At 38.5% G+C, this 72,089-nt stretch overlaps 2 pseudogenes; both read right to left on the reverse strand.

The window, feature by feature from the left end:
• Positions 1-30,652: 30,652 nt before the first annotated feature.
• LOC145096028 (uncharacterized) lies at positions 30,653-32,169 on the reverse strand (annotated as a pseudogene).
• Positions 32,170-37,825: 5,656 nt separating this feature from the next.
• Positions 37,826-39,342, reverse strand: LOC145096029 (uncharacterized; annotated as a pseudogene).
• Between the last annotated feature and the right edge of the window lie 32,747 nt (positions 39,343-72,089).

Here is a 72,089-nt window from a genome sequence, read left to right on the forward strand (position 1 = left end):
TCAGTGCATTCCATGTGAGCTTCTCTATGGAAGGAAGTGTTGTACCCCTGTTTTTGAAGGGTTTTGAGCATTCTAACACTCCTAAGGTGTTTATGCAACCCTAAATACCTTAGATCTATGTTTTCACTTTTATACATACAAACTTGAAGTTTCCAAGGAATTATCCTAACTAGCATACAAAACTTTGATACATAGTGAACAAAACAAGTTAGGAAACATACCTTTTGTTGTTTCTTATGCCTCAAGTGGAATCACAAATCACCACCAACACTTTGGAAACTTGGAAGCGAACAATAATGCTCAACAAAATCGGCCTCTCCTTATCAATACACTAGGGTGCCATTTTCTTGAACCAAAGGGCTTCTTATATAGTGTGTGCATTAGGGTTACACCATGTAACTCATGACTTTCCAAATTCCTCAAGATCCATGGGTTTTAACCTTCATGGAGCATCCATGGGTCACCACATGGGTTAAGCCCAACATAAGGAATCATGGATCACTAGCCCATATTATAAGAATGAATGATTTACACAATCAATCCCTATATATTTAATTAGTCTCTTTTGACCACAAAATTAGTTCCAAATTAACTATTGATCAATACCAATTAAATAATATGATTTCATATTAATATATTATAACTAATAATATATTAATAAATGATACATATCCTCTTCTTAAAGTCTAAATTATTCCGGTGAAGTGCAACCCAAATGGACCATGCTAAATCGGGTCAAGTACATACCAAATATAGTTATGGACTTAGACACCTTATCCAAAAGTCTCCCACATGGATAAGTCTAATAACTATAATTGCAAGTTCGACTTTAGGATCCGACCAGCAATCGTAGCTCTTAAAACCTGTTGAACTAGAATGCATCATTTTAGACAAGTGATCATATAATACTATGTTCTCTAGATATCAGCCGGACAAATACATGGAACAACATCGTACTTATTGTCCAGCAGTTTGTTTCTCAATTCCTAATTTTCTTGACATCGAACTTAATCGAACACATCAATTGAGTTCTGATGGTGCCTGACACATAAGTCAAAGCAAAATCATCGAGGGGCCCAAGATATTGCTTCCAGTCCTCAAAGGACTAAAAATAACAGATAAACTTCTACTCATATGCTTATACTAACCATTCGCCAAATCATACACAACAATACGTTTTATAACATCAAGTTACTGATGCGTTTTTGTACTATCAATTCACAACCAACTCACAGTCAACAACTCATATCTCTTGGTTTGAAGACTTATACGATATCATCGTCTCACGATCACTCGAGATAAATTCCATGAAGTGATACAAGTGAGCGTGGGTTTAATCCAATACTCAGAACTTTTGAGCACTCATGAACGTCATAGAAATGTCTAACCAATTCATACAATCTACAAGGCAAATTCAAGACAATCTTGATTCAATACCTACTTCCAAAGTATGACCGACTGTGTACAATTTGAATAATGTTATTATTCTGAATGTCAAAACATGAAAAATTGAAACAATAGTAAATAATTGACACAAGATAGTAACTTTACTCTTAAATAAGCAACAAATTTTATTTAATCATCAAATGTAAATTACATTTTGTCTATTACAAGTTTCAGAAATAACTATCTAATTATTAAAACTAATATCATCTTTCAGCCCGATGCTCCTTGCATGTTGCAAGTGCTTAACCCTATTCAGTCCTTTCATGAGGGGATATGCTGGGTTTTCTTCTTACAATAACCTCTTTGCTACCAGGAGTCTTTTTTCTATCTTGTGTCTTATGAAGTGATATTTTTTGTCAATGTGCCTTGATGGCCATGATCCCTTGGTTCCTTGGCTAAGGCAACCGCACTATCGCTGTCACAGAAAATCTCCAAGTTACTGCTCCTCCATTCAGGGTAGATACCCAGCCCAACTGAGAGCGGAAATTATCCCTGTTGGTCTGAAATTTGGCGTCACTGTACCCTGTCACTCTCAAGTCATCACTCCCACCGAGGATAAGAACCCAGTCCTTAGTCCTTTGCAGGTACTTGAGAATATTCTTTACCGCAGTCCAGTGAGCCTTACCAAGGTTTCCCTGATATCTACTGACCATGCACAAGTGATAACATACATGATCGAGCCAACAGCGGAAGCATATGGTAATCGACTCATCTCAGCTATCTCAGCCTCTGTACTCGGACACTGAGTCTTAGTCATTCTAGCATTATGTTGGATCGGTAAGTCACCTTTCTAGGAATTCTCCATGTTGAACCTTTTCAACACCTTGTCCAAGTAGGTACTTTGACTAAGTCTAATTAGTCTCTTACTCCTGTCTCTCAATCTCCTTATCCCTAGGATATAGGCAGCTTCTCCAAGGTCCTTCATAGTGAAACATTTCCCAAGCCAGGATTTCACCTCCTGCAAGGTTGGGATGTCATTTCCTATGAGTAATATGTCATCCACATACAGTACCAAAAAGCTAACTATACTCCCACTGACATATACACAGGACTCATCCTCTCTTCTCGAAAAGCCAAATTCTTTGACTTTCTCATCGAGACAAAGATTCCTTCTGAGAGATGCTTGTTTCAATCCATAAATGGATTTCTCAAGCTTACACACTCTATTAGGATACTTAGCATCGACAAAACCCTCTAGATGACTCATGTAAACATCCTTAGCCAACTTTCCATTAAGGAAAGTGGTATTAACATTCATTTTCCATATTTCATAGTCATGAAATGTAGCAATGGCTAGCATAACGCTAATAGACTTAATCTTCACCACTATTGAAAAGGTCTCATCATAGTCAACTCCCGAATTTTGAGTAAAGCCCTTTGCAACTTGTCGCGCCTTATATGTGTGTACCTTCCTATCCATGTCGGTCTTCTTTTTGAAGATCCATTTGCACCCGACTGGCTTATGACCCGGTACATTGTCAACCAAGTTCCAAACTTGATTGTCATATATGGACTAAAGCTCGTTGTCCATAGCCTCATATATGTAAGTTTTAGGTTCATGCATATTTACCAGTGTACTATCACTGATAAATGCATCACCTTCTGTATTAATATGGAAACCATAAAACTCAAGTGAGTTCCTAACTTTTGTGGAATGCCTCAGAGGTACAGATTCGTCAATCACCTCAATAGGAGTCTCCTCCTCAGGTTAATCGCTAGTGTTTGAAGTTCCCTCACCGGTTGACTCTTAAAGGTCTTTAAGGTCAATTTGCCTCCCACTATTTCCTTGGCTTATGAATTCTCTCTCAAGAAAGACTCCTCTCCTCGCAATAAAGACAACATTGTTACTCGGTCTGTAGAAGAGATAACTAAAGGATTTCTATGGGTAATCGATGAAAATACACCGCTCACTCCGAGGTTTGAGCTTGTCATGAGTCTCGCGCCTCATAAAAGTCTCGCAACTCCAAACCTTGATGAGTGCTAACGAGGGAACCTTCCCAGTCCACATCTCGTGAGGTGTATTGTCAACCTTCTTGGTAGGGACTCTATTAAGGATATGGGCAGTAGTCTCTCAAGCATACCCCCAAAATGAGATAGGTAACAAAGCTCGACTAATCATGGAACGAACCATGTCCAACAAAGTTCGATTACGCCTCTCAGCCACACCATTAAGTTGTGGTGTCCTAGGAGGTGTCAATTGTGAAATATTCCACATTCCTTAAGATAGTCTAGAAACTCGATACTAAGATACTCTCCACCTCGATCAGATCAGAGCATCTATATCTTCTTGCCCAACTGATTCTCCACTTCTTCCTTAAACTCTTTGAATCTTTCAAAGGTTTCTGACTTATGCTTGACTAAATACACATAGCCATATATATTATAATCATCAGTAAAATTCACATAAAAGCGGTTAGCATCCCTTGTGGCAATTCTGAAGGGTCCACACACATCTGTGTGTATGAGGTCCAACAAACCTTCACCCCTCTCACAAGTGCCAGCGAAAGGGTGATTTAGTCATTTTTCAGGTAAACAATATTTGCAACTATCATCTGACTTTAATTCAAATGATTCCAAGTCTCTAGCCATTTGGAGTTGGCTTATGCGCTTCTTGTTGACTTGTCCAAGACGACAATGCCACGAGGATGCGTTTTCCAAAGTAGTGGAAGAATCGATATGCAATACATTATTTCCTAAGTTGTCTACAAGCATCACAATTTCATATACACCATTACAAGGTAATGCTCTAAAATAAAAACACCATTATAATAAGTATTTATTGCACCAATTTCATTATTAAACAAAAATGTGAAACCTTGTTTGTGCAAACCATGAAAAGAAATAATATTTCTCGTCATTTCAGATGAGTAACAACAATTATTCAAATATAACTCTAACCCCTTACAAAGCAATAAAGAATAAACTCCAATCTTGTTCACAAGTGAAGCTTTCATATTCCCCATGATTAAGTTTATCTTCTCGTGCTCCACATCCATACTTCTTTTTAGTCCCTACAAATCAGCACAAATGTGAGTACCACAACCTCTATCAAGGACCCAAGAATTAGTATGTGGTGAGTTATTAGACAATATAGTGTAAATACATCCATGGGTGGGTTTTACTTTCCCATCCTAAACATCCTGCAAGTACTTCGGGCAGCTTCGCTTCCAGTGCCCCTTATCATGACAGCAGAAGCACTCTGCTTCTTTTCGGTTGGAGGAAGGTGTAGTAGGACTGACTTTAGTCTTGCTAGAAGAGGACCCAAAGAGAGACTTTCCATTGTGACCCTTGGAAGGGGTCTTCCTCTTCTTTCCCTTGCCTTTCCCGATAGCCAAGACTGTGACAACATTCTTACCTTTGAGACTACTTTCAGTAGTCCTCAAAAGTTGTTGAAGTTTACTAAGTGTGACCTCCTTGGTCATATGATAGGTCATGCATAACTAATCATAACATGGAGGTAAGGAGTGTAGAATAATATCTATAGAAAGCTCCTCATCAAATTTCACATTTAACTTAAGCAAACGGTCCACAAATCTTTGCATCTTCTGCAAGTGGTCCGTGATAGACTCTCCATCCTTTATTTTTTTTTGTTATCATGGAGGTGATGATTTCATACCTCTCTTGTCGTGCACTCTGATGGTATCTTTCCATCAAGTCTTGGTGCATTTAAAAAGGGTAGAAGTCCTCATAGGATTTTTGGAGTTTTGTTGTCATTGTGTCCAACATGATGCATGACACCTTAGTGGCATCCTTCTCATAGGTATTGTACTTAGCAATCTCCTTAGGAGTAGAAGACGACTCAACGATGACCTTAAGCTCCTTGTCAAGGACATATTCCTTGTCCTCATAACAAGTGACCATCCTTATGTTCCTAATCCAATCATTGAAATTAGTTCAATTAAAGATGACTCTCCCACAAAGGTTCATGAGAGAGAAGGAACCGGTAGGGTTTGAGCCAGAAGCAACATTGTTGGAAGACATTTGAAAAAAAGAAGAAAGACAAAGTTTAGATTAGATATTGAGTCCTTAATATAACACCCAAAATGAAATATTAAGGCTAGGACCCAACATAATATTTTACAATTTGGAAGAGTGGTGCCGTAATCCAAGTTGCAAAATATTTGAAGGTAGGTAAATGGTGATTTACCAATTTCCACCATGAAAAACGAAATTGAATTATTAGGTTTTAGATGGATTGGAATTCCTTATTCTTTTGAGATTCATTGAACTCTTCAATGGCATGTTTAAATCTCGATTATACACTTCAAGTTTGTGACTGGGATAACGATGATCACAAACAAGATGTGAATAACCATAAAAATATACTTGGTACTCTTAATGTCATTTATCACCTAATCGATGTGTCGGTTAACCACATACACTCCATCGATCCATGACAAACATTAAGCCACCCTTTGCCACCTTACATCTACGTCGCCCCTGGATGGATAGAGAACGGAGACTTGTGGGCATCATCCATCAACACCTGTCGTACTCCACCCCAGTACGGTATGCAAACCCTCCCATGCAGGGTAAAAAATCCTCGACTATCGTAATCAAACGAAGCTACACAACCCACAATCCTCTTTCACTTCTGGCGCTCCTCCTGCAGGCCCTCAACATGTGCCTCCCTAATCTGCTCCAGCAGTGGATTCATCATTGTCATCCTCAAACAGATGTCTTGGATCGGGGCAGCCACCGCCTTGTGGCTCAGGGCATCTGCCACTACATTGGCCTTTCCCGAGTGGTAAAGGATCTCATAGTCGTAATCCTTCACCACGCCTAACCACCAACGCTGCCTCATGTTCAGATTCGGGCTGATCCACGAGGTACCTCAAACTCTTATGGCCCATGTAAATAGTACACCGGACTCCGTAGAGGCAGTGCCACAAAATCTTAAGGGCGAACACCACAACCCCCAACTCCAAATCATGCGTCGGATAGTTAGCCTCGTGAGGCTTTAGTTGCCTCGAAGTATAAGCCATCACATGACCCCGCTGCATCAAAATTATGCCCATATCTGTGATTGAAGCGTCATAGTAGACAACAAATTCATCTATGCCCTTTGGCAGGGTGAGAATCGGCGCCTCACAGAACCGTTGTCTGAGTGTCTCAAAGGTTGTCTGCTGCTCAGGACCCCAACGAAACACCACCGACTTCTTGGTGAGTCGAGTTAACGTAACTGCTATTTTGGAGAAATCCTGGATATATCTCCTGTAATACCCTGCCAGACCCAGGAACCTCCTAATCTCAGATGGAGACCTCGAAATCTCCCACCTCATCAAGACCTCTATCTTGGCCGGATCTACTAAAATACTCTTCTGGTTGACAAGGAGCCCAACAAACTGCACCTTACGCAACCAGAACTCACACTTGGAGAACTTCGCGAAAAGTCTCTCCCTCCTTAGTGTCTTTAGCACCTCCCTCAGGTGCTCCTCATGTTGCTCCTGAGTCATGGAGTAAACCAAGATGTCGTCAATGAATACTATTACATACCGATCTAGCATCAGTCTGCACACACAGTTCATGCGGTCCATGAATGTGGCTGAAGCATTGGTGAGCCGAAACGGCATCACCACAAACTCATAATGAACATAGCGGGTCCTAAAAGCGGTCTTTTGTACGTCATCATCTCTGACCCACATCTGGTGATAACCGGACCGTAGATTAATCTTAGAGAACCAAGATGATCCCTGAATCTGGTCGAACAAATCATATATCCTTAGGAGGGGGGTAATGGTTCTTCACCGTTACCTTATTCAGCTCCCGGTAGTCTATGCACATACAGTGTGACCCATCCTTCTTCTTTACAAACCGGATCAGGGATCCTAATGGCGAACTGCTAGACCTGATTAAACCCTTGTCTAGAAGCTCCTGCAGCTGTGTAGAAAACTGCTACATCTATGGAGGAGCCAACTGATATAGCGCCCTGGCTATCGGAGCCTCACCAGGGACCAAGTTAATCCGGAACTCAACCTGTCTCTCCAAAGGTATCCCTGGAAAATCATTCAGGAATACATCCGGATACTCTCGCACCACCGGTACATCATCGACCGTCGTCTTACCCATATCCCGGGAATCCATGACATAGGCGACATATCCTGTGCAACCCTGCTGAAAGTAGCGCCTTGCTCTCGCCGCTAAACAAAGAATCGGTCCGAGGTGTGGTCTTTCCCCCTAAATCACTAACTCTCCCCCACTAGGAGTGGAAACCCTTACTAGCTGTTGCTCACAATAAGTCGCCGCCACGTTGGGGCTCAACCAATCCATACCCACTATAACCTTATTCTCTCGTAGGGGAATAGGAACCAAATCCACTGAAAACTGCTCATCAAATAACTGTAGTGTACATCATCTATGAACTCTCACGACTCTGACGGTCCTGTCATCGGCTATCTCGACATCGAGTGGGCAATCCAGCTCCCCTGGAGCTCTGCTCAATCTCTTGCTTAAATGTCGTTCACTTGGAACGACCCTATAAACATGTAATGACGTAAAATTTTCAAACAAAATTTTCTCATTTTAAAACAAAGTATATCTCAATTCACAATTCTCAAAATCACATATGTCTCAAATGTCAATAATAAAACATAAATCCCAAAATCATAAACATTCCCTCACTAGTGTGTACAATCACGCCGGTACCTTGTTGCGATCCTCGGAACTAGCTGAAACACATAACCCATAGCACGATAGCGTAATGCTTAATGAGTTCCCCAAAATAACATATACAACTCATTAGCCACTCGAGGCTATAACTCAATAAGACCCTCCGTTCAATGTGTCTCAGTAGGACCCTCCGGTCCCACAACTTAGCTGGACCCTCCGGTCCCTCAACTCAACATCTCAATATAATACACAGAACCATAAGACTAAACAAATAGCAGGATATCTCATTACATAGCTCATACACATAAGACTCAAGGTAAGTATAGTGAGAAGACTCACCTCGTAAGCTAATGAATGAAAATTTCGCACTCAGGATCTCGATCTCTACCCACCGGTCTAGCCTCATCCTAACATATAATAGTTATCCCTAATTAATATTAGCCCTCAAGAAGCTAGACTAACCCTTTTACAACTCATAGAAGGGTAAAAAACCATTTTACCCCTACAAGGCTTAATAATCCTCAATCTTGACAAACTCTAAAAGTCAACAAAAGTCAACATCCGGGAGTATGTTGCGCGTTCCAACTCCCTATGCTGGGCGTACTCGGCTGCTATAAAGAATCGGGGGTGCTCGAAACCTACGTTGTGCGTACTGGGGTTACGCCCAACGTACGCCCAAATTTCACTCTTCTCACATTTATGCTCTTAATCAGTTCAGACATAAGCTCATATCTTAGATCTGGACCTTCTAATGCCTCTTAACCCATAAAGTCATCGACTTTAGGCCTTTGCATGACTGGAAAGTCACCATACTCCAAAAATCCACACTCTTTTGTCCCGAGAGTCTTATAACTCATGCATGGAGTGATTTCACCAACCAAGATTGGATTTTTATGGCATCACACTACTCATACACTCAAAAGGGGTTGGTCCTAGACTCTGGAGTTCAATATCTCACCAAGACTCCACCTTTTTGTGACAAAACCCTAAAATGCTCAACACAACATGTTCATATGAAGGAAAAACAAAGTCTGAAGCTTTATACCTCAAAGAGAAGCTTCCCACCCAGATTTGAGCAGATCTAGAAGCTTGGACTCCAACTTTCCTTCTTCAAGGCCTTCTCCTCTCTTCAAAACCACACAAACACTCTCTCAAAGCTCAAACACACACACATACAAGCTCTCGAATGGAGATTAGGGCACTTTTAGGGTTTTCTCTCTGGAAATGGTGGCCAGAAATGAGGCCATCATGTTCCTTTTATAGGGGACTCACCCCAAATCAGGGTTGCATTATGGGCCTAGTACGCCCGGCGTACTCACGGGTACGCCAAGCACACTGGGTGGTCTTCGCGTTTCATGCACGCTGACGAGTACGCTAAGCGTACCCTCAGGTACGCCCCGCGTACTCGTTTTTCACTTTTTATAAATAAGGCCAAAAAATGACCGTAGCTCAAAAGATTAAGGTTCTCGAGGTATACCTGGACTCGGGATGTTACAATTCTCCCCCACTATGAACCGACTACGCCCTCGAAGTCATGCTCCTCAAATAGCTCTGGATGCTGCTCCCGCATCTCGGACTCTGGCTCCGAAATCATCTCGGACCCTTTCTGATGTTGCCACCGAACCTGAACCAAGGGAACCTCTTTGTTCCTTAACACTTTCACCTTTCGACTAATAATCTCGATAGGTCTCTCGATATAATTCAGGCTCGCATCCACCTGAATGTCCTCTAGTGGTACCACTGTTGTCTCATCGGCCACACACTTGCTCAACTGGGACACATGGAAAGTGTCATGGATCTGGCTCAACTCCGCGGGTAGCTCCAAGCGGTAGGCTACCTTACCCACTCTAGCGATCACCCTGAAAGGGCCAATGTATCGGGGCCCCAGCTTGCCAATCTTCCTGAACCGTATTACCCCTTTCCACGGGGATACCCTTAGGAGAACGAAATCTCCAACCTGAAACTCAAGTTCGGACTGTCGCCTGTCTACATATCTCTTCTGGTAACTCTGAGTCGTCGGTAATCTCCATCTAAACTGCTGAATCTGCTCAGTTGTCTTGAGCACTATCTCAGTGCCACTTATCACTCGCTGCCCCACCTCCCCCCAACAGATGGGGGTCCGACACCTCCTATCCTAAAGGAGCTCAAAAGGATGCATGCCGATACTGGAATGGTGGTTGTTGTTGTAAGAAAACTCAGCCAAGGGTAGGTATGTGTCCCAACTTCCACCGAAGTCCATAACACACGCTCGAAGCATGTCCTCGAGTGTTTGAATCGTCAGGTCACTCTGTTCGTCTGTCTGTGGGTGGTAAGTTATGCTAAAATGCAATCGCATACCCAACTTCTTATGAAACATCTTCCAATATCTAGAAGTAAACCGCACATCCCGATCTAACACTATGGATATGGGCACCCCATGCCAAGCCAACACCTCTCTCACATGTATATTTGTCAGCTTCTCCACAGAAGAGCCCTCAGTAATAGCAAGAAAGTGAGCGCTCTTCGTCAACCGGTCAATAATCACCCAAATCGCGTCGAAACCCCACGCGGTCCTCGGCAATTTGTTGATAAAATCCATAGAAATTTGTTGCAACTTCCACTTGGGAATCTCTAGTGGCTGCAACATGCCACGAGGATGTTGGTGCTCGGCCTTAACCCGACGCCACGTCAAGCACCTCTCGACTACCCACACAACGTCCCTCTTCATACAGCGCCACCAATAATCTCTCTTCAGGTCCAAATACATCTTAGTTGCCCTAGGATGGATCGAAAATCTCAATCTATGTGCCTCCTCCATCAGGGTACGTCGAGCTCAGCCCGTATAGGGAACCCAAATCCTTCCTCAGAAGGTCATAAGCCCGCAGTTGTCCGTCACATATTTGGACACCTGCCCAATCGCCCGCTCCCTCTTCCAGTTCTTTGGTCTCATGGCCTCCGCCTGGGCCTCTCAAATGATTTCTAACACTGGTGTCATCACTGTCATGCTCATAAACACGTCTCGGATCAGAGCACTCTCTGCGCTGCGACTCAGGGCGTTGGCTACCACATTAGCCTTGCCCGAATGGTACAAGATCTCGCAGTCATAATCTTTCACCACATCCAACCATCTCCTTTGTCTCATGTTAAGATTGGGCTGATCCATAAGATATTTCAAACTCTTGTGGCCCATTTATATGGTACACCGAACCCCGTACAGATAGTGACGCCAGATCTTGAGGGCAAACACTACTTCCCCCAACTCCAGAACATGGGTGGGAAATCTCGTCTCATGAGGCTTCAACTTCCTCGATGCCTACGCTATCACGTTTCCTATCTGCATTAGTACCGCACCCATGCCTATAATAGATGAGTCGTAGTAAACCACAAAATCCTCCATCCCCTGCAGAAGGGCAAACACAGGAGCCTCGCCCAATCTCTATCGAAGGGTCTCAAATGAGGTTTGCTTCTTGGGACCCCAAGTAAACGCGACACCCTACCATGTCAAATTGGTGAGTGGGATGGCAATCTAGGAGAAATCCCTGATAAACCTCCAAAAATACCCGTCCAGTCCCAGAAAACTCCTGATCTCGGTGGGGGATCTCGGCACCTCCCACCTCATACCTGCCTCAATCTTGGCCGGATCGACCAAAATACCATTCTGGTTAACGAGGTGTCCCAGGAACTGGACCTATTGCAACTAACATGGGCCTGCACACCTGGTTCATGAGGTCCATGAACATTGCCGGTGCGTTGGTGAGCCCGAAAGGCATCACCATAAATTCATAGTGCCCATAACGTGTCCTGAAAGCCGTCTTCTTGACATCCTTCCCGCGAACTCTCATTTGATGGTACCCCGACCTCAGATCGATCTTGGAAAACCAAGACGCCCCTTGTAGCTGATCGAACAAATCGTCAATCCTCAGAAGTGGATAATAGTTCTTGATCGTCAACTTATTCAATTCCCGGTAATCAATGCAAATCCGGTGTGAACCACCCTTTTTCTTGACAAAAAGGATTGGGGCTCCCCACAGCGAGCTACTCGGCCTAAAAAATCCCTACCCCAACACCTCCTGCAGCTGTGAGGATAACTCCTGCATCTCCGGAGGCGGGAGGCAATAAGGTGCCTTGGCGATGGGCGCCACTCCCGGCACCAAATCGATCCGAGACTCTACCTGCTTCTCGGGAGGCACTCCCGGCAACTCCTCGGGGAAAACATTTGGAAACGCGCACACTATCGAAACCTCGGAGAGAGGACTCGATGTCTCTGCAGTAGCCCATAAGTCCATCACATACGCCAAAAATCCCATTCATCCCTGCTGTAGACTTTGTCTCGCTCTGGCGGCCGAACAAAATCCCGAACCTGATCGGGTTCCCTCTCCATATACTGAAAGCACTCCCCCACTTGGATGTGGTATAGTCACTAGCTAATGCTCACAGTCGATCATGGACCCAAATTGACTTAACCAGTCCATGCCCACAATGGCACAGACGTCCTTCATCATAATGGGTACCAAGTCTATCGGGAACTCAACTCGCACCTGAGTCAAATCACACCAAGGCAGGCACAGAACACACAAAAAAAGTACCTATACGCAATCACAATATAAGCACACATTATCTCAAAAGAATATGATAAGAACACGTACCAGCCACAACATCAGGTTTTACGCGGACCTCGTTCGCTATCAGCTGAAAGGCTCTCCCACGAACCCTCGGTGTCTCGAACATCACTTGCCAAATTTCAGTAGCACGCACTAAAGTAGGTGCAGATCCCTGGGCGGTTCCCTGTACGAGCTGAGGGCACTCAGCCTTCCGGTAGCCGGTCTGGTTGGAATGAAAGCAAACGGAGAAACCCTTGGGGCAATGCTTCGCCATATGCCCCTCCTTGCCGCATTTGTAGCAAATCCCCGAACGGCAAGAACCCTCGTGGCTCTTCCCGCACTTGCCACAAGTGTAGCCCATCTGGCTCCCAACTCTGGAATCAGCGGACTTGGCCTGCTTTGTCGCCGACTGCGACTGCACTAGTCTCCGGTCCACCCTCGGGACTCCTACTCCTCCTCCCTAGTCTACAACTCAAGCTCAATCTCCCTCCTCTTAGCATTAGCCAGAAGCTCGGCCAATGTCTTATACGACGAGTTCGCCTTGAGCTCTCATATGTCCCTCCTCAGAATGCTCAGATATCAGCTGACACGAGCCTGCTCAGTGGACACATGTTCAGGGAAGAACATCGCCCTCTCATGGAACATCTTCAAAATCTCAGTCACTGATTATGTCTTTTGCTTGAGAGACAGAAACTCATGTGCCAAATGTTCCCTCTCCACCAGGGGAACAAACTCATCTCGGAATATCTTAACAAACCTCTCCCATGACACTGCAGCAAGATATGCAGGGGTAAAACCAGCTGTCGCAAACTTCCACCAGTCCTTCGCTCCCAAGCGAAGCTGGTTTAGTGCAAACCGAACTCTCGAATGACCGGGACACGAACACAAGTAAAAAAACCCCTTAATATCATAGATCCACCTCATCGCAGCAATAGGATCCTGCATCCCATCAAACTCGGTGGCTTCGTGTTGCTGAACTCTCGGAACAGCAACGAGTCACCACCCTGATGTCTAACAGCAGCGACGGTTGTAGTGGCCGCGACAGCAGCAACCTCATTGATAGCAGCTTATCGCTCGCCAAACGTCTATATCAAAGTGGTCTTGATAGACCCAAACATCTTTGGGATGTCTGCTCGGATAGCTGCAGCCACCTCCTCGTCGATCATCCTCTGTATCTCATCATCACTACTCCCACTGCTCCCATGGTTGTGGCGTGTACCCACCAAGATGTCTCTGAAACACAACACACAATCATCAAAGAGTCGCTCGAGCATACTCACACTCGATCGCCCACCCCTACTTGTTCCTTAGCATCCCTAGGATTCTTACTTGGACCGCTCACTGATCCGGTGCTTCCAGTAGTACGGGCCCAATACTACCTTCCACACCGTATCAGTGTTCACCTCAAGTCCTCCTCCTCATATCCCAATTACAAGTACTGTATGCCTCACAAGCTACTCTCACAATAGTCCTCTCATTGGCTCACTCCTACTAGGTACTCACACTCGAGCTAAACACTAATAGCAGAAATCGCTAGGCTAAGGCATCACAAATCAGGCCACCCTAGTCCTAAAGTATGAATCAACTAGCCTATTCTCTAAGGGTGGGCGATCACCGCTCGGGCTCTGGCTGATTGTACATTCTGCTCAGGCTCGTATTCTCTTAAACTCTTGCTCATTTTTAGAAATATTTACCTCCTTTTGAAAATCTTTCAAAAGGAGAGGGTGCATCCTTTTGAAAATCCTCATTTTGAGTTCAAAGACACCCGAGGGTGCATCCGAATCCCTCAAACCAAGGCTCTGATACCAACTTGTAACGACGTAAAATTTTCTAACAAATTTTTCTCACTTTAAAAAAAAATATATCTCAATTCATCATTCTCAAAATCACATAAGTCTCAAATGTCAATAATAAAACATAAATCCCATAATCATAAAACAATCCCTCGCCAGTGTGTACAATCACGTCGGTGCCTTGCCGTGATTCTCGGAACTAACTGAAACACATAACACATAACACGTTAAGCGTAAAGCTTAGTGAGTTCCCCAAAATACCACATACAACTCTGTTGAGTATAGTGTCTAAGTCCATAACTTTATTTGGTATGTACTTGACCCGACCCGGCATGGTCTATTTGGGTTGCATGGCATTGCAATACTTGGATAGACTAAATGAGAGAATATAGCACTTATGATTATTAATATATTATAAGTTCTAATATATTAATAATAGTGTTATTTAATTATTATTGATCAAGTATTAATCTAGTACTAATTTGGTGATCAAAGTGAGACTAATTAAATATATAAGGGTTGATTATGACAATCATCAATTCTTTTATGGTGGATTAATGATCCATGGTTTATGGGTTATGGATGTAACCATTTGGAGCTCCATGGATAGTCCATGGGAGTTACAAACCCATGGGTCATGAGAAATGAAGAGTCATGACAATTATGGGTCTTCTTAATGAAACCCTAATTGTGACACCACTATAAAAGGAACCCTTTGGCTAGTAAAATCGGACCTAGTAAGGTTACGGGCATAACCGATTTTAAGTGCTAGAAGTATTCTCTCAAGTTATTCCATGTTTTGTGGTGTTGTGTGAAGCATTTGAGGCACAACATTTGGGGTGCTAGGCTCACAAAGTCTTGAAGGAATCCAAGCAACAACAAGGTATGTATTTCTACTAGTTTTATATTTTATGTAATCCCCATGCCATGCTAGTTAGGATATAACCTTGAAAAAGAAATTTCCATGTATATAGAGAAAACATAGATTCAAGGTTATTAGGGTTGCATGTACACTTAGGAAGTGTTAGAATGATCAAAACCCATCGGTGGTATCAGAGCCTAGGATTGTTTTCTTTATACTTGATGCAAAACTACTTGAAATCGAAAATTATGCATTCTGATGACTGTACTCGCCGAGTCCATGAACAAACTCATCCTACTCGCCGAGTAGGATAATGCACTCGCCGAGTAGGATCGAGCTGGGCAGATTTTTCGAGTTTTGTTGCTGGAAATGGATTAGAATCATTATCCAAATATGTTTTGGACTTGTAAAATCTATTTTTCAAAATGATAATGATTATGTTAATCCATTTTACATGACTTTTAATAATTTCAAAGTATTATATATGTTCATTTGATTTCTTGAAATTGCTTGACATGAATCTGTGTTCTTATGAGTTTTTAGAAGATCATAAGGATTATGTGTAACCACTATGTGTGTTTAATTCTTGATCTTAATTGTATTGATGGTGTCCATAACTTGTCCTCAAGTTATGGATAACCAAAAGTTACTTCTTTTAATTGTGATTAAAGAACTAAAGAGGTTTCATAAAATGAAGAGTCCTCATTTTTATGAACCTTTAAAACTCATAAGTTACAAATTGAAGAGACTTGGAATAGTTTCAATTCTTGCCCTCATGTTTTGGAATTTGAAAAGTCTTACACTCTAATACTTTAATTCGAAATTAAACCTTAGATTTTTAAAAAGTTTAAAAAGCAACACTTATACTATTATTATCATTTTATTATATAGATATGTATAAGAATATGTCATTCTTACCGTTAGTTTGCCTTATTCACGAAGCCGGTCTATAAGGGGGGTATAAGGTTGTTGCCTATAAAATGGTGACTTAATGGGTGTCCACTCTCACCCACCGCTTCCTTGATCGGTGGAGGGTCGTTAGCCGAACGGGTAGGATATGACTTTAAATTCTCATTAAAAGTATAATGAATTATAAAGTAACTATACATTATAAATTCCCAATCTTAGTTACTTTAGGAAAATGTGAATTTGGTGCTAGCCCATAAAAGTACACTTTGTACCTTACCAAGTCGTTAGTGGAGCGTGTGTGGTTAACCAGCACACTAACATGGACTAATAAGAGTGGAAAAGGGTAACTTGACTTTATTATAGATTAGTGGAGCGTGTGTGGTTAACCGGCACATCGATTACGTAATATTTTTAAGGGTACCAAGTCAATTTGTATGGTTATTCACACCTTGTTTGTGATCCTCGGCATCCCAGTCACAAACTTGAGAGGGCACATTCAAGATTCAAACATGCCATTGAAAAGTTCAATGTATCTCAAAAGATCTAGGAGTTTCAAAACCAATAAAACGTAATAATAAAATATTTTGTCTTATGGTGGAAATTGGTAAATCGTCATTACCTACCTTCAAATATTTTATAGTGTTGGATCCTAGCCTTAATATTTCATTTGGGTGACTTATTAAGGACTCTTAATCTAATGAAACTTATCTTCCTTCTATTCCAGATGTCTTCCAATAACGCCGCTGGCTCAAACCCTACAGGCTCCTTTTCCATAATGAACTTCTGTGGTAAGGTCATCTTTGATGGATCCAACTATAATGAGTGGATCAGAAACATCAGGATGATTACCCGCTATGAGGACAAAGAATATGTCCTTGATAGGGAGCTTAAGGTTGTTAATGAAGCAACTGCTACTCCAGAAGAGCTTGCGGAGTTCATTGCACATGAGAAGGATGCCACCAAGGTGTCCTGCATCATGATGGCCACAGTGACTCCGGAACTCCAAAAATCTTATGAAGATTTCTACCCCTATGAGATGCACCTAGATCTGATGGAAAGGTACCATCAGAGCGCGCGTCAAGAGAGGTATGAAATCATTTCCTCCATGATAACCTCAATGATGAAGGATGGTGAACCCATCACCAGTCACTTGCAGAAGATGCAGAGGTTCGTTGACCGGTTGCTAAAGCTCAATGTTGACTTCCCTGAGGAATTGGCGATTGACATCATTCTCCATTCCTTACCTCCAAGTTATGATCAATTTCGTATGACTTATCATATGAACAAGGAGGAAGTCACACTTAGCAAACTTCATGGACTCTTAAGGATAGCAGAAAATGGCCTTAAGGGTAAAGCGGTTGCTACTTCTACTCCTTTAACAACCCCTATTCTTGCAATTGGGCAAGGGAAGGGTAAGAAGAGGAAAAACCCTTCAAAGGGTACCAAGGGTAAGACTCTTGATGGTTGCTCTTCAAGTGGGACAAAGAAAGGTCCCATTACTCCTTCTTCGAACCCAAAGGAAGCACAGTGCTTCTATTGCCAAGATAAGGGACACTTCAAGCGAAGCTGCGCCAAATATCTGCAAGATGTAAAGGATGGGAAGGTCAAACCCACCCATGCAGGTATTTACACAATATTGTCTAACAACTCATCTAATGCTAATTCTTGGGTGCTTGATACAGGATGTGGTATTCACATTTGTACTAATTTGCAGGCACTAAGAAGAAGTGAGCAAGTGGAGCACGGGAAGATAAACTTAGTCATGGGCAACAGGAAAGCATCACCTGTAGTTTATTCTTTCTTGCTTAATAATGGGTTAATGTTAGATTTGAATAAGTGTTGTTACTCGCCCGAAATGGCGAGAAATATTAATTCTTTTCATGGCTTGTAGAAACAAGCTTTTACATTTTCATTTGATAATAAAAATGGTGCTATTAATGTTTATTACAATGACGTAGTTTACTTTAAAGCAATACCTTGTGATGGTGTATATGAAGCCGTGAATGTTGTAGACAATCTAGGAAATAATGTGTTGTATATTGATTCTTCCGATAGCTTGGATAAAGCATCCTTGTGGCATTGTCGTCTTGGACATGTTAGCAAGAAGCGCATAGGACAACTCCAAAAGGCTGGAGTCTTGGAATCATTTGACCTCAAGTCAGATGATAGTTGCGAGTCTTGTTTCCTTGGAAAAATGACAAAGTCGCCCTTCACAGGTACTTGTGATAGGGGTGAAGGTTTGTTGGACTTTGTACACACGGATGTGTGTGGGCTCTTCAGAGTTGCTACAAGGGATGCTAATCGTTATTATGTGAGTTTTACTGATGATTACAGTAGATATGGATATATTTACTTAATCGTCCAAGGGATATGTTAAAGGAGTCCATGTATATAAAGCGCGTACTAGGGTTATGCCCAGCGTACGCCCTAGTTTCACTTTACTTACATTTATGGTCTTAATCAGTTAAGACGTAGGCTCAAATCTCAGGTCTGGACCTTCTAATGCCTCTTAATCCATAAAGTCATCGACTTTAAGCCTTTGCATGGATGGAAAGTCACCATCCTCCAAAAATCCACACACTTTTGTCCCAAGGGTCTCATAACTCATGCATTGAGTGATTTCACCAACCAAGATTGGATTTTTATGGCATAACACTACACATACACTCAAAAGGTGTTGGTCCTAGACTTTGGAGTTAAAGATCTCATCAAGACTCCACCATTATGGGACAAAACCCTAAAATGCTCAACACAACATGATCATATGAAGGAAAAACAAAGTGAAGCTTTATACCTCAAAGAGAAGCTTCCCACCCAGATTTTCTCAGATCTAGAAGCTTAGACTCCAACTCTCCTTCTTCAAGGCCTTCTCCTTGATGGGTTTTAGGCATAAGAACAATCCTATGTGCTCATACAAACCCTAATGCTTGGATCTAGGTTTCTCTATTGTATATGCAATGAATCCAAGACTAATAAACTTAGATCTAACATATTATAAACTGAATTAGGGTTTAGAGAATTACCTTTGATTGTTATATAGCAATAACAATCAATTCCTTGCTTGGATTGGCTTCAAAAGCTTAGTGCCTCAAGTGCTACACCTCTAATGGAGTCACAAACACCATATAGAACTTGGATGAAGAGGAGAAGAAAGGAGGCTGCCCAAAAATGGCTAGAAACCCTAGAGAATCAGTTGTCCACGTTTTTGGGGTATAGGGCCCTTTATATACATGTAGGCTATTAGGGTTTACAACTAGGGCGCTTTATATACATGGACTCCTTTAACATATCCCTTGGACGATTTCTAATGGGCTTCCCATATAATTCGTCCAACCTATATATTATTAGGTGATCCATAGCCCAATTATAATTATCTTATAATTACAACTCCAGTCCCCTAAGTTTAATTAATCTCTTTTAGCCACAAAATTAATTATCAATTAATTTTTGACTAATATTAATTAAACAATATGATTTCTCCTTTATTATATTATTCTCATAATCTATTAATAAATCATATTTAAACCTCTCTCTCCTTAATTCATCCTACATATTGCTATGATGAAGGCAACCCAAAAGGACCATGCTCATAATCGGGTAAAGTACATACCAAAATAGTTATGGACTTAGACACTAATCCAACAGTCTCCCACTTGGATAAGTCTAATAACTATTTTCCGTATGACTTTAGAACCTGATCAGCAATCGTAGCTTTCAAAAGCCGCTATCAACTCTGATCTTATCACATAACGTGTCCTTTAGATAAGGGATTATATATTCCTCCATTCTCAAGATATTGTGTAGACAAAAGACATGAATTTCAATCATTATCTCTATACTGTTTCCCGACTTCCGATTTATGACGACTGATAAGAGACTACAATTGAACACATCAACTTAGTCCCGGCTTGGCCAAGCGCTTAGGTGTCATCACTAAATCATCGGGAGGCCCACATATATCGCTTTTATCCCACTTTGGGTAAAAGGAATGGATAAACTTCAACTCAAATGCTCGCTTGCATTTACTGATCGAATCACACACAACAATAAGTTTTATAACACCAAGTCACTGGTGCGTTTACTTATTATCAATGTGTAACCGACCAACAAATAACAACCCACATGTCTCGGTTTCAAGAATATAGAATATTATCGTCTCACTAATCACTCGTGATAAATCCATGAAGTGATCTAAGTGAGCGTGGGTTTAATCCAATACTCTAATCTTATCAAAGCACTCATGAACTCTGCAGCAAACTTGTGCCATGTCTAAACACTTCAGACAATCTACAGATAGATTCATGATAGTCTTTATTCATACCTACTCCCAACGTATGACCGACTGTGTATGTTTGAATAACCTAGTTATTCTGGAAGTCAAAACATGCAAATTGAAACATAACAATAATACTTAATCCTATATGGCCTCAAACTTGTGAGAGTAAATAAAACACTTCTATTTAACCACCATATTGATTACTCATTATTATCGTTTACTGTTTCAAAAAATCAACTTATTACTCAAATTACAACAATAGTTGTCCCATGCATAAAGCATGGACACTATGTTTCCTATGGTCCTTACTTTGTGAAATAGATCAATTGAAAAACCTTTTCAATGATGCTCATTTCACAATTCCCAATCCTTATCATTAGTGTAAGAACACAAGGTTCTTTGCTACTATTAGAATATGCTAGATTCTAACATCTTATGCAACGATCCTTTCGTAAAGTCATAGCACAAAAGTCACCAAGACTTAGCTAATGAAATTATGAAGTACTCTATCAGAAATTGTTACAAGACAATTCCATAGACGTGAAGTCTCAGATTCAAAGTACATTCATTTGAACATCCTTCCTGCATAAAAGTTTCTAATCTAGGCATATACTCTCAATACCCAAATCCCAATATGGAAACATTTCCACATTTGCCATATGACAACTCATTCTTAATAGAACTTATCTATTCATAATAATGTTGATATGGTCCATCCAATACCATACTTCCAACTACTCACAAGCGACCAATCCTCAGCGAACTTTGGATCATCCTTTGATAGTTGTTTAATTATTTTAGTCAAAACCAATTCTAGTCCTTTTTCCCTCTTAATGCGCTAGACATTTGGAAAACTTTAGAATGGTAAAATATTATAGCATTTGCAATCGATCCTATACCCGAAGCGTATGGGACATGATGCATAATGTCTTACATAAAGATATGATACTTTACCAATCTTTTGCCATAATATTTTATGTGTCATGTTCTCACAATTCGAACTATGAAGAGGGATGCCGTAATCATAATCGAAATTTGAGAACACACAATGTATCCTTTGACTAAAAAATATCAAAATTTCTCAATCTAAGCTGTAGTTTTTGAAACGAAGTATAATATTTTCTCCCTTAATTATAGCAAAACAATTTGTCAACCCATTATAATAATACAAACATAACACTTATGCTCCCACTATCATGATGATTATTATCATATAAGCATAACACTTATGCTCCCACTAGCTTTGACATGTATTCAGAAAACAAATGAACTTCCAGAAAACAATGCCTATTGAATTTCTGAAATTCATATTTCTAATACCAGATGCTTTGATAAGCCTTTATCTAAGCTTCTTAACCTTATACACTTTTGCCTTAGATAGCTCATATGTGTGTTTAAACAATTCAGAACTTATGTTACTAAGTTCCAAATGTTGAAACTAATTGCCAAATCTCACAATTCGAACTATGGAAAGGGATGTCGTAACCATAATCGAATTTGAGAATACAATTTTCACAATCGCTATCTTCTTAAAATCTCTCTTAGTGAAAGCATTTCCTCATAGTCATTTTTCATGAAGGAGGGAATCTTATGACACTTAGATTTTATGGTGTATGAGTTCCTATCCATGTGAATTTGCCAAAGCCAAAGTTTGTGACAAATCCAAACTCCTATGGACTGAACTTTCTTAATCTTGATTTCTTGCCTTATGGTAACACGAGTGCCCACCATGTCTTCCAAGTAGTTTAGAAACTTATCCTTACAAATCAATGTACTTTCCATTGATCAAGGTGCTTTGTCTTTATGCATTCAAATGAGAACTCATAGAACTCACATGCATAATTAACTCAATTGGCATGGCACATAAACAAAATAATGTCAACACGATAGGTTGCAAACCTCAAGTCGTGTGCTAGTGATGATCGATAAGGTTTATTCTTGATTTGTTTTCGAAAGCTTTTCAAAAACATTAAAACTCCCACTGACTCCTTGACATATTAGATTCTCTTATCAAGAAATATTTCTTGATAAACAAATATTCAGGAGTTAGTGTAGCATTTATTAAGACAAAATACTTCACAAATTTGGTCTTAGTTGGTCTTTGTCTTATCCAAGACATCACAACTTACCAATTTCTAATGTGCAAGAATAAGAAAACTTTTCCAAATTCCACATTTGTTAAGTGTTATAAACCTACTAAAGACTTTTTCACTCAAGTCACAATCTTAACTCTAAGACTTGATATTGGAACGAAGTATGATTGACTTCTTGACTTAACCATTTATACAATTCTTGTTCCTCTTCTTAGACATGCAAAATGCACTAAGACTAACTTAGAGGATCAATTAAGACACGGTTCTTAATCATTAAGACCTATGATAAACACAATAAAAGGTACTCTCTCTTCTTCTTAGAAAAGAGAAGCTTTATCCTTTTGCCTACTTGATTCTTCTTATTCATTCAGCTATTCATTGAAACATTTTTCAATCAACTCAGAATTACACTTAATCTTATAAGTACATTCATATTTACTAAACTTTAGTAAGTCATGACGAATATCTTTATCACTCTTGTGGTGGACTTGATCAACATCTAATCTTGTGTACTTGATCTCCTAGTCCTTCAATTGACACTTTGTCAAAGAATTAGTCTAATTTTCAAATATGAAGTTTCTCATTCATCACACAACCAAGTTGTATGATTTCAAGTTTCTGTCCAATTGAAACTTGGGCGATGAGAAACTCTCCCTATTTGGTAAATTCTTGACATCTTCACAAATAACATAATTAAGAATCAAATCCATTATTGCTAAAAATAGAAACCTTCACACATCAATTTTTCATACACGCCATTGCAAGGATAAATAAATAAGATAAAATCAAAATTTACTTTATTGAGGAAAAACTTGTCCTTACAATGCAATTCAACTGAAAAACTATGCTATTACATATTTCTTAGCAATCTACCCTAACTCATAAGTAGCAGCTCAAAAAATCTGATCTTTGAATCCATGCGATCGAAATCCATTTCTTCGTGATCAGATTCAGCAGCTTCTTCATTAAGCTTCCTTTCTTTTCTTCGATCCTGCAAAACATCAAAATGTAATCTTATCACATCATGTATTAAGAATCTAGATTAGGAACTTAAAAGAGTTAGTTAATGGATTTTACCTGAAGCAGAGCCATACGTATTGACTCTCCCATCTCTTAGATCTCTCAGGTATTTAGGGCAGCTTCGTCTCCAATGCCCTTTCTCTTGGCAATAAAAGCAAATGGACTCCTTTGGCACAGCACATCGGACAATCGTAGACTCAGCTCTTTCTGGACTTCCAATGTTGCCAGTGTGCCTTGATGTTTAGGAGTTTGATTCACTAGACAAATTTGCTTGACCAGCACACCAAATCATTGCTGATTCGGCAGCTATAAGCAAATAGGTGAGATCAATGAGGGTCATGTCGTGATCCATCATATAGTACTCTCTAATGAACTCACTATATGATTCAAGAAGTGACTGAAGAACCCAGTTAACAGCCAACTCACTTGAAATCTCGACACCCAACATGCTTAATCTATCAATGTGTGACTTCATCTCTAAGACGTGTGCACACACAGGTTTCCCATCTTCGTGTTTACTTGACAAAAGGGCTTGAGTGAGCTTGAACTTTTCAAGCCTTTGAACTTGTGGATCAGGGAGAACAATTGGAGGAGGTGGAGGAAGTGAAGCATGACTCTCATTTCCTTGATCGTATCTCGGAACGTCATCTTCATTTGGAAAACTTGTTCCATGGGATTTGGGAAAACCATGATTGTCAGGACTAGACATCTACAAAATGGGAGAAAGTTCAAGTTAAGTTAATTAGAATTCTTGATGCAACACCCAAATGAAACATCAAGCTAGGATCCAACACAATACTCTACAACCTAGAAGAGGGATGTCGTAATCTAGTTGCAGAATATTTGAAGGTAGGTAAATGACGCTTTACCAATTTCCACCATGAAAAACGAAAAGGAAGTTTAAGTTTTAAATGAATTGAAACTCCTAGATGTTTTGAGATTCATTGAACTTTTCAATGGCATGTTTAATCTCGATTAGGCCCTACTATTTGTGACTGGGATGCCGAGGATCACCAACAAGGTGTGAGTAACCATACGAATCACGTGGTGCACCCAATGCTACTATCACCTAATCAATGTGCCGGTTAGCCACACACACTCCATTGATCTATGATAAGCATCGAGCCAACCTTCGCCACCAATGTCATCCCAAAATTAGTGTGTCGGTTAACCACACACGCTCCACTAACGTTTGACAAGGTTACGAAGTGTAATTCCATGGGTTAGCATACAATTTTCACATTTTGCCTAAAGTAACTATGATTTGGGAATTTGTATAATCATTTAGTTACTTTGTACTTCATTATACTTATAATGGAAGGTTTCTGTCCTATCCTACCCGTTCGACTAACGACCATCCACTAGTCAAGAGTGCGGTGGGTAAGAGTGGATACCCATTCAATCGCCATTTTATAGGCAATTTCCTTAAACACCCCTTATAGACCAGCTTCGTGAATGAGGCCTACTAACGGTAAGACTGACTGTTTACTCATACATATATATAATATTAGACTTTTAATGTTATATATAGTAGATGGTGTATTTTACACTTTTAAAATACTAGGTGGTTTAACTTAGTAAATTATACTTTTAATTTAATTAAATGTAAACCAAAACTTTATGGGTTTATTAAATCACTTTTAATTATACACTTTAACATTTCAAAATTAAACTTTTAATCAACTTTTAAACTCCAAAACTTGAGGGAAAGTTTTGAAACATTTCAAAACATTAGGGTTCAGAATTTAAATGTTTCAAAATTAAACTTTTTAATCAAAATTTAAATTCCAAAACTTGAGTGAAAGTTTTGAAACTTTTCAAAACATAAGGGATCAAATAACAAATAACATAAATTAAACAATTAATTTGTAGATTATCTATATTTGACCTAATCTCATTTTATTTATAAGATAATTACCAAATAATTTAAATAATCCATATTTATCATATAAGGAAACTATTATTCAAAAGATTTGAAATTATCTTTTGTTTTATGAGGATAATCATCCAAATATAATAAAATTCGAATTTTATCATCAAAATACGTTTTTGGTATTAATCCTTCAACAAAACAGCAAGAAATCCCGATATTCCCTCTGTCTGACCCCTGGACTCGCCGAGTTGGACAGACTCGCCGAGTTCATCCACTGACTCGCCGAGTCAGGTCAGGCGGAGGCCAAAAAATCGTTTTTCAGTAAATAATTCAACATAGCATCACATACAACAGAAACTAATCAAGACTCTGATACCACTGATGGGTTTTAGGCATTAGAACAATCCTATGTGCTCATACAAACCCTAATGCTTGGATCTAGGTTTCTCTATTGTACATGCAATGAATCCAAGACTAATAAACTTAGATCTAACATATTATAAACTGAATTAGGGTTTAGAGAATTACCTTTGATTGTTATATAGCAATAACAATCAATTCCTTGCTTGGATTGGCTTCAAAAGCTTAGTGCCTCAAGTGCTGCACCTCTAATGGAGTCACAAACACCATATATAACTTGGATGAAGAGGCGAAGAAAGGAGGCTACCCAAAAACGGCAAGAAACCCTAGAGAATCAGTCGTCCACGTTTTTGGGGTATAGGGGCCCTTTATATACATGTAGGCTATTAGGGTTTACAACTAGGAATCCCTAACCTGGTTGCTTAAGCCCTAAGCAGCCCATGGACTCCTTTAACATATCCCTTCGACGATTTCTAATGGGCTTCCCAAAGAATTCGTCCAACCTATATATTATTAGGTGATCCATAGCCCAATTATAATTATCTTATAATTACAACTCCAGTCCCCTAAGTTTAATTAATCTCTTTTAGCCACAAAATTAATTATCAATTAATTCTTGACTAATATTAATTAAACAATATGATTTCTCCTTTAATATATTATTCTCATAATATATTAATAAATCATATTTAAACCTCTCTCTCCTTAATTCATCCTACATATTGCTATGGTGAAGGCAACCCAAAAGGACCATGCTCATAATCGGGTCAAGTACATACCAAAATAGTTATGGACTTAGACACTAATCCAACACTCCTCTCTTCAAAGCCACACAAACACTCTCTCAAAGCTTAAACATACACACACACACACACTCACTTAAGCTATAGAATGGAGATTAGGGTACTCTTAGGGTTTTCTCTCTAGAAATGGTGACCATAAATGAGTCCATCATTTTCCTTATACAGGGGACTGACCCCAAATTATGGTTGCATTATGGGCCTAGTATGCCCGGCGTACTCACGGGTACGCCCAACGTACTAGGTGGTCTCCGCGTTTCATGCACGCTGACGAGTATGCTAAGCGTACCCTCAGGTACGCCCCACATACTCGTTTTTCACTCTTTTATAAATAAGGCCAAAAAATGACAATATCTCAAAAGATAAGGTTCTCGAGGTATACCTAGACTCGGGATGTTACAAAACAATCACATAAACATGAGCAATAATCAAAATAAATAAAGAGAGGATGGAGAAAATACATATCAGTAACCACATCAGGAGTCGCTCATGCCTCCTTTGCTATCAACTGGAAGGCTCTGCTCTTCGCCACTAGTACCTCAGGCCAACACTGACGGTCGTCTCTAATTCTCAATGTGGTAGGATTGGGTGCCATCACCTGTCCTACTAGTGCTCGACTTGGACACTAGGACTTCTTGTATCCCCTCTGATTGTAATGGAAGCAAATTAGATCAGATGTTGTGGTGGTGGTGGTAGTGGTAGTAGTTGTACTTGAAGCATTCGGAGCTCCCCGCCTTGCACACCCTATCGTGAAACCGGCCACACTTGCCACATCGACCGTCGCTCTGCTGTCCCCTAGACTTATGATTAGACACCTTGGGCTTCTTTCCTGAACCTGCTGCGCTAGACACCACCTCTGGCTTCTTCTTCCTCTCCATCTCTAGATCATTCTCCCTCTCACGAGCCTTCACAATCATATCCTCTAGCGTCCTGTAGCTGGAGCGGCTCACAAACTGGCGGATATCACTCTGCAACATCCCATGATATGGAGCCTTTTTCATCTCCTCGTCTGCTACATACTGCGGATTCAGAAGGGCCCTCTCCCTAAACTTGGCGGTATTTTCCGCCACAGTCTCTGTCGTCTGTTGGAGGTCTTGAAAATCTCTAGCAAGCTATTGCACCTCAATAATAGGTGCTAACTCAGCTCTAAACCTGGTCGTGAAATCACTCAAGGTTATCGCATCCAACACTGAGTCATCACCAATGAATCGTCCGACCTCCTCCCACCAATATCGTGCCCTGTCCTTCAGAAGACCGGATGCTAATTAGACCTTGTCCCCCTCGGGACATCTGCTAGTGCGGAACATGTTGGCGACATCCGCCAACCTCCTAGTACTCACAATGGGGTCCCGTGCCCCATGATAGCCGGGAGCTCCACAAGCCCTGAACTCCCTGAAGTTCAGTGTGCACGACCCCATCATAGCTACCACCTCAGTGCAGAAAGCACTAAATCTTTCGTCCAATAGCTCAATAATGCCTTCCTTAACCGTGCCAAAGATCACTGGAGTCTAGTCTAGTATAATGCGAGTAATCTCTGAGGAGAGAAACTCCCTGGTCTCCTCATCTAGATGCTCGTCTCCAAAGCCCGGACCCAATCACTCTCCGGCACCTGAACTGCCAGCTGCTGGTCTAGGGCGTAAAACAACCATTATGAAAACACACAATGACAAACGTCAAAATACTAATATAACTCAAGGGATCACATACACTACAAGTTCCCTGGTCTTATGATAACCTTCCTTGATTCGAGTACGGATCCTCTGCTTTCAGTAGTACGGGCCCATAATACCTTCCACATCTATTTGTACTTTCCTCAAGAACTGCCTTGACTCCACCAAGTCCCTTCTAATACTACTGGTGATCTCATACTAAACTCTTCCTAGACTTTCCCTAGGGTAATCACCGAGCCACTTTCCGCTATCTGCTGCATAAGAAGTCCCTGCTACCTCCCCTAACTAGCTCATGAATACTATTACATATCACTAAGACTAGATAATTGTTCGAATGAGAGATCCTACCCTACAACGGTTGGACTCAAACAAGAGCTGTGCAATAGAGCTAGACATAACCTTCTGAAATAATCTAATCCTCGCAATATGTAACATAACATATTCGTTTACTAGTTAGTAAAAGATAACTAAGACTCCTAAAAGCACAAAGCAAACAACATTCGAGCATCGAGTACATATAATCAAACACATACTACTCTGGCTTTCATACTGACAAATCTGTAACAACATGCAATTCTCATAAGGTTGAAACACATATAACAGGCACATAAGGCATCCCTCCTAGATCCTTAGTCCTAATCTAGCATGTTGTTCTAATAAAGCTGATAATCATAACGTAGCATATACTCGTATGGGTAATTTGGGAGTACTTACTTGAGCTCGGCTAAATGCATGCACGACACCCTTTTCCTTTTTCAAAGTTCTCTTCTATTTTCAAAAAAAAATTCTCTTTTGTGAAAATGATTTTTCTTTTGAAAATTTTATACAACTTCCTTAGTTTGAGTTCAGACACACCCGAAAGTGTGCCGAAATCCCTCAAACCAAGGCCTTGATACCAGCTTGGAACATCCCAAAAATATGACCTAAAAATTTCGTTTTCAATTCATTATTAAAATCATAAACCATATAAACTCATAAGTAAAAACATAAATCATGTATCATAAAACATCATAATATCTGTCTCAAATCAAAATCTCATAACCAAAACATCAGAGTAAACTCCCAGTGTGCCATGCGATCATCCCGAGCCCTTCACTTTGCTAGTGGAAATACCTAAAAGCAAATCTGAAAACTGTAAGCATGAAGGTTAGTGAGCTCCCCCAAACTACCACATACCATACAATAACACATATAACACAAAGTGGGCCATGCCCACTGCATCGGGCCTCGCCCAGCATCAGACCGAAGTCCGGAATAACTTGGGCCCCACCCACTGCATCGAGTCCCACCCAGCATCAAACCGAAGTCCAGAGTAAACTGAACTTCACATAAACATCAACACATAAAATAATCACATCTACTGCATTAGGCTAACCCCGACATTGGGCTTACCCCATCATGCTACTACTACATAAACGGGCCGACATTGGCGCCTTAGACCCGTTCCTACTAGATGAAGACTCACCTCGTAAAGCCGTCTGTGAAAACACGCGGTGAAAAATCGCTATCTGCTGCTGCAGTGACGCTCCGGCTATGAATTCCATACATCACTTAATCAAAATATGATAATCCTCCTTAGGGTAAAATGACCATTTTACCCCTAGTCAAAGTCAACCTTTCAGGTTGACCTAACTCGCCGAGTCTGCCTATTAACTCGCCGAGTTCTAAAACTCAGAATCCTAAAATTCACGAATTGACTCGCCGAGTCATTATATGACTCGTCGAGTTCCCAAGTTAATCATTATCGTGACTGGACGAACTGACTCGTCGAGTCGTCCTCAGACTCGCCGAGTCCTAGCGTAATCAGAAAAGGGACGTATCGACTCTAACTCGTCGAGTCCCTCCTTAGACTCGTCGAGTTCATCAATTTCCGAGTCTTAGTCCTGACAGCCCACTGAGTCACCTCCTCAACTCAATGATTCCACATAAAATCAGAAAAGGAGTTAGGGTTCACGGCCCGACTCGTCGAGTCCAGGAACAACTCGTCAAGTCCTCCTTGTGACATATCCATATAGTCAATTCTAATGCATTCCAATGCCTTTATTTCATAGATCTGTACTCCTTATACTAGCATTACACGTAAAGTTGCTAACTTTACATTCATGCATGACGTTATGAAGCTAAAACATTCATTCCAAGCCAGAATGAAGGCCTATAACATGACATGGAGTCATAGTTGAATAAAGGTGGCAACTTTGAGCTTCTAGAGCTCAGAAATGTCCAGATCTAAATTCCTTTTCATCCCTTAAGGTTCAAATCTCAGAATGACCTTGGAAAGGACCAAAAAGGTGCAAATAACAAGTCTATAAAAAGATGTAAGTGGATAGAAACCAAGGTATAAGCTTTATACCATTAACAAATCTAAGATTCTCCAAGAACTCTAGATATTCTGCCCTCTTTTGATGTCTTCGCTCTTTGCCTTCCTTCTCCTAGCTTCAAACCACACAAATGCAAGAAAAATGGCTCAAGAATGCACAAGATTGATTAGGGTTTCGAGAGTAGGGTTGGGAGGTGATGGGGGTTGTGGTGGAGACCCATAATGTTGCTTAAATAGGGTGCAAACCCTAAGGATTAGGGTTTCCACCTGATGGACTTGCTCCCCGAGTCCATGCTTCGACTCGTTGAGTAGACAACTTAAACCCCACGATCAAGCTTCCAATTACTCGACGAGTTAGGGCTACCAACTCGTCAAGTAGGTCTTATAAAATGAACATTTTAACAAATTAATTACGTACCAAAAACGGGATGTTACATGATTCCATTTTGTTCTTCCACTTCGACCAAAATGCTTGACTTGCATAAATTTGGGTAAAATAGTTTTATGCTTCTTGTCCTCACCAATTGGAGCACAACAATCACGGTGGAAAATTCCATTACCACTAACAGTGTAGTAGTGTTATCAAGATCATCCTGGAAGAAAGCACCTTTATGATAATATTTCTGAATGAATCTCTATTTTTGTTTAGGAGCAGATGCAAGTCTCAGATTCTTTCTCTCCCATTTTCTTCCCTTTTCCTCAGGCATATTCCTAACTTTTTCAATCTTTTCCCTTTCCTTAATATTTCATCTCTATCTTCTCTATCTCTTTTAATTCTTGTATACTCACGAGCCTTCTGTGCTTTATATTCTTCAGTTTCGTTTAACTTATTGTCTGCTTCTATCTCAGCAGTGTTGCCTACTACTTCAAGGTTATTCTGGATTTGTAGGTCTTTATGGATTGTTTCAAGAACTATCTGTTTTGTTTGAACTTTTGTTTTTTATGCTCTTTTCTTCATTAACTCTTAAATTGCTTGTTATTCTACTTTAATTTTTTAGCGTTCAACAATGGTGTCGCATTCTGATTGGGTATCAAACACTAGCTTCACCATAGCCATACCCATTTTCTCTTCTTTTGAATATGTTTCATATTCAGATGAAACCACCTCTTTTTCTTGTTCCTCCTCTTCTTCCTCAAGAATCATGGCAGCTACCTCTTCTTCCCTCTGAAGCAACTTTTCCCTAATTCATCTCCTTCTTTCATCAAGAGCATCTTCATCATCTTCCTTGAATTCTAACATTTCTTATCATCTCTGTTCTTCTTCCTCTGTTGAAATGATCTCTATTCTTCGATGATCTGCTCTTATTTCTTCCTTATTCTTGAATCCATTCTCTACTAAATGATGCATCCTATGAGCATCTCGTTTCATGATATTGGAATCTTCTCTACTAGGAAAAGCCTTCTCCAAAGAAACTTTCCTCGCCATCGATATATCACCTTCTTCATCCCCATCATCTACCCATTTAGGAGCTTTTCCAAGAAGATACCTCCTCACTTATGTGTGCCCGATTTTACCCCGAAGGTTATCCCTAACCCCTATGACAGTATCACTGATTGTCATATATAATTTATACATAATAATTACAATATACATATACCTGTTGGGTTTTGAGCATTCTAACACTTCCTAAGTGTACATGCAACCCTAATAAACCTTGGATCTATGTTTGTCTAAGATACATGCAAATAATTATTTTTCCAAGATTCATATCCTAACTAGCATGGCATGGGGAACATGAATCAAATAAAGCTAGTAGAAATACTTACCTTGAAGTTGTAGTTGATTGCTTGGAGTTTTAGAGCGTAGCACCAATAGTGTGGATGCCTCAAGTGGAAATCACAAATCACCACAAACTTGGAACTTTGAGAGAATAGTCACTACTATCTTGAAATCGGCCCTCACCTCAACAAGTGTCAACTAGTGTGATTTCAAGAACCAAAGCCTCCTTTATATAGTGTAACAGCCCGGAATTTCAGGTATCTTTATTGATTTGATTATTTTGTGTTTTGAGAGGGGACTCGGCGAGTTGGAGCTCAGACTCGCCGAGTAGGGTCGCGATTCTGGACACGGGATTCGTTTGGACTCGGCGAGTCCAGGATATGGACTCGGCGAGTCTGCGCTGTTTAATGAAACCCTAATTTCCCGGTCCTAAGCCCTATTTAAAGGACCTTATGGCCCTCATTTGCGACCACCTTGAACCCTAAGAGCCCCCATTCGACTGTGAGCCCTTGTGAGTGTATTTGGAGGCCATTTGTTCACCATTTTGTGTGATATTGCAAGAAAGGAGGGAGAGGATCAAACTTGAGGAGTTGGGGAGCTTGGATCTGTTGCTAATTCATCAAGGGAGTCTTCTTGAGGTAACTTTCAGAGCCAAACTTCGTGTTTTGTGTTGATGTGTCAAATCTAGGGTTTCTTCTTGCATTTCTTGGCTTAAATTGGAAGTATGAAAGGTTCCATGGAGATATGGAACCTAGATCTGGGCCTTAGCAGGTCCAGGAGACCCCATATGACTAGCTTTATGTCCATCCTTTTGAGTTAGAAGCTAAGGTGGTCATATTAGAGGTTGTTTCCCCAAAATAAGCCTTGTACGCATTGCATGGCAACCAAGACTGAGACTTTACGTGACAAATAAGCTTGGGAAGGCCAGATCTATGAATGGATGGAACGGATCTGACCGCAAAAGCCAGTTTTAGCTGGTGCATGGCATGGACTTGCCGAGTCTGATGAACAGACTCGACGAGTCGCTTGAAGATTGTCCTTGAGGACACCCAGGGTGTGGTCCTGACCGAGCTATGGTTGACTCAGTGAGTCAGGACGAGTTAGAGAGGGTCGACAGGTGGACTGAGTCGAGCTGGGACTCGCCGAGTTGTTCTTGAGACTCGGCGAGTTGAGTCGGGGTGGCCCCGCGACTCTCCCAGGTGGAACTCGTCGAGTCAGGGGAAGTACTCGACGAGTAAGAAGGGAATCCTATGGAGTTGGCGGATGCGTCTAGACTCGCCGAGTTGCCCTTGTGCACTCGCCGAGTCCGGTCAAGTTGACCGTTGACCAGAGTTGACCTATGTTTGACTTCTTAGGGATAGTCAAACTTAGAAGATAAAAGTGTTAATAAGAGATGCATGATGTTATATGGAGATTGTAGCTCGGCGGATCGAGCACAGGTGACTTCGGGATTTGCTAGCTTTCGATAGTTACGAGGTGAGTCTTCTCATTATACTGTACCCGGAAGGGTTTGACTGTGTGACCGGAAGGTCGGATAGGATATGAGATATATGTGCTATATGTGATAAGTTAATTGTAATACGTGCTATGTATGTTATGTGGGCCGGAAGGCATTATGTTAAAGGCCGGAAGGCGATTATGCTATGGGCCGGAAGGCGATTATGTTATGGGCCGGAAGGTGTTGTGAGTCTTGGACCGTAAGGTTGGCGTGGGTAGGACCGGAAGGTTTACCCAGCAGGGACGGAAGTCCCCTGAGACACATGGACCGGAAGGTCAGGGCCTGGAAAGGCGTATGTGCGTAAGTTGTATTTTGGGGAACTCACTAAGCAATTATGCTTACAGTTGTTCTGTATGTGTTTCAGGTACTAGTGAGGACAGTGGGAAGGCGCCGGCGTGATCTGTACACACTGATGGATGTTTTGTGATCTTGGGATTCGTATGATTTGTATTCTGTTATGACACATGGAATGTTTATGCCTTGTTTAGAATGAAAATACTTTATTTTGAAATGAAAAATTTGTTTGAAAAATTACGTTGTTACATATAGTGTGATGGATTAGGGTTACTTCCATGTAAACCCTAATACCCATGTCTCTTCATTTCCATGAGATCCATGGGTTAAAGCTCCATGGAGTATCCATGGACTTTTCCCATGCAAGCCTAGCCCATTCCAAATAAGCACTAGCCCTCACTATATAAATATAGAAGCCCATATTTAATTAGTAATATCTTTGATCTCTAAATTAATCCTAGATTAATTATAGATCACTACTAATTAAATAATATGATCTTATATTAATATATTAGAACTTATAATATATTAATAAATCATAACTTGTACTATTCTCAAATATTATCCATAAATTGTTCGGGTGAAGTGCAACCCAAATGGACCATGCCGGATCGGATCAAGTACATACCAAATATAATTATGGACTTAGACACTATATCCAACAGTCTCCCACTTGGATAAGTCTAGTAACTATATTTTCAAGTATAACTTCAGGAACCGATCAGCAATCATAGCTCTTTAAACTCTGTTGAACTAGAACACGCCATTTAGATAAGTGATCATATAATCCTCTATTCTAGATATCAGCCGGACAAATACATGGAACATTGTCTTGCTTATTGTCCAACATTTGTTTCCCGATTTCCGATTTGTTTAACATAGAACTCAACTTAACACATCAATTTAGTTCTGACCGGGCCCGGTACATAGGTCAAAACAAAATCATCGAGGGGCCCAGATATCAGCTTCTAATCCAAGAAGGAACAGATAAACTTCGACTCATATGTTTGTTCTACCACTCATTGAATTACACACAAAAGCACGTTTTATAACATCGAGTTACCAATGTGTTTTCGTACAATCAATGCATAACCAACTCGTAAGTAACAAATCATATCTCTAGGTTTGAAGACTTATATGATATTACCGTCTCACGATCACTCGAGATAAAATTCCATGAAGTGATTCCAGTGAGCGTAGGTTGAGTCCAATGCTCAGAACTTATGAGCACTCATGATTGTTGTAGCCATGTCCAACACCTTAGACCTCTGCAACCAATCATGACAGTCTTGATTCATACCTACTTTCGACATATGACCGACTGTGGAGGTTTGAATAATATGATATACCAAACATAATTATTCTGGAAGTCAAAACATGCAAAAGAAATATAGTAAACGATTGACAAGAGATAGCAACACTTTACTCATAAATAAAACACCTTTTATTCATCATCAAATGTCAATTAAACTTTACAAATTTCATAATTTATCTAACTACTAAAACTTATATCATCCTTCAGCCCTATGCTCCGAGCATCCTGGAGATGCTTAACCCTACCTAGTCCCTTCGTGAGGGGATCTGCTGGGTTCTCATCTGATGATACCCTCTTCGCCATGAGGATCCCTTCTTCTATTCGATGTCTGATGAAGTAATATTTTCTGTCAATGTGTCTGGATCTCCCATGATCTCTTGGTTCCTTGGCTAAGGCAACTGCACTATTGCTGTCACAGAAAATCTCCATTGGCTCTTTTATAGCTGGTACAACTCCAAGGTCTCCGATGAAGTTCTTTTGCCATATAGCCTCCTTTGCTGCCTCGCTTGCCGCTATATACTCTGATTCACAAGTAGAATCAGCCACTGTCTCCTGCTTGGAACTCTTCCAAGTGATTGCTCCTCCGTTTAAGGTAAAGACCCAGCCCGACTGTGAGCGGAAATTATCCCTATCAGTCTGGAAGCTAGCATCACTATACCCTACAGCTCTCAAGTCATCACTCCCACCAGTCCTTAGTCCTTCGCAGGTACTTGAGGATATTCTTTACCGCAGTCCAGTGTTCCTTACCAGGGTTCCCCTGATACCTGCTAACCATGCTCAAAGCAAAGGCTACATCAGGTCGAGTACACGTCGTAGCATACATGATCGATCCTACAGCTGAAGCATAAGGAAGTCGACTCATTTCTGCTATCTCAGCCTCAGTACTAGGGCTTTGTGTCTTACTCAATCTGGCGTTACTCTGAATGGGTAACTCACCTTTCTTGGAGTTATGCATGTTGAATCTTTTCAACACTTTGTCCAAGTAGGTACTTTGACTAAGTCCAATTAGCCTTTTACTCCTGTTTCTCAAAATCTTTATCCCTAGGATATAGGCAGCTTCACCAAGGTCCTTCATAACGAAACATTTCCCAAGCCGGGACTTTACTTCCTGCAGGGTTGGGATGTCATTTCCTATGAGTAGTATGCTCCCACTAGCCTTGATATAGACGCAAGATTCATCTTCACTCCTTGAAAAGCCAAATTCCTTGACTTTCTCATCAAAGCAAAGATTCCACCTGCGAGGTGCCTGTTTCAATCCATAAATGGATTTCTCGAGTTTACACTCTATTGGGGTACTCGGTACTGACAAAACCCTCTGGCTGAACCATGTAAACATCCTCAGCCAACTTTCCATTAAGGAAAGCGGTTTTGACATCCATTTGCCATATTTCATAGTCATGAAATGCAGCAATGGCTAACAGAACCCTAATAGACTTTATCTTGGCCACTAGTGAAAAGGTTTCATCATAATCAACTCCCGGAGTTTGAGAATAACCTTTTGCAACCAGTTGTGCCTTATAAGTGTGTACATTACCATCCATGTCGGTCTTCTTCTTGAATATCCATTTGCACCCTACAGTCTTACGACCAGGTAAAATGACCATTTTACCCCTGGTCAAAGTCAGCATCTTGGTCAAAGTCAACCTTTCAGGTTGACCAAACTCGCCGAGTCTGCCTATTAACTCGCCGAGTTCTAAAACTCATAATCCTAAAATTCACGAATTGACTCGCCGAGTCATTATATGACTCGTCGAGTTCCCAAGTTAATCATTATCGTGACTGGACGAACTGACTCGTTGAGTCGTCCTCAGACTCGCCGAGTCCTAGCGTAATCAGAAAAGGGACATATCGACTCTAACTCGTCGAGTCCCTCCTTAGACTCGTCGAGTTCATCAATTTCCGAGTCCTAGTCCTAACAACCCACTGAGTCACCTCCTCAACTCAATGATTCCACATAAAATCAGAAAAGGAGTTAGGGTTCACGGCCCGACTCGTCGAGTCCAGGAACAACTCGTCAAGTCCTCCTTGTGACATATCCATATAGTCAATTCTAATGCATTCCAATGCCTTTATTTCATAGATCTGTACTCCTTATACTAGCATTACACGTAAAGTTGCTAACTTTACATTCATGCATGACGTTATGAAGCTAAAACATTCATTCCAAGCCAGAATGAAGGCCTATAACATGACATGGAGTCATAGTTGAATAAAGGTGGCAACTTTGAGCTTCTAGAGCTCAGAAATGTCCAGATCTAAATTCCTTTTCATCCCTTAAGGTTCAAATCTCAGAATGACCTTGGAAAGGACCAAAAAGGTGCAAATAACAAGTCTATAAAAAGATGTAAGTGGATAGAAACCAAGGTATAAGCTTTATACCATTAACAAATCTAAGATTCTCCAAGAACTCTAGATATTCTGCCCTCTTTTGATGTCTTCGCTCTTTGCCTTCCTTCTCCTAGCTTCAAACCACACAAATGCAAGAAAAATGGCTCAAGAATGCACAAGATTGATTAGGGTTTCGAGAGTAGGGTTGGGAGGTGATGGGGGTTGTGGTGGAGACCCATAATGTTGCTTAAATAGGGTGCAAACCCTAAGGATTAGGGTTTCCACCTGATGGACTTGCTCCCCGAGTCCATGCTTCGACTCGTTGAGTAGACAACTTAAACCCCACGATCAAGCTTCCAATTACTCGACGAGTTAGGGCTACCAACTCGTCAAGTAGGTCTTATAAAATGAACATTTTAACAAATTAATTACGTACCAAAAACGGGATGTTACATGATTCCATTTTGTTCTTCCACTTCGACCAAAATGCTTGACTTGCATAAATTTGGGTAAAATAGTTTTATGCTTCTTGTCCTCACCAATTGGAGCACAACAATCACGGTGGAAAATTCCATTACCACTAACAGTGTAGTAGTGTTATCAAGATCATCCTGGAAGAAAGCACCTTTATGATAATATTTCTGAATGAATCTCTATTTTTGTTTAGGAGCAGATGCAAGTCTCAGATTCTTTCTCTCCCATTTTCTTCCCTTTTCCTCAGGCATATTCCTAACTTTTTCAATCTTTTCCCTTTCCTTAATATTTCATCTCTATCTTCTCTATCTCTTTTAATTCTTGTATACTCACGAGCCTTCTGTGCTTTATATTCTTCAGTTTCGTTTAACTTATTGTCTGCTTCTATCTCAGCAGTGTTGCCTACTACTTCAAGGTTATTCTGGATTTGTAGGTCTTTATGGATTGTTTCAAGAACTATCTGTTTTGTTTGAACTTTTGTTTTTTATGCTCTTTTCTTCATTAACTCTTAAATTGCTTGTTATTCTACTTTAATTTTTTAGCGTTCAACAATGGTGTCGCATTCTGATTGGGTATCAAACACTAGCTTCACCATAGCCATACCCATTTTCTCTTCTTTTGAATATGTTTCATATTCAGATGAAACCACCTCTTTTTCTTGTTCCTCCTCTTCTTCCTCAAGAATCATGGCAGCTACCTCTTCTTCCCTCTGAAGCAACTTTTCCCTAATTCATCTCCTTCTTTCATCAAGAGCATCTTCATCATCTTCCTTGAATTCTAACATTTCTTATCATCTCTGTTCTTCTTCCTCTGTTGAAATGATCTCTATTCTTTGATGATCTGCTCTTATTTCTTCCTTATTCTTGAATCTATTCTCTACTAAATGATGCATCCTATGAGCATCTCGTTTCATGATATTGGAATCTTCTCTACTAGGAAAAGCCTTCTCCAAAGAAACTTTCCTCGCCATCGATATATCACTTTCTTCATCCCCATCATCTACCCATTTAGGAGCTTTTCCAAGAGGATACCTCCTTACTTATGTGTGCCCGATTTTACCCCGAAGGTTATCCCTAACCTCTATGACAGTATCACTGATTGTCATATATAATTTATACATAATAATTACAATATACATATACCTGTTGGGTTTTGAGCATTCTAACACTTCCTAAGTGTACATGCAACCCTAATAAACCTTGGATCTATGTTTGTCTAAGATACATGCAAATAATTATTTTTCCAAGGTTCATATCCTAACTAGCATGGCATGGGGAACATGAATCAAATAAAGCTAGTAGAAATACTTACCTTGAAGTTGTAGTTGATTGCTTGGAGTTTTAGAGCCTAGCACCAATAGTGTGGATGCCTCAATTGGAAATCACAAATCACCACAAACTTGGAACTTTGAGAGAATAGTCACTATTATCTTGAAATCGGCCCTCACCTCAACAAGTGTCAACTAGTGTGATTTCAAGAACCAAAGCCTCCTTTATATAGTGTGATGGATTAGGGTTACTTCCATGTAAACCCTAATACCCATGTCTCTTCATTTCCATGAGATCCATGGGTTAAAGCTCCATGGAGTATCCATGGACTTTTCCCATGCAAGCCTAGCCCATTCCAAATAAGCACTAGCCCTCACTATATAAATATAGAAGCCAATATTTAATTAGTAATATCTTTGATCTCTAAATTAATCCTAGATTAATTATAGATCACTACTAATTAAATAATATGATCTTATATTAATATATTAGAACTTATAATATATTAATAAATCATAACTTGTACTATTCTCAAATATTATCCATAAATTGTTCGGGTGAAGTGCAACCCAAATGGACCATGCCGGATCGGATCAAGTACATACCAAATATAGTTATGGACTTAGACACTATATCCAACAGTCTCCCACTTGGATAAGTCTAGTAACTATATTTTCAAGTATAACTTCAGGAACCGATCAGCAATCATAGCTCTTTAAACTCTGTTGAACTAGAACGCACCATTTAGATAAGTGATCATATAATCCTCTGTTCTAGATATCAGCCGGACAAATACATGGAACATTGTCTTGCTTATTGTCCAACATTTGTTTCCCGATTTCCGATTTGTTTGACATAGAACTCAACTTAACACATCAATTTAGTTCTGACCGGGCCCGGTACATAGGTCAAAACAAAATCATCGAGGGGCCCAGATATCAGCTTCTAATCCAAGAAGGAACGGATAAACTTCGACTCATATGTTTGTTCTACCACTCATTGAATTACACACAAAAGCACGTTTTATAACATCGAGTTACCAATGCGTTTTCGTACAATCAATGCATAACCAACTCGTAAGTAACAAATCATATCTCTAGGTTTGAAGACTTATATGATATTACCGTCTCACGATCACTCGAGATAAAATTCCATGAAGTGATTCCAGTGAGCGTAGGTTGAGTCCAATGCTCAGAACTTATGAGCACTCATGATTGTTGTAGCCATGTCCAACACCTTAGACCTCTGCAACCAATCATGACAGTCTTGATTCATACCTACTTTCGACATATGACCGACTGTGGAGGTTTGAATAATATGATATACCAAACATAATTATTCTGGAAGTCAAAACATGCAAAAGAAATATAGTAAACGATTGACAAGAGATAGCAACACTTTACTCATAAATAAAACACCTTTTATTCATCATCAAATGTCAATTAAACTTTACAAATTTCATAATTTATCTAACTACTAAAACTTATATCATCCTTCAGCCCTATGCTCCGAGCATCCTGGAGATGCTTAACCCTACCCAGTCCCTTCGTGAGGGGATCTGCTGGGTTCTCATCTGATGATACCCTCTTCGCCATGAGGATCCCTTCTTCTATTCGATGTCTGATGAAGTAATATTTTCTGTCAATGTGTCTGGATCTCCCATGATCTCTTGGTTCCTTGGCTAAGGCAACTGCACTATTGCTGTCACAGAAAATCTCCATTGGCTCTTTTATAGCTGGTACAACTCCAAGGTCTCCGATGAAGTTCTTTTGCCATATAGCCTCCTTTGCTGCCTCGCTTGCCGCTATATACTCTGATTCACAAGTAGAATCAGCCACTGTCTCCTGCTTGGAACTCTTCCAAGTGATTGCTCCTCCGTTTAAGGTAAAGACCCAGCCCGACTGTGAGCGGAAATTATCCCTATCAGTCTGGAAGCTAGCATCACTATACCCTACAGCTCTCAAGTCATCACTCTCACCAGTCCTTAGTCCTTCGCAGGTACTTGAGGATATTCATTACCGCAGTCCAGTGTTCCTTGCCAGGCTTCCCCTGATACCTGCTAACCATGCTCAAAGCAAAGGCTACATCAGGTCGAGTACACGTCATAGCATACATGATCGATCCTACAGCTGAAGCAAAAGGAAGTCGACTCATTTCTGCTATCTCAGCTTCAGTACGAGGGCTTTGTGTCTTACTCAATCTGGCGTTACTCTGAATGGGTAACTCACCTTTCTTGGAGTTATGCATGTTGAATCTTTTCAACACTTTGTCCAAGTAGGTACTTTGACTAAGTCCAATTAGCCTTTTACTCCTGTTTCTCAAAATCTTTATCCCTAGGATATAGGCAGCTTCACCAAGATCCTTCATAACGAAACACTTCCCAAGCCGGGACTTTACTTCCTGCAGGGTTGGGATGTCATTTCCTATGAGTAGTATGTCATCCACATACAGTACCAAAAAACTGACTATGCTCCCACTAGCCTTGATATAGACGCAAGATTCATCTTCACTCCTTGAAAAGCCAAATTCCTTGACTTTCTCATCAAAGCAAAGATTCCACCTGCGAGGTGCCTGTTTCAATCCATAAATGGATTTCTCGAGTTTACACTCTATTGGGGTACTCGGTACTGACAAAACCCTCTGGCTGAACCATGTACACATCCTCAGCCAACTTTCCATTAAGGAAAGCGGTTTTGACATCCATTTGCCATATTTCATAGTCATGAAATGCAGCAATGGCTAACAGAACCCTAATAGACTTTATCTTGGCCACTAGTGAAAAGGTTTCATCATAATCAACTCCCAGAGTTTGAGAATAACCTTTTGCAACCAGTTGTGCCTAATAAGTGTGTACATTACCATCCATGTCGGTCTTCTTCTTGAAGATCCATTTGCACCCTACAATCTTACGACCAGGTACATTCTCAACCAAGTTCCAAACTTGATTGTCATACATGGATTGTATCTCGCTATCCATAGCCTCTTTCCATTTAGCAGCCTCAGGGCCTGCCATGGCTTCCGTGTAGCTGTTAGGTTCATCCAGACCTACTAGTGTCTCATCACTAATAAGTGTCTCACCTTCCGCAGTAATATGGAAACCATAATAATGCTCAGGTGCATTCCTAACTCTCATGGAACGCCTCAGAGGTACAGGCACATCAACTGGCTCAACAGGAGTTTCCTCCTCAAGTTGAGGGCTAGGGTTTGAAGTTCCTTCACCACTTGAATCTTGAATTTCTTCAAGATCAATTTGCCTCCCACTGTTTCCTTGGCTTATAAACTCTCTTTCTCGAAAAACTCCTCTTCTTGCTACAAAGACCACATTATCACTAGGTCTGTAGAAGAGGTAACCAAAGGATTGCTGTGGGTAGCCGATGAAAATACACCTCTCGCTTCGGGGTTCGAGCTTATCATGAGTCTCGCGTCTCACGAAAGCCTCGCAACCCCAAATCTTGATGTGGTCTAGTTTAGGTACTTTACCAGTCCACATCTTGTGAGGAGTTTTGGCAACTTTCTTTGTAGGGACCAGATTAAGAATATGGGCGGCAGTCTCTAAAGCATACCCCCAGAATGAGATTAGTAGCGTCGCTCGACTCATCATGGAACGAACCATATCTAACAAGGTTCGATTACGCCTCTCAGCTACACCATTCAACTGTGGTGTCCTGGGAGGTGTCAATTGTGAGACAATGCCACATTCCCTAAGATAGTCAAGGAACTCTGAACTAAGATACTCACCACCACGATCGGATCGAAGCATCTTAATGTTCCTGCCCAATTGATTCTCGACTTCCTGTTTAAATTCCTTAAACTTCTCGAAAGTCTTTGACTTATGCTTGATTAGGTAGACATATCCATATCTACTGTAATCATCAGTAAAAGTCAAATAATAACGATTAGCATCCCTTGTGGCATGTTTGAATGGTCCACACACATCCGTGTGTACAAGATCCAACAAACCTTCACCCCTCTCACACGAGCCTGTGAAGGGTGACTTTGTCATTTTTCCAAGTAAGCATGATTCGCAACTATCATCTGACTTTAGGTCAAATGACTCCAAGACTCCATCCTTTTGGAGTTGGCCTATGCGTTTCTTGCTTATATGTCCAAGGCGACAATGCCATAATGATGCTTTATCCAAGTTATTATTATTAATAGAATCAATACACAAAACATTATTTCCTAATTTATCTACAACAGATATAGCTTCATACACACCATCACAAGGTAATGCTTTAAAATAAATAACATTATTAAAGAAAGCATCAATAGAACCAACTTCATTATTAAACGAAAAGGTAAACCCTTGTTTGTACAAAGCATGAAAGGAAATAATATTTCTTGCCATTCCTGGCGAATAACAACATTTATTCAAATCTATATTAAACCCACTACTTAGCGATAAAGTATAAACTCCAATCTTGGTAACAGGTGAAGCTTTCCTATTCCCCATGATCAAGTTTATTCTTCCTTGCTCCACATTCTCACTTCTTCTTAGTCCCTGCAAGTCACAACAAATATGAATACCACAACCGGTATCAAGGACCCAAGATTTAGAATGGGGTGAGTTATTAGATAAGATAGTGTAAATACCTGCATGGTTGGGTTTAACTTTCCCATCCTTTACATCATGCTGGTACTTTGGGCAGTTCCGCTTCCAATGAGCTTTTTCATGGCAATAGAAGCATTCAGTCTCTTTTGGGTCAGAAGAAGGAGTGATGAAACCTTTCTTGGTTCCACTTGAAGAAGAGCCATCAAGGGTCCGACCCTTGGTACCCTTCGAAGATCTCTTTCTTTTCTTCCCTCAACTTTTCCCGATTGCCAAAACCGGAGTAGAGTTTGGAGTAGGAGTGTTAACAACCGACTTCCCCTTAAGACCTGTTTCTACGGTCTTGAGAAGTCCCTGAAGTTTGCTGAGTGTGACCTCTTCCTTATTCATGTGATATGTCATGCGGAATTGATCATAGCACGATGGTAAGGAGTGCAAAATGATATCTATTGCAAGATCCTCAGGGAAGTTCACATTAAGCTTCAGCAAACGATCCACATACCTTTGCATTTTCTGCATGTGGCTCGTAACGGATTCCCCGTCCTTCATCATGGCTGTTATCATGGAGCAGATGATTTCATACCTCTCTTGTCGTGCACTTTGATGGTATCTTTCCATCAAATCTTGGTGCATTTCATAAGGGTAGAAATCCTCATAAGACTTTTGGAGTTCCGCTGTCATCGTGGCCATCATGATGCAAGCCACTTTCGTAGCATCCCTTTCATGTGCCCGAAAGTCAGCGATCTCATGAGGAGTTGTAGTGGTCTCATCAATCTCCTTAAGCTCCTTGTCAAGGACATATTCTTTGTCCTCGTAGCGGGTAATCATCCTGATATTTCTGATCCACTCATTGAAGTTGGATCCATCAAAGGTGACTTTCCCACACAAGTTCATAAGGGTAAAGGAGCTATTAGGGTTAGAGCCAGAAGCAACATTGTTTGAAGACATCTGAAAGAAATGGACAAGATTAGTTTAGATATTAGGAGAGTCCTTAATAAAACACCCAAATGTAATATTAAGGCTAGGATCCAATCACAATATATTATAACTTGGAAGAGGTATGTTGTAATCCAAGCTATAACATATTTGAAAGGTAGGTGAATGACGATTCACCAATTTCCACCACGAAAACCGAAATATTAGATATTAGGTTTTTTTGATTGGTTCTTAGAAATTCCTAGATTCTTTGAGATTAAATGAACTTTTCAAAGGCATGCTTCAATCTCGAGTGTGCCCTCCAAGTTTTGTGACTGGGATGCCGAGGATCACAAAACGAGGTGTGAAGTAACCATGCAAATCACTTGGTACCCTTAAAGTTTATCACTCAATCGATGTGCCAGTAAACCACACACGCTCCATCGATACTATAATAAACCTTAAGTCACCCTTTACCTACCTTGTTAAGTCCAAGTTAGTGTGCCGGTTAACCACACGCGCTCCACCAACAACTTAAACAAAGTGTAAAGTGTAATTTCATGGATTAGCACCTTATTCACATTTTTCCTAAAGTAACTAAGATTGGAAATTTAATAAAACATTTAGTTACTTTATAATATTCATCATACTTTTAATGAGAATTTGTAAGTCCTTGTCTTACCCGTTCGGCTAACGACCCTCCACCAGTCAAGCAAGCGGTGGGTGAGAGTGGACACCCATTAAGTTGCCATTTTATAGGCAACAACCTTATACCCACCTTATAGACCGGCTTCGTGAATGAGGCGTACTAGCGGTAAAACGACTTTGTTCTTATTCATATATATATAATTAAATCATAATAATATAAGTATAAGGGTTTAATTTTAACTTTTTAAAATTCTAAGGGTTGGAACTAAAGTTTAACTTGACTTTACTTGTTCCAAAACTTGAGGCCAAGTTTTGTAAACTTTCAAAACTTTTCATTTCTTGTAACTTATGAGTTTATTAGAGTAATAAAATGAAGACTCTTCATTTTTCTAACTCTTGTGTTCTTTTAATGGTTTTTAACTCAAGTGACTTTTGGTTTTCCATAACTTGAGGACAAGTTATGGATACCATTAAAACACATTATGATCAAGAATTAAACTACCACATAGGTTACAAATAATTCCTATGATCATCTAAACATCATAAGAACAAGAACATGAATATGAACACTTTCATGAATCAAAATCACATTTAAAACTTTGTAATTTTGATAACTAGTTGTTGTAAATGAATTAGCAAGACATTACACCAACTAAAACAAGTTTTCAAGTACCAAAACAGTTTAGGGTAATGTTTCTAATCCATTTCCAGCAACTAAAGTCGAAAATTTGGACTCTGTCGACCCTACTCGCCGAGTGCATGAACCTACTCGACGAGTAGGTTGAAGATACAAGTGAACTCGACGAGTCCCCCCATGGACTCGCCGAGTCCAGCAGTCAGACAGCAAGTTTTTTGACTTTTTCCATAATATTGCAACAAGTATCAAACAAACAAGCCTAGGCTCTGATACCACTGTTGGGTTTTGAGCATTCTAACACTTCCTAAGTGTACATGCAACCCTAATAAACCTTGGATCTATGTTTGTCTAAGATACATGCAAATAATTATTTTTCCAAGGTTCATATCCTAACTAGCATGGCATGGGGAACATGAATCAAATAAAGCTAGTAGAAATACTTACCTTGAAGTTGTAGTTGATTGCTTGGAGTTTTAGAGCGTAGCACCAATAGTGTGGATGCCTCAAGTGAAAATCACAAATCACCACAAACTTGGAACTTTGAGAGAATAGTCACTACTATCTTGAAATCGGCCCTCACCTCAACAAGTGTCAACTAGTGTGATTTCAAGAACCAAAGCCTCCTTTATATAGTGTGATGGATTAGGGTTACTTCCATGTAAACCCATGTCTCTTCATTTCCATGAGATCCATGGGTTAAAGCTCCATGGAGTATCCATGGACTTTTCCCATGCAAGCCTAGCCCATTCCAAATAAGCACTAGCCCACACTATAATTATAGAAGCCCATATTTAATTAGTAATATCTTTGATCTCTAAATTAATCCCAGATTAATTATAGATCACTACTAATTAAATAATATGATCTTATATTAATATATTAGAACTTATAATATATTAATAAATCATAACTTGTACTATTCTCAAATATTATCCATAAATTGTTCAGGTGAAGTGCAACCCAAATGGACCATGCCGGATCGGGTCAAGTACATACCAAATATAGTTATGGACTTAGACACTATATCCAACAATACCTATACTTATTCATATGCGCACACACACACACACACACACACATATATATATATATATATATATATATATGTGTGTGTGTGTGTGTGTGTGAATATGAATATACTTATTTTTATGTATATGTTATATTATGCATATGCATATGAAAAATACTGAAAAAAAATTGTTGATAAATATTCTTATTATTTTATGCATATAAATATGCATATACATCATCATAATCATATGTATTTAATAGCCTTATGCATATACTTATTTTTATGCATATCTTATTCATATGCATATAGTTATTATTATGCATATATATATATATATATATATATATATATATATATATATCTTATAAAGCTAGTATTTTCCCTTGAACCTCATGCATTTGAAACTCCCAAGACACTACATTCATTTCAAAATCCCATGACTTTTCATTTACTTTCTAATAATGATTATAAGTTGGTTAATAATATTTAATAAATATCAAACTTAAAGTGTAATCATATATAAACTAAATTTCAATATTAAAATAATATCTTTAATTTTATTTATAAAGTTATGTCTTTAACTTTTAACATATTATACTTTATTTATTAATTTTAAAATGTTGTTGTATGTAAATGATTATTATTTTAATGCTATAACTTTTGAACAGTTTGTATAATATACTCAAATTGTTAATTTAAATATAAAATTACATGGTCAACTTAAATATAAATTTTAGTTCAACTTAAACAACGCAAATAATATTTTATAAATAGCTAAAAATAACAAATTGTAGTGTCCTTCTAATAATGATTATAAGGTGGTTAATAAAGTTAAATAAATATCAAACCAAAAGCATAATCATAAGTAAACTAAATTTTAATATTAAAATAATATCTTTACTTCTACTTATAAAGTTATATCTTTAATTTTTAACATATTATACTTTATTTATTCAATTTATTATGTTGTTATATGTAAACCATTATTATTTTAAAGCTACAATTTTTGAACAGTTTGGATAAAATATTTAAATTGTTAATTTAAATATAACATTACATGGTCAACTTAAATATAAATTTTAGTTTCACTTAAAAAATCCAAATAGTATTTAGTGAATAGTTAAAAGTGATAAATTGTAGTGTTAAATGCAGAAACTAAATTGTAATCTCAATTTAACTAAAATATTTCCTAAAGATATTTTTATAATCATTTAAATTTTCAAATAAGTAGCTTAAAATAACTTACAATAACAATAGTTAAAACTAACTTTATATAAAAGATTATATTATTACCTTTAAAAACAAAAAAAACTTAATGTTTTAAATAATTACAATGATAGAAATTAAAACATTAAACAAATACATTTTAAAAAATTAATTAACAACAACAAATAACGTTAAACCATATATATATATTTTTTCATTTATGAGTAACCCACGGGTAGTGGTCTTTCAAACGATTGAGATTATGTAATTTTAATAGATGTATATATTATAATACACTTCAAAATAATCATACATTATATCAATTTCAAATACGAATTATTATATCAAATTTAACAGCATTATTGTTATATTTAAGAAAACATATATTTATAAAGATTTTAACTATATAGGCGTTTCTGCGCAACGTGTGGGCATTTGCCTAGTATATATGTACTTATCAACATGCATATGTCATATATACTTATGCTTACGAATATACAGTGTTGTAAAGACTCACCGAGTTGGCTAATTACTCTGCCGAGTCCTCTTTACTCGGCACCATACTTAGGCGAGTTACAAAATCCGAGTACTCCCTAATCGGCCCCTTACTGAAGCAAGCAGTGTTCTAAAACTCGGTAAACTCGATGATTAATATGTATAATATTCATAGTGATTTATTATCTAACACACACATATGATGATTACTATATGTATATATATATATATATATATATATATATATATATATATATATATATATATATATATATTCAATCAACTTATGATTATATGTAACATTCCATTTTAAAATTTAATAAATAAATAAAATCAATTGAATAAATAAATAATAGCCCTAAAACCCCAAGATATAATTTATATTTCCATTAATTTAGCCCTAAATCCATACCAATTTATCGGTGCTAGCCTCAAGGAGTGAAATGTTATAATATATGGAAATTAGGGATTATCTAGTAACAATTGGATTTGTAATGTAAAGATTTTTGGAAAGTAGGGGGCTCTTTTGTAACTACGCACCTGAGCTGAAATAAATATAGGGGGAGGGACTAAAAGTGCCAATATGGTATGATGTTTGAAAGTTACGTGCCTTTAACGCGTGCTTCCCCTCCCATGTTTCTTCCATGCGGTTCCCCTAAAACCCTAAACCATCTCTCATTAGAGTAGCCGCCACCACCCTACCCTCTTGCTTCTCCGACCTACCAAGCCACTGGTGAACCATTATTGTGCCGAAACTGTTCTTTGTTGTTGCTTCTGCTACCTATGAAGGCAACAACTGTGGGTCCAGCATGCGAGTAAGGAAGATCGGGGAACACGAAGTCGCAACCGCCACCTCTACTACCTTCTTCCGGTAATGGCACAACCCACTATTCTTCCACCCTCTTCGTTTCAGCCAACGCTACCTCCCATTGGCCGCTGTTGCCGCTTTGACAGCTGTCCCATCGCCTCATTCCTTCCGACAGTCACATACCATCGTGAATGGGTGGCTAAGTTGTGTGTGTGTGTGTGTTTTGTACATGATAGTGTATATGTTTCATTGTACATCGACATGTATGTGCGTTGTTGGGCTAGAAAACCGAAAAAAACCCCACCACAACCGTGAGGTGGTGGCTGCCACCTCATGTCGTCGTTTGCCGCCACCAACCGCCACATTGGGTGGATGAGTGTATATATGTGTGTGTGTGTGTGTGTGTTTAGACGGGTGTTTGGGATGTTTTCACTGTTTTGGCCTAAAAATCATAACCGCCACCACCGACAACCACTGCTCGAGGTGGCAGTGGGTGGTGCATCTATAAAAACATATATATTTAATTAATTAACTAATTAACTAACTTATGAGTTGTAAACCCTAATTAGGGTTTAAAAAACCCTAATTTGGAAGTTAACGGGACCCGCATTGAAACTATTTATTAGACTTAAAATATTAATTAATAATCCTTTGAAATTAACTTAATGCAATATAGGAATAAATAGATTAAGTACTTAATGTTGGATTAGGTGTATAAGCCCATGACTATAATTGGTATGTACTTGACCCGATAGCAGCATGGTCCTTTTGGGTTGCCTTCACCGGAGCAATTTGATTGGATGGACTTTTGAGAAAGAGGTTATTTGTGATTTATTAATATATTATAAGTATAATGTATTAATTGATAAATTATATTATTTAACTATATTGATTAAGATTTAATTTGGAATTAATTTGGTGATCACAAGAGACTGATTAAATGTATGGGGATTGATTAAGTTAATCAGTTATAAATAACATAAGTAACATTTTGAAAGAATGTTTAACAACAAATAATTACACAATTATCATTGTGTTCAACTTGTATTCCCCCCCCCCTTTAAAACAATTAAAATATTTAAAAGATTCATTACGGGGTATGAACTCACCTGATGTGGGTGATTCAAACGGGTGTGCGAGTACGGATGAGAAGTCCCACGAATGAAGTTCCGAGACACAATAAGTCCTAAATGAAATTTAAGGACACATAATGACATGAATATAGTGTTTATAAACAACTATATGAAAGGAAACACCTTCTGAGACTAGCAAAACACCTTCTGGGACTAGGAAACACCTTAACCAAGTGTTGGAATCACATGTGATTCAACCTAGGAGGGTATAAAGGCACTTAAATGAGTTTACTACCACGAGTTCACGGCCCAAGGGAGTTTACGGCCGTAAACTCATGGTTACTCATGGGTTAATGCAAGTTTGAAGTCTAGGGGGTGATTTAGGGACATTAGCTTTAACCTAGGATGAGAAAGACCATATCTTTTGGCACTTTTGGGGTGTTTACGGCCCAAATGAGTTTACAACCACAAACTCATGGCCAAATATTCTTATGAGGGTCCTAGAGGTCAGAAAGAAGCATTCTAAATTCATGCCTAAGCCCTTGGAAGTGTTTGTTGCATCAAAACACCTCTATTTTGAGTTTACGGCCCAAAGACCATTTGGTCATGTGTTTACGGCCGTAAACACTTTTTGGTTGTTTTGGGTCCTAAACACATCTAGGTAAAGTTCTATGCTTGTCTCTTGGGCTATGGAAGGCATTTAGGGCATTTTGGCATACTAAAATGGAGTTCACGGCCCAAGAACTTCCTTGGCCGTGAACTCACTTTTGGTCCTTGTTTTAATTGCTTTTGATGCCTAAACATGTCAAGGTTTGTCCCATGTTTGGTTTCCAAGGTCTAGGGGTCATTGGGCACACTTTGGCCCTTGAAATGGAGTTTACTCCCCAAGGTGTTCTTGGGCGGTAAACTCACAGATCTTGGTGTTTTCCTATGATTTCTAGTGTGTTAAGCATATATAAAGCTTTAAAACAACACTAGATAGAAGTACTCACTTTCCGGAACAAAAGTCCGAAGATCCTTGAGAGAGAATTTGGCTTTTCTCTAGCTGGAATTGTAACTAATGAATAATTTGGTTCAGAATTCTATATATAGTCCTGGGATTTTTGGTAGAAAATATTTTATTCCTTGAATGAACTCTAATATCATAGAGTTTTGGAATAACGGAGTTGCACAAAACCCAAGTGCAACTTCTCTCCTGATATTTCCTTAAGTGTAAATCCTGAATTGTTCAAACTTATCCCAAAAGTTTGAAAGTTAGCAGCAAAAGACTTGGTTTCTATTGAAGTGGAAATTTTTGGGTTGTCACATCATCCCCCCGTTAGAATGAATTTCGTCCAAAAATTAGCTCTCTTAGCATTACTACTGGGGTTGCGCTCCTCTGATTTGCGGAATACTCACTCGTAGACCTGGCAACTTGCCCTAGAGTTCTTGATAGGATTCATACTTGGTCCATCTATCATTACCTAGTGTATACAAGTCGTATATAATTAGGATTAGTAGGACTGTCGGATGTGCGATTATGTTCTAGGTCCACAACTCAACAGAGAACAGGAGATAGGGCGGAAACACACATACTAGATCTGCATAATCATACTCATATACCACCCTCGCGTATACACTAAATAATAAAAGGCGGGCTGTAGTCGTCCTTAGCCTCTGTGCTAGAACTTGGTCTGCTGGACGAGTGGTATGTCATGACGGTCTGCGGATATCTGACGATAATACTCCAGAGAATAAAGTACTCTTCGCATGAGTACTTCGTGGTTTGGAATGCGAAGGATAAAGTTTAGGTTTAGGTTGGACCTTCGATACGAACTGACGAAAGTTTTGAGAACTTGCCGATCTATGCGATAGAAACATATGAACTCGGTATGGTGCGGACCACGCCAACTCATGACGAAAGGAAAACAACGGACTCTATACCTAACAAAGTTTTGGTCAAACGAAAGAAACGTCTGATGAATGACGATGTATCCCTGGTATGCTTAGTACTGTACTCCTAGTATGTTTAACAATGTACTCCTTGTAGTTGATCTCGAGTTTCCTGTTTTCTATTTTGAAATTAACACTCCTATGTATTGTACCGCTATGTGCGCATACATACAAATAAAAGTGCTTTACTAACTGAAAGAATACTTTTATACTATGATCCCCCATGGTACCACTACCATCGCCCGTCATATACAAGTTGTGAATACTTAAGATGATTCAGGCAGTCGACTGAGCATCTCTGCCTCAAATCCTCAACCAATTAAGGAAAGGGGACCTAAGTAGAGTCGCTCACTCTAGGTCTGCAACATCTCAATTGCGCACAACCCTGATGTATATGGTGAGTCATAATGGCTTCTCTAAGGGATCTTTGTCACACCCCCAAACCAAGGATGGCGGAAACGTCCAGGGGTGGAGGACTTCATGTACAGTATCACAACAACGTGTATAATAGTGCTCAAAGTAAATACAACCATCATAAATATAATTGAAAAAGTTACACCAAGTATATGTTTACATGTTTCAAAATCAATTACATTATGATGACAAAAATAAATTGCTGACGGTTTAACGTCCCATCCTCAAAGCGCTGAAGTTTTCCTGTTTCACTGATTTCCTGAGAATACAAGTAGTTTTGAAAGAGTGTCAACAATTAAGTTGGTGAGTTCATAAGAGTTTTGTTTGGAGTAGAAACCGTTTTCCTTATAAAATCGAGAGAGTTGATTTCCAGAAAATCCAATATTTTCTTAGCTAAGTGTAAACAGAATATTCCTATATGATGTATTAATGAACCCTAGATTGACCCGTAGATTTCCCCTATAATCGTCCAGCGTATATAAGTTATATAAGATTTAAGTTAGATAAAACGTTGAATATAGTGGGTCTGCCCTAGGTCCACAACCCAACGAGGAACAGGAGATGAGGCGGGCACCACCAATTCTAAGCCAATCCAGACTAAATTCTTGTATGACTCAAGCATATACGCTCAACGATTATAGTTGAAGTCTAACAATACGAAAATTTAATGTGGACTTAAACCCAATAACCGGAACCAATCCTGGTGTAGTGCACGAAATAGTAATAGTGACTGTGAACATAAACTATGCATACTATAGTTTACCAAAAGTGGTGGTGATGGTGAATATAACCTATACATATCAAAGTTCATCGGATAGTAATAGTGATTAGTGAACATGAACTATGCATATTATAGCTTATCAAAAGTGGTGGTGATGGTGAATATAACCTATACATATCATAGTTCATCGGATAGTAATAGTGATTAGTGAACATGAACTATGCATATTATAGCTTATCAAAAGTGGTGGTGATGGTGAATTCCTTTCTTGTAATTAAGTTCATTGGGTAGATGAAACCTAAACTATACCTATTATAGTTTATCACTTTGTTTGTAATATATATATATATATATATATATATATATATATATATATATATATATATATGCCATAACTACACCAATTATAACTAGCGTGTTCGTTTGTGGGGGTATAATGGCTTATCTATGCTTATTATAGTTTATCATAATTATCCATAGTGGTAATAACTCTTTTGTATGTGTAAAACCTTTAATAATGTGTTTGTTATGTAAGATAACCCTAAACTATACCTATTATAGTTTATTAATTATTTGTGTGGGTAGTGAGCATAAGCCCTTCTTGTCATAATTTACCAATGTTTATTATTTTAATGGATATAGCCTTGTAATATCATTTATATATTTACCATACTTGTGGAGATATAAATCCATTTGTTTTCTGACGTATGTCTATATAAGAATACAAAATTGTCATATATTGCAACAACACATAATCACATAATGATGTATACCTTGCTCAACATGTTACAAGGTGAAATGAAATTTATAGTGTTTTTCCGTTAATAACATTTTCTGTAACTGTTATTGGTAAATTTGTAGAAAAATCATAAAATGTCCAAATCAAGTTCTGCAACTTCTGAGAGTTTGGAAAATGAGTCTAGTTTGTTCATAATTTTTATTATAATTTTTAATGACCTCTTACTTGTGTGAAAAAGTCCATAATCACAGACTGGTCCGGATTGATGTTTGAAATGATAGGCAGTTTTGTAAAAATCACCATAAATTGTAGAAACATCGTATGGAGATGTGCAAGTAGTCATTTTAAAGCTAAGAAGTGGAACTACATGCACCTAAAACAGTTTTGAAAACAAAAATGTTTAAGATGTCCAAAACAGTCCGTGAATGGAGTTGAACTTTTCTGATGAAGGCTGTTAGAAAAGTGTAGTTATGTTCTTAGTGTTTTAACTTGTATTCCCCCCCCCCCCCCTAAAAACTTGAGAAAACATGAAAATATGGGGGTATGAACTCACCTTAAGTGATTTCAGTAGGTAAGTGTTGAAGAAGAAAAGTGTTCAACCCAAGAACACTTGAAGAATCACTTGAAGATTCGAAGATCTAACACAATTATAATGGAGCTTGTGTAAGATATCCATGATTTGAGTGGAAATAATTGAGATAATCATAAAGAGAATGGATTATGCTTACCAAATGTGGAGGAAAACTCAAGATCAGCCCTGGAAATCTCGAATTCCTAGAGAGAGAAAGTGAGAGAGAAAAGAGTTTGATCTTCTTGTGAAATGAGAGCAAATGAGAGAAGTGAGGAGAGAGGATGAATATTCAGCTCTCAAAAACGTGGGAAAGAGTGATGATTGAGTGGAAAGGACATTGATGTGACCTAGGTAAGGTGGGGAGGTGTGGCTGGTCATAGAGTGGGTGTGGGAGTGGTTGTTTGTGTCATAAAGTAAAGCAAAGTCAACACTCCACCTCTTTGTACTTTACCCACTTGCTTTTATTATTTAAATAAAGATTTTTATGAAAATATGATTAAATTGTGAATATTTAGGGTTTATTATGTTAAAATATGATTTTGGGTGAAAACTCCGCGTTAAAATAATTAAAAACGGACCTTAAACGCAAAACTACGCGAAAACCGGGAGAAAATGAGTTCCCAGCGAGACCTCTCGGTCCTAGGCCGAGGTTCAGTCCCTAGGCCGAGGTTCGGTCAGGATGGTGCTGATTCGGAAGCGAGAGGCTGAGCCAGAAGAAGGAACGAGGGCGATGGGCTCGGTCCGAAGGTCAGAAGCGAGGGTCAGAAGCGAATGAACTGTAGTGAACAGTAGTGAACAGTACCTTCGGTTCGGTTAGTGAACAGTACCTTCGGTTCGGTTAGTGAACAGTAACTTCGGTTCGGTTCCTCTTCATCAGAAGGTTCGGTTCCTAAGAGGGGTTTCGGTTCCTTAAGTCCGTTTTTCGCTTAGACTTCCGTTTTTGGGCTATTTTCGCCGAATTCGAGGGTCGGGATGCCCCGAGTAATTATAAGGAGTTGGGAGAGATTTCGAGGGAGATTTGAGAGAGATTCCACATACTCAGAGAGATTTGGGAGAGATTTGACGTATTTGGAGAGATTTCACATACAAAGAGATATTTGGGAGAGATTTCACATTCTTAGAGAGATTTGGGAGAGATTTGACATACTTGGAGAGATTTCACATACAGAGAGATATTTAGGAGAGATTTCATATTCTTAGAGAGATTTGGGAGAGATTTGACATACTTGGAGAGATTTCACATACAGAGAGATATTTAGGAGAGATTTCACATACTTAGAGAGATTTGGGAGAGATTCTCGATAAGAAGAGATAGAGTGAAAACGATTGAGGGCGGTTTCGTGTGTGATGAATGTGAGTGTCCGGCTTCGAAATGCAAGGTCCGTGAACCTCGTTAAGCCTTGTTTAAGGATCTTGCATACTCCCGATGAGTATGTAACATTGTTTTATCGGTTTGGCTCTCTACGTACCACCGTTTTAGGTTAAGGAGATCTAGATGTACGCACTTTTCGATTTATGATCTCTCATTAGAATAGAGAGTTGTTTAGAAATTACATAACGTAAACTCTAGTACCTACGGGCAAATTGAGTTGACCTGTTTGACTTGTTGACTCTAGTTGACTTTGACTTGACCGAATATTGACGGTTGTCACAATCTTTTAGTTCTCTGAATATTACGACCTAATTAAACATGTGAGTTCGTTATAGTTACTTTTAAGTGTCATCCCCAATTATTAATCTTATATGAATATAAATTAATTTTAAAAGTAATTACTATTTTGAAAACGTACCACTACTCGACGACGACTCTGAGGTAGATTCTCCTGCGGTGATCATCAGAATACGTCCATCCGCACCTGAGTTCCTGATTATCGGGCAGTCCCTCTGACGGTGTCTAGTCTCACCACAGCCATAGCAGGCTTGGTTTTCTTCAGTTCCGAGGACTTGGGAGATCGGTTGAGCCGATGCCCTACAGTAACGGACTGTGTGTCCCTTTTTGTGGCAGTTTAGACACTGCATTTCTCGGCACACTCCAGTGTGGTGAAAGTTGCACTTTCCACACTTTGGAAGGTTTCCAGCATAACGACTGGCAGATGCTGAAGCAATAGGCGTCGTAGCGGCGTACATAGTACTCGCTTGTTGCTCTTGGGGGATGTCTTGTGTTGTTCGCTTCTTCTTTCTCTTGTTCTCCGACTCTTGATTATAGTCCTCTTCCCTTGATGACTCGGAAATAGGGACTTTTACGCTGTGGCGGACTCCATGATCGATGAGTCGCTGAGCCAAGCGTTTAGCACTATCGAACGTGGCTGGGTTAGAAGATAACACATTTCTTTGGGTCGGAGCAGTCAGACCCCAAATGTATCTCTCTATCTTCTTCTTTTCCGAGGTAATCATCTCGGGACATAGAGCTGCTAGTTCGCTGAACAGGTCCGTGTAGGTCACTATGTCTGAGCCGACCATAGTTAGATTCCATAGCTCTTGTTCCAGCTTTTGAATCTCGCCTAAAGGGCAATATTCTTCCCGCATTAACTCCTTTAGGTTTTCCCAACCTATGGAGTTTGCCACTGATAGGTTCAGTGACTTAACATGGTTGTTCCACCATGTTAGGGCCTTGCCATCGAAGGTGCAGGCAGCAAACTTCACTTTGCTTCCTTCGGGGCATGAACAGATTTCGAAGACCGACTCTGTTTTCTCGAACCATTGCAAGAGGGAAATGACTCCTTCAGTCCCTTTAAAGGACAGTGGTTGACATCTGGTGAAGTCCTTGTAGGAGAACTCTCCCTGGCGCACAGGGACCTTACCTTGTGTAGAATCGGTAGGCGCTTCGCCTCCACCTGTACTGGTGGAGTGATATTGTTCCATGGCTGTTGCCACAGCCTCGGCCACTTCAGCGTTCAAAGTTGCTGCATCGATTTGTGGAGAAGGCATGGGAGTTATCGGAGTAGCGTGTCTGGGTGATCTGCGAGGAGGCATCTTTGCTTAAAGAAAACAAAGATGAGACAAAATAAGTCTATAGCAACGGACACAATCCGAAAGCTGAAAAGACAAAGTTATCCTAGTTCTGGATGTATCGGGTCCTGACTTCCACAGGTTTGTAGAAATAATTCATAAATGAGTCTATACCAAATAAACTCTATGAATTTGAAATAACTATCCTCGAATGAATATCTGTTTCCTGAATAACTGTTACCAGTTGCATGTAAGAAAATAATTCTAACACATGTAATGTGAGCAGTGTTTCCACTCGCTCGCTAAATTAACCTAGTTAATATTTATTAGTGTGACACGTAAGATGTTTTGGGTACTTCGACTGATCCTTCCTTGAACTCTTCTCATGAACTTGTCCTTGTTCCTCCTGGACTCTTCTGTTGTCTACTCTGAGGAAGTGGTTACGTTTATCTGGGCTTGTCGTGCGAGAATGAAAGTGACTAAAGAACCTATGAGCTTTAAGGTAACTTTATGGGGTGATCCTTATGGAATTTTCCTATAATTATACTAGTTATACCAGTTGGTATTGTATATAATTGAAGATCAAATAGACCTTCGAACAATTGATCCCACCTCAACACTACTTCCTTAAAAGGAATGGATAGCAAAGCGTCGGTCACAGATTCTATGTCTATAAGGTCTTGATTATATATAAAACTTTATGAATATACCCTGTAAGATTATAGACTTATCCGTAAGGGTCTTTTAAGTTATCACATAAGTTATGTATCTGGACTAAAATACTCCTATAGTATCCTAACGTAATGTACTTGTTATGATCTAAAATCGTTATCGCGTTATAGTATCATAGAATACTCCCATAGTACTCTAATTCTAACTGTACTTGTTCTGACATTCTCTTGACTGGTGATAAGGTAAGTTTTAACCCTGTTGCCACACCACATCATTTCCAAACGCATGTTGGTCACATCTCGAATGAATATAGTTGATTAGGCTATATTGATCCTAGCTATGATTACATAACTATTCGGGTTGACGACAATGCCCAACCTTGAAATACTTTTAGTTATGTTCTCCTCGTGATCCTAGTTCTATTATGTACATGTATGAGCAAGTAGGTATATTTTTATAACTTGAAGTTATACTCTAAAATATATCATTATCCAGAGCACTTAAGCCCCATTGTATTTATAGACGTATATCTTTTATCGGTTGATATACTTAGTTCACTATAAACAATGCTCTGATACCAATCTGTCACACCCCAAAACCGGAACGGCGGAAACGTTCGGGGGTGGAGGACGTCATGTCAAGTATCACAAGATATGTATATGGTAAGCAAGTAATGAACAACCATTTCATTTAGAAAGAAAGTGTTTACAATGTATGTGTTCACAAAACATAGAAGTCATAAACAAATAACAAAACAAGACTTGAAGCTATAATGCTCCATCTTCTGAAGTCCCAGCACGAGCACCTGTCTAATAGTCTCCTGAGAATACAAGTTATTTGAAAGAGTTGATCAGCAATTAAGCTGGTGAGTTCATAAGATTTTAGTGATGTGAGTAAGCTATAAAAATGTGGTTTAAAATGTATATGTAAAGTACTGTAAGCTGTAAGGTGTTGGTTTGTAAAGTTTGCCTGTTCCTCTAGAAAATCATATATTTCCTACTTAAAATGGGAGTTGAGTAAAATGACACTACAAGCCTTTCTATGCGTAATAAGTAGGTACAAGTTACATATACTTGGAGTAAACAAACAATCGATTATGCGCATCTGCCCTCAACCTACAACCTGACGGGGTACATTAAGTAAGGCGGATAACACATATTCCATTGGTTATTAGATCGTTGTCATCTATAACCTTGGGGTATTCACTTGTTACTCATGGAGTTATTTGTAATGGTTCCTTTATGTCTAATGGAGAGTTCCTTTTTAAGAAATCCTATATTTCTTATAATAAAACATTGACTATGGTGATAACTTTTATAATAGCTTTGTTTATACTGCTATATATAATTTGGTATCAGGTAGATAATAGATTGGGTGACCTCGGTGTAAACCCACATCTAACAGGAACAGGACGTACAGCGAAGAACACACATCCTATTAGCTGTCGAATATTAGTCTTATATATAAACATGGTGTATAAACTAAGGTATTATAGAGTTAACTCACTTAAAGTCTTTAAAACTGTACTGGCTTAATAAAATGGATTAAGCCCTTAACTGGGAAATCGCTAGTATTGTATATCAAAAGTACTGACTTTGAAACGAAAGTTTTGTACTAGAAAAACTGTGCATTGACTCTATGTCCTATGACCTGATCCATACCTGGTACCCTTATGATGACTTAATGTATACTAAGCATAAATATATATATATTCGGGTAGATAATAGATTGGGTGACCTCGGTATAAGCCTACATCCAACGGGAACAAGACGTACAACGAAGAACGTACATCCTATTAGATGTCGGCATCTACTTAACATATATGTGTCCTATAGTGTATACATTACGGAATCATAAGGTTAGCATCATGGTCCTAACTTTTAAAAGTAGCCTTCTACCAAGAATCGATTGTTTTGAAAGCAGTCTTCTACCAAGACCCTACTGTTTTGAAACCAGTCTTCTACCAAGACTCTACTGTTTTGAAAGCAGTCTTCTACCAAGACTCTACTGTTATGAAAGCAGTCTTCTACCAAGACTCTACTGTTCCTTTGTCAACTGTAAAGTACATTCTCCCTAGTTTATAACCTACCTCGATTAGAGAATAGATCAACCTTCAAGTGTTACCGACACTTTATGAAAGTAATGGGAGAAAGTGAGTACCCTGATGTCGTTTATAATGACATACGGAGGTACTATCAACCTAAAAACATAAGTGTGTTTTATTACGGTCATAATGTGAAAGCTAGAACCCCTACTAACCCGCTCTCATGTATGGAGATTGAGGGAACCAAACGCGACCCGAGCAAATCCATGCAAGCCGTGTAATTCACATTAAAGTTAGATCCTGTCTGCGTGTTGTCATGCTATAGCAAATTAACTTTTTAGTTATGTTTTGTTCTGTTCTGTTATGTTATGTTCTGTTCTGTTCTGTTCGGTTCTGATATTGACTCTTTGTGTGCTTCATTGTACTAGAAGTAATGAATAGCATTCTCCTAAACTATACCTATAATAGTTTACTAATGCTCTAACTGGACTGTTACTGAAAAGACTCATTTATCTACAAAGTTATGCTTATACTTTCAAATGGAGTTTTGTATAACTATAAAGTAACATAACCTTTAGAAGAGTTTTGAAATGTTTTAACAACTTATAAATAACATAAGTAACATTTTGAAAGAATGTTTAACAACAAATAATTACACAATTATCATTGTGTTCAACTTGTATTTCCCCCCTTAAAACAATTAAAATAGTTAAAAGATTCATTACGGGGTATTAACTCACCTGATGTGGGTGATTCAAACGGGTGTGCGCGTACGGATGAGAAGTCCCACGAATGACGTTCCGAGACACAATAAGTCCTAAATGACATTTAAGGACACATAATGACATGAATATAGTGTTTATAAACAACTATATGAAAGGAAACACCTTCCAGGACTAGGAAACACCTTCCGAGACTAGGAAACACCTTAACCAAGTGTTGGAATCACATGTGATTTAACCTAGGAGGGTATAAAGGCACTTAAATGAGTTTACTACCATGAGTTCACGGCCCAAGGGAGTTTACGGCCGTAAACTCATGGTTACTCATGGGTTAGTGCAAGTTTGAAGTCTAGGGGGGTGATTTAGGGACATTAGCTTTAACCTAGGATGAGAAAGACCACATCTTTTGGCACTTTTGGGGTGTTTACGGCCCAAATGAGTTTACAACCGTAAAATCATGGCCAAATATTCTTATGAGGGTCCTAGAGGTCATAAAGAAGCATTCTAAATTCATGCCTAAGCCCTTGGAAGTGTTTGTTGCATCAAAACACCTCTATTTTGAGTTTACGGCCCAAAGACCATTTGGTCATGTGTTTACGGTCGTAAACACTTATGGAAGATGATATTTTGGTTGTTTTGGGTCCTAAACACATCTAGGTAAAGTTCTATGCTCGTCTCTTGGGCTATGGAAGGCATTTAGGGCATTTTGGCACACTAAAATGGAGTTCACGGCCCAAGAACTTCCTTGGCCGTGAACTCACTTTTGGTCCTTGTTTTTAATTGCTTTTGATGCCTAAACATGTCAAAGTTTGTCCCATGTTTGGTTTCCAAGGTCTAGGGGTCATTGGGCACACTTTGGCCCTTGAAATGGAGTTTACTCCCCAAGGTGTTCTTGGGCGGTAAACTCACAGATCTTGGTGTTTCCTATGATTTCTAGTGTATTAAGCATATATAAAGCTTTAAAACAACACTAGATAGAAGTACTCACTTTTCGGAACAAAAGTCCAAAGATCCTTGAGAGTGAATTTGGCTTTGCTCTAGCTGGAATTGTAACTAATGAATAATTTGGTTCAGAATTCTATATATAGTCCTGGGATTTTTGGCAGAAAATATTTTATTCCTTGAATGAACTCTAATATCATAGAGTTTTGGAATAACGGAGTTGCACAAAACCCAAGTGCAACCTCTCTCTTGATATTTCCTTAAGTGTAAATCCTGAATTGCTCAAACTTATCCTAAAAGTTTGAAAGTTAGCAGTAACAGACTTGGTTTCTATTGAAGTGGAAAATTTTGGGTTGTCACAAAAGGTGATTCAGAGGAGGAAGAAGGATTCATCATCAACTTAGATGATGAAGCAATAACATTTTACTCAAACAATAGTGTAAAGAAGTTTTTCAAGAAGCCCTTTAATTCGAAGGCTAAGAAACCCGAGGCAAAAGGAAATGTGATGAGTAAAACTGTTGATGAGGAAAACAAGAAGGTTAAGAAGAAAGATTCGAAGGTGTTTGAAGTAAAAAGTGAGAAAAAAGCTGAAGGGTGATTCGGGTGTGGATTTTCAGTACTTCAATGGAGCCAATCATCTTGCTAATGACTGTATGCTTCGAAAGAGGGATGAAAAGAAGAATAAGGTCAAAGATGAAGCTTATTACTCTGAGAAACTTGAGGAGGTTCGTGCAAAAGCAAAGAATATGTCTCTAGTAGCAAGAGGTGAACAGGATGAACATGGAACTTATCGAATCTGGTCGTCTGGATCAGATGATGAGGAGATGAGAAATCCCACTCATGGTTCAATGTACGCGAAATTAGAAGAAGATTCGGATGAAGAGAAGTTTGAGGTGAAAGGCAATTGTTTTGTATCAAATATTACTGACAAATCTCCTATGACAACTAAGGTACGTAATATTCTTGAATCTTTTAATATTCCAATAAATGTATATAACTCTAATATAGTATCTTTTGATGAAACTGATACTTATTTTGACTTGATTGTTGTGTCTGCTAGCAGTGAAGCTAATAAATTGACCATGGAATTGTTAGAGACCAAAAAGCGTTTAGATGCGAAAATAAGTAAAGTTGAATGTTTAGAGTTACTAATCATTAATATCATGTGTGATAGGGATTCTTTGTCCAGTGATGTTAAATTCTTGTTAGCATAAAGAAACATTTATTGTAATTCAACTAAGAGATTATATGGAAACTTAACCAAGTTGCATCATTCATGTGAAATTAGTAAAGAGCAACATAAAAACTTACTACCTTTTTTAGAATATGAGAGGGAGAAGGTAGATAATATTTCGTATGATTGTGAGAAAATAATTGTTGATTTTGACAAAGTTCATGATGATAGATATAAATATGGAAATGTCAAAATTGATGAATGTCTTGATACAAATGAATTGGTTAACATAGTGAATGAAACTTTGACTAAATCAGAAAAAATCCAAAATTTGAAAAAGATTGACAATTCAACATCTGATTCTCATTCTAATTTTGCTGATATTGAAGATAATTCTGACAATATTAGTGAAATTAGTGATCTTGAGAATGTCGATTGTTCTCAATTGTCTATTGTTAATGTTGCATAAACAATTAAAGGGTAAGAAAAAGTGAAGGAATTGGTGGTTAAGATTGAAATTGAAAAACCCTCATGTTCGAAAGATTGTGATTTTGATTTCGTAGACATCAGAGATAGTCAAACTGACGATAGTGATGATGAGAATGAAGAGAAAATTTCGAAGAAAAAGAAATCTTCAAAGGAAAAAGAAATTCCTCGAATTGTGGTTGATCAAGTGTATGGTGATACACAAAAGTTCAAAAAGGTGATGAATGAACAAGGTGCTTACTTTCTTGAAACGAATATTGTGGTCTATCCAAATTTCAAGTGTACAGATGATGTCATCTTTCCAAATCAAGTGTTCGTAACTACTAGAAATGTTGAGAATGTCAAACATGAATTAAAGAAGTTAGTTAAAGAAGGTAATTTGAAAACAACAGATGAAGGTTTCTTCACAAATCAAAGCACAGCTGAAAACAATCTAACAAAGAATTCGTACGCTTTTCAACGTCAAACACCACAAAGAAAATGGGTTGAAAAATAAAAAATTGAAAAAGAAATTTCAAAACCAGTTGTAGTGGAAAATAAAAATGTTGTCAAACTAAACTCCAAGGAATTTAAATATCAAATTGATAAATTTTCGAAAGAAAATAACATTTCAAAAAGACAAGCTATGAAGAAATTATTTTGGTAGACTATTGAATCTCAAAAGATGTCAAATGAAAAAACAAAATCTGTTAAGATTGTGTATTCAACAATTTTTTCAGAAAAAAAAGAAAAATCCCGCTCAAACAAATAAATATTTGTCTAAATCAAAATCACCCAAAAATGTTTTCAAAGCTAAAAATTCATCTTTTTAACAAATAAACAACCTTCATCTCTATCAAATCATTTAAGGTCTCAAGTGAATAAACAACCAAAGTTTTCGAAAGTTTCAAAAACTACTATTCCAAGGAAATTTTCAAATGAATCAAATCCACCACAAATATTCTCTCAACGTCAACATTTTAAATCAACTATTAATCCATCTTATGCTCAGTCTTTTCTAACGAAACCAAAAGTTGATTTCATTCCTCAAAAACCTAATTTTCCTGATCACACAAAGAAACAAAATTTGAAAATTTCACATGAAAAAGGGATAACTTCAAGGAAGAGTATTGATCATTGGCTTGAAGGCAAAGGAAAAATGTACCAGTCGAGTACATTTTCAAAGGAGGAAATTCACGAAGCCTATGAGAAGTACGTGAATACTTCATCAAACGGAAGTTCATCTTTTAAGGATTCGAACATATCAGTCAAAGCATGGAAACCAATAGTGAAAGCAACGAATGTACGATCACAAACTTAGAATACTAAGGGTAATGTTGGTGAACCTCTGAAACCATCAAAATCTTATGTTTCAGTTTCTTTAAATGATGATGTAAACTTAATTGATAGTCTCAAAACCAAAGTTTGTAATTGGGTTAAAACTTCTTCATTACATTCGAAATTGAAACCAAATTTCCAAGGATACAAAAAGCCTTGTGTACCTAAATTCTTTCACTGATTGGAGGTACTAAGTGACAAGCAATACGATAATAAGTGGTATATTCATAGTGGTTGCTCTCGTCACATCACTGGGAAAAAAGAAGAATTTACGAGATTTTCGAAGCCTAAAGAATGCTAGAGTTGTGAAATTTGGTAACAATAAAAAATGCCAAGTCAAAGGATATGGGACGATCACGAACGGACAATTTACAATGAATCGTGTTGTTTGTGTTGAAGGTCTTCAACATAACTTGATAAGTGTTTCACAACTTGTTGTGGGCACTGGAAATCAAGTTTTTTTTAACTAAGAGGGAAGCATCATTTCGAATGTCAACACAAAAGAGGTTTTGATCAAATCAAAAAGGAAAGGTGACATGTTCACTTTGGACATCAATCCAATAGTAGGCAAACTTGTTGTATGTCTTCTTTCAAAAGCTTCATCAGACATAAGTTGGCTTTGGCATCGAAAACTTTCACATCTCAACATTCGAAACATGAACAAACTTGTTGTACAAGATCTGGTAAGAGGTTTACCTGTACTTAAATTTGATAATGATTCTTTATGTGCAGCATGTGAAGTTGGCAAGCAACATAAACAAGGTCATCCGATTATGATCGATTCGAAAATTGTCGAACCACTAGAGCACTTACATATTAATTTGTGTGGTCCATCAACGGTTCCAACACTTAACAAGAAACAATACATGTTACTAATTGTGGATGATTTTTTAATATTCACATGGGTTTATTTTCTCAGGCTTAAATCCGAAGTTGCACAAATCATGAATGACTTTATCAAAAAGATGGAAACAACGTTGAAGAAGACTATTCGAAAATTAAGAGTGATCATGGAACTGAATTTAAGAACAATGTTCTTGATTCATTTTTGGTGGATAAAAGAATTTCGCATAATTTTTTGTCTCCATATACACCACAACAAAATGGTGTTTTTGAACGAAGAATAGAACTCTATGTGAAGCAGCAAGGACTATGTTGGCATATGCGAATCTTCCACAATACCTTTCAGCTGAAGCAGTATCCACTGTATGTTTTACTCAAAACAGATCTTTCATCCATCGGCTTTTAACATCACTCCATAAGAAATTCTCAACAATCGAAAACCTAACGTGAAAATTTTCCATGTTTTCGGATGCAGGTGCTTTATTATGAATCTCAATGATAATCTTATGAAAGTTCAACCTAAAGCAGATGAAGGGATTTTCTTGGGATATTCGCATAATTCAGTCACATATCGTGTGTTGAACAAAAGAACACAAAAAGTGGAAGAAAATTTTAATCTTACATTTGATGATTACTATATTAAACAAACTGAAATGCATTTTGAAAATCATCTTATTCTAAAAGAAATACAAGATGAATCTGAACCCTCACAAATGTTGGATATTGGTTATGATTTAATTTTTGGTATTTCAGATCATGCTGTTGATGCAGAAATTAATGCCAATGATAATCATCTCCTTGAATTAACAAAGCTTACTGATAATTCAACATCAACTTCTCAAGACATAGGAAAAGTATGCAAAATAATCCAGTAGTGGGGGAGCACTTGGATTCGAACACTCTTGTTGAGGGGGAGCATTCTTTCGAGGGGGAGAATGAGAGATTGGATGCTGATGTTGAGGGGGAGCATAATCACGTTGAGGGGGAGCATTCAGGATATAATGAAAATATTAATGATGTTAATGATGAATGTTCAATTGCAGGTTCAGAGAATGATGATTTACATGAAGATGCACCTTTGGATTTTGATCCAGCTTATCCACCAATGAACAAATGGACAAAAGATCATCCGAAGGATCAGATAATTGGGAATCCACAAGAGGGAGTGTTAACAAGAGCTCAGATTCGTGGAAAGAATGAGGTATTAAATACTCTTCAATAATTTTGAATGTTCAATGTTTTTATATCTAAAATCGAACCAAAGACAGTTAAGGTTGCAATAGAACACTCGGACTGGGTTGTTGCAATGCAATATGAATTATCTGGATTTGAACAAGGTTTGAAGATTAATTCCTAAACCTGAAAATGTTTCGATTGTTAGGTTAAAATGGATTTTCAAAAACAAAACCGACAAAGATGGAAATATCATTCGAAACAAAGCCAGACTTGTTGTTAAAGGATATTCACAATAGGAAGGAATCGACTATGAAGAAACTTTTCCCCTTGTCGCAAGACTCAAGGCTGTTCGAATATTTCTGGCTTATGCAGATCACAAAGACTTTGATGTTTATCAAATGGACGTGAAGTGTGCATTTTTAAATGGAGAGCTTGAAGAAACAGTTTACGTGGAACAACCCCCAGGTTTTATTAATGAAGAACATCTTGATCATGTTTATATTTTAGATAAGGCAGTTTATGCTTTAAAACAAGCACCACGAGCATGGTATGCAACTCTTACTTCATTTTTGAAGCATTCTAAATTCAAACAAGGATCTGTTGACCCCATATTATTTCGTAAGAAAGTTGGGAATCATCTAATGCTTGTTCAAATTTATGTTGATGATATTATTTTTTGCTCAACTAACATTGCCTTGTCTAGAGAATTCGAAGATCTTATGAAAAGCAAGTTTGAAATGAGCATGATGGGAAAAATCAATAATTTTCTTGGTTTGAATATTCATCAAAGCAGAGAAGGTATTTTTATCAATTAAGAAAAATATACAAAGAATCTGTTAGAGAAGTTTGGATTGACAAATAGAACAAAATTACGAGTTCCTATGGCACCTGGCATAAAGCTGACACCTTCGTTAGATAAACCTGCAGTTGACCTAACTCTTTACAGGAGCATGATTGGTTCATTACTTTATCTTACAGCTAGTAGACCTGATATCATGTTCTCTGTGTGTAATTGTGCTAAGTATCAGTAAAATCCACGAGAACCATATCTCACTATTGTAAAGAATATCTTTCGTTATCTTAAGGGAACTATTTCGTTAGGATTATGGTATCCTTCGAAAACTAGGTTCTTTGTTCAAGCTTATTCGGATGTAGACTTGGGTGGTTGTAATCTTGATAGAAAGAGCACAAGTGGCGGATGTCAATTGATCGATGGCAAATTGGTGAGCTGGCAGTCAAAAAAGCAAACATGTGTATCAATTTCAACGGCTGAAGCAGAATATGTGGCTGCTGCTGCTTGCACATCACAAATTATATGGATCCAAAGTCAAGTGTGTGATTATGCAATTAATATGAAAAATATTCCATTATATTGTGATTCTCAAAGTGCAATAAGAATTTTTCATAATCTTGTGCAGCATTCGAAGACTAAACATATAGCTCTTCATTATCATTTTATCAAGGATCACGTGGAGGATGGAAATATTCAAGTGCATTTCGTGAAAACAACTGATCAGTTAGCTGATATTTTCACGAAACCTTTAGATGAAAAATCCGTTGTAAAGATTTTAGAAGGACTTGGAATGATCGATGGAAATTTTGTTCCATGCGAAAAAGGAGAATGATGGTTGACCAGGAATGATTCAGAGACACTGAATAAAATACAAAGTAATGTCATTCAGCATTCAGTGGTTACTGTTCATAGTCAACGCTTCGACCCCTTCGAATTCGTAAATTTTTCACTTTTCAAAGGTTAATAAAATTTCGTGTATTTGCAACAAGTACATTTTATTTGTCATTTAATTTTCGAAAAATCAAAAACCCAAAATGATTTTCATTTGTTTTGTCGTTTTATTTTCAAAAAATTCAAAATTCCACAAATATTTTCGTTTGTTCTTTCTTTATTTTTGAAAATTCAAAAGCATCAAAAAGATTTTTTCTTTATTTCGTTCTTTATTAAAAAAGTTCAAAACAACAAAAATATTTTGTTTCTCTTTTCTTTTGCGTACTTTTTTGTAGATATAAATGATGATTCAACTTGGGTAATGCTTGCAGTTCTATGGCCAGGTAAATTTCCAAATACTTAGAATTAGTTAAGTTGTCCCTAGAAGCATGCTGCTGCATGTTGACCGAAGCCTCCATTGACTCAATGTGTGTGTTCGAAAGCCTTAATGAAATCTTTCATACAAAAATTTCTTCCCAATTAGGCTTGTATTCACAATAGTCTCCTGAGCTACCTTACTCTTCTCACAATGAGTTAAGAATATTGTTTTGTCAAAATATAACAGAGGTACATTTGATGTCTTATATCATTTTTTTTTCATCTAAAACTTCTTACACAATCACACCCGAAAACATATGTCCAAGAGGTATTTGATCAAACCAATCGAGACCTAGACATATCAAAAATCTGTGTTTATGATCTGATATAATGAGACCGTGATAAAAGTGAAACCAAAATTTCTAATCTTTCAAGGAATTAACAAGGAACTATATTCCATATTTTCACGAAACATTTGTTTAAGTACCCAAATTCGAAACTCCAAATCATATTCAGTTCGTATGAGTGGTCTTGATCATACATTTGAAATCCATGATGTTTGTTACCCCACAAGATCCGGTACAAATTTTTTCATGAATATGATTTCCGTGTGAGTTTCATTCGAAATCCAAAGTCACTTAAAATTTTTCAAAGCAAACTTGTCATTGACTACACTGGTCAATCAAGTAATTTTTATTACAATTTGTCACCTTATGTTTAGGTTGATATATAACGAAGTTTTTATAGCTACCCATGAAGCCTTATAAAAGAAGCTGTCACACCCCAAAACAGGAACGGCAGAAACGTTCGGGGGTGGTGGACGTCATGTACAGTATCACAACAATGCAAAGTAGTAAACAAGCAACATCATCATCCATTGCATTAATAGTATAATTTGATACAAGTGTGTTCTATCAAGTTATATAGATACCAAAAATATACATCAAAATAAAAGAGTAGTCTTGAACGGGCTCCTTTTTCTCAAAACCTGGCTCCCGTACCTGTCTACTGGTGACATGAGAATACAAGTTATTTTGAAAGAGTTTATCAGCTTTAAAGCTGGTGAGATCATAAGTATATTAGTGTCTGTGTTTGTATGAAAGCATTTGTAAAATGTTTGTAAGATGTGATGTATAAGTTTTGTAAAGTTTGTATTTGTTTGAACACTCCTAGAAAACCCTATGTTTCCTACTAAAAGTAGCCTTCTATGAAGGAATCTAGTTTCGGTGTGTGTGTCTCTTGTAAGTGTGTGTATTTTCCCAATTCCAACTATCATTTACCAAAAATATAGTTTTTACATTACGTTCATCATGTGAATGTTCACGAAGTGAATGTAATGGGAAAAATATTATAGTACTGTAGTGTTGTATTAAGTAACTACTGTTGTACTAACTACCTTAAACCAATTGTTATTTAAAGTACCATGTGATCGGCCTGTACCCTGATACCGACTCAATAGTAAAACGACGATGTAAGACGCCGTAAGAAATGACATTTGGCACCCGTAGACTTGCAAGTCCTACTGTAGCGAGCAACAAGGTGTAAGATAGTCAATCCATTATATATCTATACGCAAAATCATACGTTCCACAAATAAGGAGATTCTGGATACAAAAACGGTCATGGCAGGTAGTGCCATGCCCTGTTTAGTGGCTCACATAACTGTATTAAGGAATATTTAACCTATGTGCTAGCTGTATCATGTGTTCTTTCTCTGTCTAGCATGTATGTTAGTTTCTCTTCATAGTATCTATCATGTGTTTCTTGTTATAGTATCTCTTGTTAGTTTCTCATTATAGTATATATTGTTTTGTTATTGACTCATGTATGAACTGACTCTTTGTATGTTTCATTGTTCTGGTAATAGTGTTAGTATATCTCTAAACTATACTTATTATAGTTTACTAGTAATGTTGTTTGTCTATATGAGCTTGTTTGTATACCCTTGCTACCCAAAGGTATTGTACTGAATGAAGTAACGTTTTCTATCTTTACACATATACATAATATATAACTAGGATTCAAACGACTCTCGGACAGATAACCCTTGAACCCTAAGTCCACAACCAAACAAGGAACAGGAAGTAAGGTGAGCTATCAGTCCTAAGTCCTTTCAATCCTACTTATATAACTATATCTAAATAGATACACTTTTAACAGAATATAGGTGTCAAAGAGTTTAAGTATAAAGTATCAATAATTGGCATGTGAAAGAGTTGATAAAAGAATTTGATATGTAAAAGAGTTTGTAAAACAGTTTGAAGTAAAAACAGTTTGATAACACAGTTGGAAAAGTAAGAAGACCACTTGTTTGGTAGTCATTAATCACATGTGCTTGATATAATAACTATAATTGTTCAACTTGTATTCCCCCCCCCCCCCAATAAAAGCATTTAAAAACATTTAAAAGGTTAATTAAGGGTTATGAACTCACCTGTAGTGAGTGGTTTGGATGTACGGATTGTATAGGACGCTAAGTGTCAAGTGAAGAGTTGAGC

The sequence above is a fragment of the Lactuca serriola genome, chromosome 3, assembly GCF_051521515.1.
Source record: "Lactuca serriola cultivar US96UC23 chromosome 3, Lser_US96UC23_V15, whole genome shotgun sequence".
NCBI lineage: Eukaryota > Viridiplantae > Streptophyta > Magnoliopsida > Asterales > Asteraceae > Lactuca > Lactuca serriola.